Here is a 70,702-nt window from a genome sequence, read left to right on the forward strand (position 1 = left end):
TGGGAGGCAGAGGAGAAAGTGGGAGCTGTGTCTGTGACCTCTCTCTGTTCCTTACTAACAAACCCAAGAATGTGCATCTTTAAAGTGCTTTCAATGCAATTTCTTTCTCTCCAGCTCTGTCCATCAGTCTGTGTGTTCCATCTATTTGCATCTCTACCTGGTGTTTTGTCTCGTTTTTCATCCTGCTCTCAGGTGGGGGAAGACTTCAAGCCAAAAGAATCGGAATTTGGGAAATACTAACTTAATTTGGAAGCCTTCACTTACACTGGAAGGGCTGAATGTGCCAGGGAAATAAAGCTGGTTTTTGTTCCCACTGCGCTGGGGAGCTGAGTGTAGAAACCCCTGGAGTTTCTCCTCCTACAGCCAGGGGTTTGGGGCTGTAGTTTGAAATGAGAATGACAGGAATGAGTTCTCAGGACTTGGTTTTTTCCATTCCTTTTGCTTTCCCCCTCTGCCCCAAATCCCCAGAACTGATGACCAGAGCACCTCCAACCTCTTCACTTTCTCTTTTATTTAATTTACTGTTAAATTTAACGATGGATGAGGTGTCTCCTGTTCACTCTGAGCTGATTTTCCTGGGAATTTGGTCTCTGCTGCTCCCACCCCTGGAATGGAGCAGTCCTCCTGGGTGTGCACTAAGCTGTTATCCATGCTCTGCTTATCCAATTAAGTGGCTTGCAGTTAATTAGGGGGTTAAGTGTAATTAATTTTCAGCAGTTGAGGAAGAGGCAGGTTGGCTGAGGGGGGTGGGCTTGGGGGTCAAGAAGTGTCAAAAATTCTTGGGATGAGGCTGTGCTGGGATTCTACAAGGGCATGGCTCCAAAAAAAAGATTTTGGAGAAATTTGGTGCCATTTTACTGCTGTTCATGTGCAGAACTGAAGAAATCTGGGGAGTGTTTTGGGGTTGGTGTTGTGTGCTTCAAATAAATGAGAATTTATATAATAAAGTTCTTCAGGCTAGGTCCAAATTGGAATATCCATATGGTCCACTATAATTAAGTGTAATTTCCACATTGCATTGAAAATTTTACGATTAATTCCAGGTTACCACTTAGACATTGGACTTCTCTTACCAGGTAATAAGCAAAAAATAATTATAGGGTGGTTGGTTTTTTTTAAATTTTGTTTTTCTAAAAAAATTCTTTTCCTGAGCTTCCTGTTGCAGGTTTGTTTAAGAGGGTTGGTTTTAGAGGGTTGGAAGATTTCAAGCTTCCTGTGGGCCTATGAAAAAGTGCATTTTTACTCTTCTGCTCCAAGTGGTAAGTTCAGCTCTTCTTTGAAAAAAATTAACTGAATTTTTAAAGGAAAATTCCAATCCAGAAGTGGAATTTCATGCCCCTGTCCTCCAGCCTGTGCTGAGGCCGGGCATGTTCCTGTTGTAAAAATGACAGGGTGGATTTAATTTGCTTGTCTGTGCTAAATATAAATTCACTTTTATCTCGGTGCTGAAATCCTGTCATAGTTTTCTGATCCAGCCCTCTGAACTTGTTCAGAAATAAAACATTTATTGTAGTTGGGGGGGGAAGAAAAAAAAAAACCTCTGGGGAAGTGTGTGCAGCAGGGATGATGAAATATTCAATATCCAGCATTTGTTAAAATTCAAATGAGGCACTTGAAAGAATGGTTGGAAACCCATAAACCTCCCCAAATTATTACCTGGAAATCTTAGCAAAGGAAAATCTCTTTCTTTTGACTCTGCCTTTCAGGGAATAACCGTAAAAACTGAATTTACAGCAAAATAATTATAATAATAAAATCCTTCCTGGATTTTGGTTTCCCAGCCACACCAACCCCATTATTTTTAATGTATATTTTAGTGCTCTAGATTTTTTTTTTCTCTGCTAGAAAGAATTTGTAGAAGCTGATTTTCCTCAACTGGGGCAAATATTTGAATGAATTTTGGTTCATTTTGCAGAGTTATTTCCTCTTCTGTGTCTGCTGCTGTGGAAGGTGGAACAAGAAGAAAAAGTGAAGAATTCACTGCTGGAAATGCTGAAATCCCCTCGTGCAGAGCATTAAATCCTGTTCTGCAGCCTTGGATGGGTTTTCATCCAGTGAGAGCTGCTCTTGGTGGTGGTAAAATTACCTTATTTTGGGTGTAATCATTGCAATTTGGCTGTCCTGGAAAATCAAGAGGATTTTGTTCTCTGTGTACAGATTTATCTGGTTTAAAGCCAATAATTAAAAAGTAATTTAGCAGGGACTTGGCTCCCTGCTGCCCTTTTACTTGCAGCTTCCTCACGTGGATGCTCAGCCCAGAATTATTTTCCCTATTTAAGGGATTATTGCTTGTGCCCTTCTGTGATTTTAAATAAATAGATTTTTTTACAGTATTTGCCTAAAATGCTGAATAAAAAACAAGCTCTGCTTACCTGCTTTGGTGTCCAAGCTAAAATCATTGTATGTGAGTGTAACATGCTCTAGAAATGTTGGAAATATTGGGAAATAAATATTGGAAAATAAATACTGGAAAATATTGGAAAAAAATACTGGAAAATTTGGAGCCAGTGACAAATTTTGAAGTGTGGGGAGGTAGAAGAACATGTACTGAATCTAGGCTAAACATCAGATAAAAAACAAACCCTTAAATATCTACAAACTTTATGCATTTATTAAATCATAAAAATTAGGATTACACGAATAAATTAAATAATCTTTTAAAGCTCCTCTACCCCACCGGGCCCTTTGCACCTGAACGCACAAAGAGTTCAAAAATTAAATTAAAAAATAAACTTGGGAAGAGCTGCCTTGAGCCTCAACTTCAAACCACATCATCCCACGGCTTTTAAAACCAACTCCCAGAAAATAAAAAAAAAATAAAGAAAAAGCAGACAGAGGGCTCTCCTGTTGCTGCATGCAGCTCTTTTATTTTCATTTATCTTTACAGAAATGTGAAGCATCTTCACAAGAATTGTACAAAACCCTCTCCCCTTGGCTGGCTGCACCCCGGAGGAGCAGCTCCCGGAATTGGGGGTCCGAGAGGAAAGACGGGAGTCGCTGTTGCTGATAAAAATCCATGCAGGAGCTGAGCTCGGAATAAAAACGTCCTGTTCTATAGAGATTAAATAAAAAGGAGGGAGGGGGGAATAACAGGAAATAAATATGCTCATAACATTGGTTGGAGTAGTTGAGTTTAATGCAGGATATATGGATTTAGTCCGTACTGAGCGTATCAAACCGTTAGTGGACACGGAACATGCGCTGGAGCCGTTGTTGGAAAACCCCAAAAATATCCCAGCTGTCCTCCTTTCTGCATCCCCCAGGGCCTGCCAGGTCTCTGCATTGGAACACAACCACTTCCTCCAGTAAAAAAATGGGATTTTTTTTTTTTTTCCATGGTTGGAAGCCTTTCTCCCCATGGAAGCTCCTTGTGCCCCTCTCAGGAACGGCTCTTTTGTCGCTGCATCCAGGACCATTAGAAAAATAAACTGCTTTTGTTTTTACATTAGTATTGTAACTGAGGTTAAGGAATTAGGAAAAAAAAAAAACAAACTAAAAAAACCACAAACCCTTGGTTCTCAAGACTTGCAGTGCCCACAGGTGAGTATTTACAGGGTTTTCCCCATCCCGTGGGAAGGTCGGCTGGAAATGTACACCAGAGAGGGAACGCCGAGGGTTTGTACACGGAGCTTCCGCTTCCAAGGCAGGGAGTTTGTACACTGAACAAACAGAAGCATCGTCAAAAAACACAGGAAGATCGAGGGCATTTTGATCGTGTGTCACAAACCACACGCAGGTTTCAGTCCTTTTGGCATGTGCTTTCCTCTCGGGATTGTTTTCTCCTCGGATTTAGGGGCAGGAAGGAGCTGAGGAAGGAGAGACCCAACCCCGCAGCCAGTGGAGCCTCTGGGACACAGATCTGGCCACGGAGCTGATCTGCCTGCTCAGGGCTGAAATTTTAAGTAAATTAAGGGGATTTTAAAAGAAATTAAATTTTCTTGCCGTGGGAGGGTTGAGCTGAGGGGCTGTGCTCGCTTCCCTGCAGGCTCACACACAGCTCACAGCCAAACAAACAAAAAATATCATAAAAATCGGATGTTCTTAGTAAATATAGGCAAATAATCACTCCTTTGGTTTTGTTTGGGTCTGAGATTTTGTTTGTTTGCTTGTTTGGGTCTGTTGTGGTTTTTTTGACCTGTAATACTGCTTTGTTCTACTCTCCCTTGAAAGCGAAGTGGGGTTTGGAAAGTGATCCACATTAAATGCAGACACTTAAACACATTAATATCCCATGATCTGAGCATCCTGAGGCTTCAAGTTAACACAGAGCCCACGTGTCCTTTTGTACCTCAACCACACCCACTTTTTTTAACCTACAACTTCTTTTTGCCATTTGAAACGACAAGATTTGGCACGTGAAGCCTCGAACAGAAATAAATAAAACATGAGCCAGCCTTAAGCAAACAGATACAAAACTAATCATTAAAAAAATCCATCAGAACAACCCCAAAAAGCTTGAAAGATAGTTCTGTCTGTGCCCATGGCTCAGTGGGGCTGGAGGGGTGCACTCATTTGCTTTTACCTGTGGTACCTCACCCAGCCTAGGATGTGCCACCACTCAGGGGATCCTGCCTGGCACTTCAGGGAAAAAAAAATAATTAAAAAAAAAATAAAAGATGGACCCCAAACCTCATCTTCAGGCACAGCAGGTCTCTCTCAACACCCTCTTGAGGTGATACCAGCCTTGGCACTGGTCCTACCCTGGGCATCTCTATTCTCCCTCAGGGCCACGGGCAGGATGGGCAGCACATCTCCATTGGCTGGAGCATCTTAAACAGCTGGAGCTGTTTAAAACTCATTTTAAACAGGTTTTGGCTTGTTTTCTTTTTTTTTTTTTGTTTGTTTTCTTTGTAAACATTGATTGGGGATGTACTGGGGAGCAAACGGTGAATGCTAAAGGCAATAAACCATTCAGCTGGCAGCGAGTGCAGGAAGCTGATGGGATTTCATGGCCATGTTGTGCTTTACAAGCTCCTTGCTAAAAAAAAAATAACAAAAACCAACCCCAAAATCACATTGGAATGGGAAGATCTGAACAGAAAAGGATATAAAGTTAACGACTCAGTTATTCACTTGGCAGTCAAAGGAACCCTTTCCACATCAGTGTCATAGAATGTGCAAAAGTCGATGAAGAACACATCTGGTGTTTGTGGCGGTCAGGGAGATGTTCGTGCACCTCTGCTGTGGGGGAAGCCATGGGGACATGGGGACAGGCTTGAGCAGGGGTGGCTGGAGCTGCCAGGGGACTGTGGTGGATGGGGGGGACAGGCAGAACCCGCTGCCTTAATGGTGTGACCGAGCTGTGACCACGGGGACGGGAAGGAGAGCAGGACACGGCCAGGACAGACAAAGGGGATGGACCCCAGAGTGCCCTGGCTGGAGGGGAAAGGGCCAAGAGGAGACCCCAAACCACCACACCCCGGTGTGTGGCCCTGGCCAGCCCGGGATAAGCATCCCTGACACCCCCAGGCAGCTCAGCTCCAGCAGCAGCACGGGGGGACACAAAGGGGACACCAATCCAATGGCTCAGAGGCACTGTGACAGAGCTGGCCCAGCTTTTGGTCCCCTGGGCTTGGCGTGTTTTGGTTTGGGAGATGCCACCAGGGCAGAGCAGCCCCTCCATGGCCCCGTGGGGGCTGCCACCACCCTGTCCCCGCCACGGCCACCAGAGTCCTTCCCCAGCGTGGAAAAAGAGGATGAAGAACATGAGTTGGGTGAAAGAGCAGAAGTTTGGGTACCCTGGGGGACACCTGGCGAAGGAAGAGGAGGAAGAGGAGCAGAGTTTCGGTGCAGTCTCCCTCTCGTCTTTACCAGCCCCATAAATCCAACCAACCTGCACCACCGGGGGCCACACCAACCACAGCCCCGCTCCCCCAGGGTCATCGGCGTCTGGGCTCAGCCACATCCCACCAGCACCAGCGAAGACTTTCTCACTAGTTGCGGTATCGGTATAAAAAGTTAAAATCCCCGGCGCGCACGGCCACCGGCTGCGGATGGATGCGGGGCTGTGCCTCCCCTCCCGGGGGCTCCGGGCATCGCTCCCGCGGCACAGAACCGGCCTGGGCATCGCCTTTCTCCGGGGCACCGCGGGCAGCAGCCGCCGCCTTCCCCCGGGGCCGGTCTCCGGTGGCCCGCCTGTCCCGGTGGCCGGTGCCCGCGGGGACGCGGCGCTCGGGGGCTGCTCACAGCTGGGTCTCGTCTCGTGTTTCGGGGTTGCCGGAGCCCAGCTTGTTGCTGCAGCTGCTCTTACGGCTGTGGCCGTCGTTGGCCACGTGGGCCAGAGGGTCGGAGCGGATCAGGTAGCTGCGGGGAGAGAGCCTGGTTACACCGCTGGGACCCCCCAGATCCCCCTGAACTGAACTGAGGCTGGGGCAGCCTGGTTACACCGCTGGGACCCCCCAGTCCCCCTGAACTGAACTGAGGCTGGGGCACAGCCTGGTTACACCGCTGGGACCCCCCAGATCCCCCCTGGAACTGAATTGAGGCTGAGGGACAGCCAGATTACACTGCTGGAACCCCGCAGTTCCCCTCAAACTGAGGCCACGGCACAGCCTGGTTACACCGCTGGAACTCCCCAGATCCTCCTGAATTAAAGCTGGGACAGCCAGGTTATACTGCTGGAACCCCCCAGTTCCCTCTGAATTAAGACTGGGGTACATCCTGATTACACCACTGGAACACCCCAAATCCCTCTGAATTAAGGCTGGGACATCCTGGTTACACCACTGAAACCCCCCAGGTCCCTCTGAATTGAACTGAGGCTGGGGCACAGCCTGGTTACACTGCTGGAACCTCCCAGTTCCCCCAGAACTGAGGCCAGGACACACAGGGATGCCCCCCAGAGCTGTGCTGCTCACAGAGCACGGCAGTTGTTTGAATCAGGGGGGTGTTAAATGGTGAGAGCTGTTGGTGGAAATGCCATAAAATAATATAAATAAATAAATAATATAATAAATATATAGGAGTGTATAATAAATAATCAGGAGTTATTCCTCAGTTGCAAAAGGCAAAGGGAAATTCCAGGCTGCCCATGGGAGCTGAGATGGGGCTGGGGTGGTTTGGGGAGTGCTCAGGAACACAGCGAGGGGGAAAGAGGCAAAACCCGCGGGTATTTCTGAGGAATGGTGGGCAGCAGTGGGATGGGGGCAGCTCAGGGCGCTGGGGACAGTCCGGGGTGAGGTGACACCTACACGATGTCGTTGAGCTCCAGCCGCGTGTCCGGGGGAGGGTTGATCAGCACGTAGGACAAGGTGTTCTGGTGGTCGTTCATCTCATCTGCAAGAGCGGGGACAGGGCTGGTGAGGGAGGGACACCCCCACAGACACCCCAACAGGCAAGGTGACAGGTCCCGTGCTGGCTCTCACTCCCACAGACAGGTCCCTTCACCAGGAGAACGTCACTGCCACCGGGAGGGCACCAAGAATGTCACTGCCACCTCCCTCCTCACCTCCCCAGGCTCTCCCCCACCACAGCACGGCCCAGGGGGACTGGCACAGGAAACTCTTCGAAGCCCCCACTCCCCCCCCAGAATAAAGTGAGTTGTCTTACCTTGGTGCAGTGCAAAAGAGGGAACAGGTTAGTCCTGCTGTGTCAGGTACAGCACAAGTCCAAGCACTGGCTCAGGGCAGCTGAACCCCCCCCGGGGCCGCCCCAATGCTCTGCCCACCTCTCCCCTTCAATTAGTCAATTTAGCATCACCCCAGACACCGGATTAATCCACGGATTGCTTCCTTCCCCTGCCCAGGGGACATCGCCTCCGGGTAGTTCCAGAGCCATCAGTGTCATTTTGGGGACGGCTCTGAACCACAGTGACCTCCCAGGGGGGGCTCAGGACCACCGAGAGCAGCACCCACGGGGGGAACGGGGGGTCTGGGTGACAGGGGAGGGACCCCTGTGCTTCCCGAAATAGCCAAGAACAAGATCATGGTGAAATGGATGGGGGTGCGAGGCTGCGGGCGCCGGGGAGGGGTGGAAGCTGCGACAAGAGGTGACACCAAGTTCCAGACGGGCTGATGGGGTGGGGATGGACAGGGTGGAGAGGGGACGGACAGACGGAGGCCGGGGCAGCGTGAGGAGCACGGCGGGACACCAGCTCGCTGCAAGGCTTGTCACTGGGACGCCTCTCCAGGCTTTTGGAAAGGTCCCTCTGAGGTGCGAATGGAGCGAATGGAGCGAATGGAGCTGCTTTTTTTGGGGAGGGGCAGCAGGACCAGGACCCGGCCACTGGGATGGGCGTGAACTCCAGGCTGGGGGCTGCTCCCTGTGGCCTGTCCTGCTGCTCCCAACAGCCCTGTCCCTGCTGTCCCCTTCCTGGAGGGGGGGATCCCCCAGCCACAGGCTGCCCTGCCCCATGGTGGGCACAGCCAGGGTCACCTCTCCTGCCACGACAATGACAACGGGGCTCAGATCACCCTGGCACGGGGGTGAGACTGCTCTTCTCCAGCCCTCGGATGCAGCTCCAGCCAGCACAGGAATGCAAAGAGCTTCCCTGCAGAGAGGTGCCTTTGGCAGGGCACACCCAGCTGAGGCCCGGGGCACCCCTCCAGCCGCGCTTCCAGGGGGACACCAGAACCTTTGTTTTGCTGCTCAGACACATCCCTGGCACCTCCGAGAAGGTGCTGCAGCCAGGGGGACGTGGGACCACCCTCGGGGAGACGCTGCCTGGGAGCCCCAGGCTGTGCCAGGGTGTCCTGTCCTGGAGCCACCGGGGGAGAGTTTTGGCCATCCCAGTGCTCAGCCTTACAGGGAGACAGGGATGGGGGTGGCAAAGGTGGCACACAGACCCTGGGACCCGACGGGACACACGGGGTTGGACATGACAGCGGGGTGGGGACGGGCTCTGGCTCTGGGCAGGTTTTTCCCTGCCCCATGGAAGTTTCCTGACCCCGTGGAGCTCAGCCCGGCCCTGCTGAGCACACCGAGTATATTGCTGCTCCTCCACTGCCCTGGGCAATATACTCTGCTGGCCTGGGGCTTCCATGAGCCCCAGCTGGGGCTGTCTGGCTGATGAAGGACACACACTTGGTAGCAGAATGCCAACGTTTCACCTTAAGCCTGGGGCTAGTGGAGCCAAAAAAAAAAAATTAAAATGAAGCTGGGATGGGCCATTGCTAATCTTGGGGGTTGCTGCAGTAAAAAGGAGTGGTGAAAAGAGGGAAAAAAAGATGGGAAAACCTGGCAGGTGCCACAGAGCCCCACAAGGTGCCCGGGGTGGCTGCAGCACCAGTGGCTCCTGTGGCTGTGAGCCCAGCATCCCCCATCAGAAAATGGGGTTTTCTAATGCTGGAGAAGGGTCCAGGAAGCCAAACCAAGGGGTGCAAAGGGATTTTTAAAGCGCTGCCTTGCCCTGGACTGTGGCTGAGCCAGCAGCAGCTCCAGCATCTCATCACAACATGCACAGGCAGCTCTGGTGCACTTGTCCCCCATCCTTGTCCCCTCCTCAAGCTGCCACTGGCTGTACAGCCCAAAGCCACCTCGCAGAGCCGTGGAGGGAGGGTTTTGTTAATGAAAGCCAAGGGCTGTGATTTCCCTGCAGGAATTCAGTTAAAAAAAAAAAAAAAGGGTCCCTGAGGTTTCTATCTCCCTGATCAGGCAGAGCCCTGCGTTTGCACCACCACCACAGGACACTGATGGGTTTTCCAACGCCACCCAACAAAATCAGCGCTGAAAGCTCGGGGATCTAAGGTGAAAACTGGCAAGGGTGAGGTTTGGGCTTAGCTGGCATGATCTTGTTGTACGCTGCACGCCATGAGTCACGCGGGACTCCCAGGGAAAGGGAATTACCTTGCAAATATCCCAGGTTTACCCGATTCATCACATCACTGGCTGTTAAATTTGCTACATCCTCTACAGAACATACAGGGAAAGGCACAGACATAAACAGAGAGAGAGAGAGAGGTCAGCAAGCCATGGTTCGGCAAATATCAGAGACGAGCTCCTGCGCTGCAGCGATAACGTGAGCAAAAGAAAAAGGAAAGGGGCAGAAGGCAGAGCAACGTTTTTCCATGGGTGTCCAGACACTGACGGTGACACACGGTGACAACACACAGTCCCCAGCGCTGCTGGATGCCCAAGGAGCTGCTGGTCCCCACATTGTGCCCAGTGTCCCTGTCCTGGGTCCCACACTTGTCCCTTCTCCTGCCAGAGCTCCCCCTCAGCCAAAATTTGCCAGATGGGTCAGGATGAGGATGTGCCTGACCTGACCCCAAGCTGTGCCCTGAGCTTCACCGAGGCCAGACAGCCTCCCTGGAATTACAACAGAACTGCTGGGGCTGGGAATGCAGGGAAAAAGGTTGAGGGGGGGATACACCACTGCAAGCCCCTGCCTGGCAGCCCCTGTCCTCCCTCCATCCCACCACAGGCCAGCTCTCCTGCCTCTGTCCCTGGGGATGCTGGCAGTGCCCACAACCAGCCCCTGGGCGCCCATCCAAACCCCTCCTGCACTGCAGTTCTGGGCATTTTCTCCTCCTCTGTCCTGTGCCTAGATGGGAAAGGAGGAATCCCCCACCCAAAATCATCTCCCATCCCAGCTGGGGCTCACTGCCAGCCTGAGTGTGAGCAGGGGCTGGACGGACACTCTTGGAGGATGGAGCAAACAAGCAGCAGCACAGGATGGCTTCAAAGAAAGACAGAAAAAAAAATAAAACCAAAACGAAATAAAAAAAAAAAAAACCAAAAGGAGCAGTGGGCTACAGAGTTTATCATAACCAAGGGGTGGGAGCTGTCCAGGGGGACACAGATGCCAGCACCCACGGGCAGGTCAGAAGCTTCACGAGAGATGTGGCTGCACAGAGGGACCCTGAGCGCCGTGGCTGTCACAGCCACACACCGGTGTCACACGCAATGAAGCAACTCAGCCCTGCAGCTACCGAAAGGCTTTCCACGGAAGAGCTCATCACGCATTAAAGTCTATAACAAAAGGGGGCTGGCGGGGTTTGGCCTCTCCCTGCCGCACTACGGGGGCTCTCGGGCACACGGGTGGTGCTGACCTGGGCTCGGGTTGTCCTGAACCACCATCTCTGCACGGCCAGAAAGTGGGGGACAAAACGGGGCCTCGTGTCCCCGAGGCTGTGCGGGGACACCGGCTCCTGCTGCAGGCACAAGGGAATCACTCTGCCACTGCCAACTCCTGCCTGGAGCCATCCCAGAGATTTGGGGAGGGGGCCGCCTGCAGCTGGCCGGGGCTGGCAGGGGAAGGGGGAATCTGCGTGGAGGGACCCCAGCCTGGAGCCGCTGGTCTGCACAAGCACAAGCAAGCCGGGGAATGAGGCGCGGCTCGGCGTGGGCTCAGGAGTGGGGCTTGGAGCAGGGTGAGGGCTCGGCCAGGGGAAGGTGTTACCTGAGGAACCCGCGGGCTGGGGGAAAAGGCACCACCGGCAGAGCAGCTCGGCCGAACGGCACTTACCGTACCCGGTGGTGGGCAAGCCCAGGTGCTTCATACGGTTTTTGACGAGCTCGGACAGCTCCTGCCGCTCGGAGCGGCGGTACAGGCTGAGGCGCTGCTGGCTGATCCACTCGGCCGTCTTGCTGGAGTGCTTGTTGCCCTTCCTGCTGAGCCGCCGTGCCCACTGCATGCTCTTGCGCCGCAGCAGAGGGTGCTCCGACTGGTCGCTGGAACACGAGTTGCGGTGGTGGCTCGTCTTGATGCCCCAGTGCTCCTTGACGTCCTTCGTGTCCTCGCAGTCCTCAACATTGATTGAGATCTGTGACTGGAAGCCCAGCAGGTCACGCGGGATGGGGGGTGGCCAAGGGGCGTTTGGCCGGTGGCTGGCAGGGTGGGATGTCTCCCACCGGGGTGGGGACACTCCTGTGACCCACATGGGCTTCATCTCTGGGCTGCAGGATCCGCCTGGCCGGCAGATTCCATGGAATCCCAGAAGGGTTCGGATTGCAAGGAGCTTGAAGCTCATCTCGTTCCACTCCTTGGGGACACTTTTCACTACTTAGTTTCTCCAAATCCTGTCCAACCTGGCCTTGAACTTCCAGGGATGGGGCAGCCACAGCTTCCCTTGGATAAGCAGTGCTGAGGGAGCACCCGACCCCTCACACAGGATCACCTCTGGGATATCTGCCCAAGGAGCAGCCAATGTCCTCATCTCCCTCTCTTCCCTCTTACCGCCACACCTCTGACCCACCAATCCCCACTGGTGAGCAGGAATTTATTAATAAACCCTTTTAAAAGCATCTCAGGGAGCTGGGTTGCATTTAATTAAACGTCAGCTTCCAGCTCCCTGCCGCTGCTTCCTTACGAAGTTGAAAACTGAAGGTATTTAAAAGGGCTCCTGGCTCCTCCCTTGCTCCTTATCCCAGTTAATTACATCAGGGCACTGAGGACTTTTCCCGGAGCTCTGAGGCTCAGCCGGTATCTCCCTTGCATGGGGACAGGCAGCGCTGTGCTGGCACTGGGGCTGAGCTGGCACAAAGCACGGGGTGGTTCTGGTGGCCACAGGGCAGGGGGGACAGGGAGACAGCACCTGGTGAGACATGAGCGGCACTCACCTGCGCTCTGATGTCGTGGGGCTGCAGCAGGGGAGAAAGGAAAGGGAAAACCAAGAGTCAGACCAGCAAAGGGGCAGCCCTGCTGTGCCCACCCTGCTGCCCAGGGCACCCAGTGAACACCCAGCAGTGCCCAGAGGGACAGGCACCGACCCTGAGCCAGCGTACCCAGCTGGGGAACCAGGACACCACAGCCCAGTGCAGCCACACCAACAAAACAAACACAGAAATTCCCCTTCCCTTGGCCTCCTCTCCCTGCTGCAGCCAGGCCTGAGGTGCCCCAGGGACCAACACCCTCCTGGATGCCAGCCTGGGACCCCCAGCAGCCCCTTTCCCAGCACAGGCCAGCACTGCGCTCCCACCTCGGAGGTTGCGAACATGTGTGACTCGGTCCTGTAAATCCCGATGGGAATCTCGGCACTGGAGGAGCAGAGCTTCTGGAAGAGGCGCCCGTACGTCCGGATCCACAGGTCATCCTCAGTGATCTTCATCTGGGGGGCAGAGGACAGGCATGAACCCCCCTGTGCACCTCGGGCTGCTCCTGAGCTTCGCCCCAGCTCATCCATGACAACCCCAAAAGTGAGCTGGACACTCCACAAGAAAATCAGGAGCAATTTCTGACCCTCAGCCTTCAAACCAGGGAGTTTAGTCCTTGGCAGCTTTTGGTAGCACTGAGGTTCCCCAAACTGGAGGGGAACGATGACCTGGCAATGCTGCTCCCCTCTCCCACTTCTGCAGAAGAGGGGAACCCCTATCCTTGTGCACAAGGTGACAGATGCCACCAGCTCCAGGACAGTCACCCCAGGGGACTTGGCACGTACCGCACAGAGATACCCGGAGCCCGGCGTGGTGTCCAGCCCCAGCAGCAGCCGAGTGATGGTGATCATGTAATCCTTCACAAACGACTGCAGAGACATTCGGGCAGGAAAACAAGGAAAGTTTGCTCAGGTATTCCCCTGGGGGATGCAAAGGGGAGGCCACAGGGCTGTGTCTCACCTGGTAGAGCAGCGTGTCCAACATGCTGATGCTGAACACCCTCCCGGCCGCGAAGGGCAGCCGGAACATGAAGGCCAGGTTGGAGCCATTCTCTCGCTCCCTCTGCAAGAAAAAAGGGAAGTTTCAGCTCAGATCTCACAGAAACATAGAGGACTCATGGCTAAAGGAGGGCACAGATGTAAGGTTTCTGGTGGGTGTTGCAGGAGGAGACCAGGACAGCATCTTTGCACTGTAGAAAAGATTTTTTTTTTATCTGCACGAAAATGTTTGAGACACGATTGGGTTTTCTGGACACAGGAAAAGCACAGGACTTGGAGGAGCTCAAATGCAATCAGTCCCTGTCAGTGGTGACTTCCCAGGTCAGGGAACAACCTCCTCTCACCTTTTCTAGCTTAGAAAGGGCCAGAGAGTAACTGTCCTTTGCTCTGAACTGCATGAATCTCATGTTGGAGGGGTGGGTCAGCTCCGTGATAATGCTGAGGCTGGGGAAGAGCCTGCAATGGAAAGAGATCTGTTGTTCTGCAGCTGTTTCAGAGGATTTAAAGCCTGAGGAAGACCACAGCCATCCCTGTCCTGCCCGAGGTCAGAAACAGCTGATGACATGGTGTTTCCTACAGCAAACCCAGTGCCAGATGTGTCCCAGTGTCCCCAGGCACTGGCACCCCACCTGTTCTCATCCCCAGCAGTGGTCACCCCTCACCTGAACATGGTCTGGACGTTGACAATGGTCTTGGCATCTGCCATGTAGTCCTCCTCGGCGCTCATGGTGCTCTCCTTGTCCACCACCACCAAGTTGTCAGCGTAGATGATGCCACACTGCAGCAAACTGTCCAGGCTGGGCAGTTCCCAAAGAGAAGAGCGCAGGGTCAGCCCTTGGAAACGACACAGGGAAGCAGCACAGGGGTTCCACGGCGAGCCCAGGCTGCTCCCGACCTGCTCTTCACCTGTTCCCATCTCCCAGGGAGGGGTTGACAACCCGAGAAGCCCGAGGTGGGCTCAGCTCTATGCTACCAACCCTGGGGCTTCTCGTGGGGGTGACTGAAAGGTCTGGGCTGGGCTAAAGGCAACGATTCAGGCACGACAGCCACAGGTGGGAACACCTACTTGTCGATGGTGCCCTCCATGTAGTAAACCATGGGGAAACAGCAGATGGCCTCCAGAAAGTGGTGCTCGGGCCTGAGGGGAGAGCCACAGAGAGCGAGGTGGTTCAGCAAAGACAGACACACAAAAACCCCCAGGGCCAACCAGCCAGGGCACCCAACAGCGGGATTGCTGCTCCCCTCACACTCCCACCCCGTGGAAACACCGGGAGGGTTCTGTGTGAGGTCCACCACCCCTGGAGAAGTACTTGCTTGTTGTCCAGCAGCAGCACGATGGGGTTGAGCTCCTTGCGGGAGCGGTAGTAGGCCCGCAGGGGGACGATGAAGTTGTAGAGCCCGTTCCCCGCCGTCTCCGCAGAAACGATGATCAGCTTGTTCTTGAAGCCGTAGGCTTTGGCGTCCTCGAAGCTGTTGTGTTTGCAGCCCTGGGCGTGGGGACAGCGCAGGGACTCAGCAGACACATCCCGGGGGACATTCAGCCCCAGTGTTCTGGGTTGACACTGTTCCCCATCCCATATCTTGGACTACATTGTTATGTCTAACAGCTGCCCCCTCCCTCTTTGGTGGGACCTGCAGCTTTGCTGCTCACTCTCAGGCTTTGCTTGCTGCTGCTGCTTCTCTCTCTCTGCCACCTCCTCCTGCCTGCTGGTTTTCACCGCTTCTGTTTGTGTTTTTTCTTTCCTTCCTTTCCTTTTCCCTTCCTCCCCCACCTCCCCCGAAGATTTTGGACTGGCTCCGGACCTGCCCTGACCTGAGAAGTCAGAGAATCTCCAGGACCCGCAGAAGAAGCTCTGCGCCCTCCCACTCACAGTAACTTGCCCTTTTCCTCGGTGTTGGGGAGTGGTTTTTTATTTTTTTTTCATTTGTCAATAAACTGTTTTTTTCCACTTTTCCTCCAAGGCATTTTCCTTCCCGAACCCAGGGCTGGGGGCGGGGGGAAGGAGTGGTGGAGGTTTGTTTTTAGGGGACTCCTTTTAGAGGTTCTCCCCTAATTTATTCCAAACCAGGACACCCAGGCAGCCCCTGCACACCTTGTCCAGCCTCAGGCAGCAGAACGGGGCTTTCTCAGGCAGAAGGTGGCACAGGGTCGGGGAGCTCCCGATGTAGGGCGAGTTTGGGGGGTAGCCCTTCACGTACCTGCAGCAGAGAGGAATCTGTGTGAGGACACGGGGAAAACTTCCCACTGATCCACAGCTCGGATGCTGGGGAGAACCTTCAACAGCAAAACTGGTAAATGCCCTGCAAAACTCTCCTGCAGCAGCTGGGAATTCCCTGAATACACATATTTAGGAGTGGTTTTTGCTATGTAAAGGGCCATGAGACTGTAAAGAGGCAGGAACAGGGCGCTCGTGGAAAAGCCGAGAGGGGCTGAGCCTGAGCATCCCCCAGGAACCTGCCGCGTGCCCCGCTCCTGTGGCTCTGATGGTTCAACCTTCTGATGTTTACACTTTCTACTGCAGCTTTTTCACATGAACAAAGAGCGATGTTTTGTAAATCACGCATTCCTTCCAGGGGCAAGGACAACTTGATGGACTTCTGGTTTGACCAGTGGGGTCAGAGGGGTGCTAACCTCATCCCCCAATCCCTGATCAAACTCCAAAAGCCGTAAAATCTCTGATCCCGAAATAAACTTCCTTTTTTTTTTTTTTTTTTTCTTTCATTCTCACAAATTAACGATGCGAGCGTCACCTTTTCGTGTCCATCTGGCCACACTGGCCCTGGTGTCTCTGAAACTGGGACAAACTGTGGTGCAACCACAACAAACCAGACGCAACTGGAGTAAACAAAGAAGATCTCTCCGACAGAGAGCCACTCACTCCACCACGGCCGAGCCCTCCTCGTCCGACTGCGTCATCTCGTCCTCGGACTGGTCACTGAGGAGGTCACAGGGCAGCAGGGACGAGGTATCAGCCAGCTCCAGGACGGGGGCGATGCTGGGCCGGCGTGTGCCCGAGCCATTCTCGGCTGGCAGCGCCAGCTTGCTGCTGTTGGCAGGGCGACACTCGGTGTTCTGCAGGTCCATGGCCACTGTACCTGGACACGGCGGGGAGGGAGCACAAAAACACGCTCTAAGAGGTGGGGGAAAGGTCAGGAAAAGCTCCTGTCCTCGGGTCCTGCACGGGGATGAGACAGCTGAGATGATGCTCAATTTGTGGGCAGGTGAAGCCCCAGCTGGTGACCTCTGCTGTGGGGTGCAGGATGTCCCCAGGGCTCAGCTGTCCCTGGGGTCTGTCCCTCTCTGCCTTCCCCTCACGGCTCACCCACCTGCTGCTCCCTGCACTGGCAAACCGGCCTCTGCAGGAGTTTTTTGTCATGCTGATGGATCAGCCCTGCAGCCTGACCCCTGCCCGAAGCCCCTCAGTGGGTTCTGGGAGACACCAGCCAGGTGAGGAACCACACCTGCCCTGGCACTGCCACTCCTGTGGATGTCCCTTTGTCCCAGGGAGAGGCAGGCAGGCAGCAATGCCCTCACCCACCTCCCTCATCCCTCCCTCCCTCATCACCTCCAGAATCTCAGGATCTTTAAGGCTAGAGAATTCCTCTAAGATCCAGTATCTATGGAATTCCAACCACTCTCAACCTGCCACTGAACCCAAGTGCCACATGTACACATCATTTAAATCCCCTCAGGGATGACAACTCCACCACTGCCCCGGGCAGCTGTGCCAATCCTCCACAACCTTTTCTGTGAAGGAATTTTCCCTGATATCCAACGGGAGACAGGAGAGACTCCCTCAATCCTGTCCTCCAGCAGCTTCCAAAAATCAAACACATTGATGGAGCGTCCCAAAAAAAAGCAGAACCGGGGCTCTGGCCTTGCCAGACAGCACTGCCCTGCTGGCACTCACGTCATTTCTGTCCCTCTCCTCACCTTGGCCAAAGGTCCCCAAAGCTGTGTGATGAGAGCTGTGACAAACGCCGCTCAGCAAAGAGCTCCGCGGTTTGCCGGGGGGGATAATCTATGCAAATTGCTGCTCAGGACTACAAACACATAAATTATTTGCCTGAAATATAATGTGCTCGTGTGGCTCAGCTCCTCCAAAACTCGTTCTCCCCAGATACAAGGGGGAAGCAATGACTCATGGTGTTTTTCACTCGCACAAATGCACCGCTCTTCCTCGGCTGGGGAATCATAAACGTGATTTAGGATGTGCCCCGCGGCATTTCTTCCTCCAGCCTTGGAAATAATTGAGGGCTAAACCCGGGCTTAGGGCATTTATGCAAATACCCTTAATGATAATGGACATTGTGAGGTTTAATAATGATTTTTGAGCTTGCTGAGAGCGCCCAGGGTGCGAGGGAACGTGTGTTTTGCTGGTGAGATGACCGGGAGAGAGGATGGGAAAGGGCTTTTCAGTGGTGGGAGAGGCAGCACGGCAAGGAGAGTGAAAAAAAACAAAATAAAACAAAAAGCGGGGGAGGAAAAGAACCCAAATAAGGGGAAGGGGATGGAGTGGGGTGTGCAGGAGCCCCCCGACTCACCCATGCTGGCGATGATGCTGTGCACGGGCAGGCGGGAGGGACCATCGTAGCTGCCCCTGCCCGCAAAGCCCTTCTTCTTCTGCTTCTCCTCCTGCTTGAAGATGAAGGCAGAGTTCTCCTCCTTGGTGATGTTGATGTAGAAGCAGGTGTCCGACGCTGCCATGATGTGCCTCGGGCCGGGGTTCAGCAGGATGCTTTTGTTCTCCTCCCTCCGGATGCCGATCAGGCACACGCCGTACCTGAGCCGGGAGCAGGGCGTGGGCATTCCCAACCGGAGGGATAAAAACCCCTCCAGGGCATTTTCCCTGCTCGGAGGAGCCCTCGGGCATGCAAATCCCCCTGCCCTCACTTCTTGTGCGCGTGGAAGGCGGCGTAGGTGAAGCTCTTCCCCTCGTACTCCATGAAGAATTTGCTGTCGCCCATGCGGATGTGGTAGACCTCATTGCCCGAGCAGCGCCCGTACATCCTCTGCCACTGCTCCGGGGACTCCTGGCCCTCCCTGCAACCGCCGCAGCAGCATCAGGAGGGACACAGCGGGGCTGGGGTGGGACCCCTGGAGCTCAGAGCCCCGGAGCTGGCACCCCCAGGGGTGGGATGGGACCCCTCGAGCTGGGATGAGACCTCTTCGTGCTGGGGTGGGACCCCTTGGAGCTCAGATAGACCCCTGGAGCTGGGGTGGGACCCCTTGGATCTGGGATGGGACCCCTTGGAGCTCAGATAGACCCCTGGAGCTGAGATGGGACCCCTTGGATCTGGGATGGGACCCCTTGGAACTCAGATAAACCCTTGGAGCTCAGATAAACCCCTGGAACTGGGATGGGACCCACTGGATCTCAGATTGGACCCCCTGGAGCTGGGATGGGACCCCCAGGAGTAGGATGAGACCCTCAGGAGTTGGGATGGGACCCCTGGAGCTGGCACAGATCCCAAAACTCCAGGCAGATCCCAGGGCAGGGCACCAATAATCCCTGGAGATGCCCTGGAGCCTGGCAGCAGGGAAATGACAGTGACACATCGGCACAAGCTGTCGGCGCTCGCTGAGGACGAGCTCGTTTTCATTTTGGGTTCTAAGAGCCTTTTTATCTAATGAGGGCTCCTGCAGAGTGCAGAGGGAGGGTTCAGAGCCCGTGTTGGCAAACAGCTCCGAGCACGGGGCGAGAGGCATCTGGCAAGGATGTTTCATAACTGTTTTGATGGCACTTTACCCAAAATTCAGACTTTTCTGACCGGCCAAGGAGTGCAGGGCACACACCACTGTTCCCCTGTGCTGGCAGAGCTGCTCCCAGCCACGCTGGGTATATACCCACCAAAAATCCCTGCAGGCTCTGGGGCTGCCTGTGCTGTGAACTCACCTTCCTGCCAGCAGCACCGTGCCAACACAAAGAGAATTTTATCTCCAGTCTCTGCAAAGTTGGCGTTGCCCAGCCTGACTGCACTGGTGTGGGCTCCCTTACAATATATGGGGCTTTTGCTCTTGACCTGGATGGGGGCCCCAGACCCACCCCAGAGCCCCACCTTCTCCCCCTGAGCTCAGAGGCCTCCGTTCTGCCATCCCTCCAGGCTCAGGCAGGGGTAGGGGAGGGCAGGGACAGGCAGGGACAGCACTCACTGGCCACGGGAGGTGTGCACCAGCAGGGTGATGAGGGTGGAGGTGGCAGGACAGACACAGTTCAGGGCCAGCATGGCATATTTGCACTCCTCTTCGCACACCACATGATCTGAAAGGCAGAGGGGGACCATCACGGAGGAGAGGGGGACAGAAGGGTTCCCTGGCTGGCAGTGCCCAGGGATGTGGTCATTCTGGGGTGGCACTGGGTGTTCTCTCCTCCTGCCAATCCAGGAGGGCTCTCAGCTGACCACGAGCTGCTGTGCAGCTGCTCCGACTCACCAGCGAACTTGACATGGAATTTATTTTCTGGCTTTAAGATCTGAACGTAGAGAGGACAGTTTGGAGCAAAGTCTTTGACAGCCCAGGCCCTCAGGATGGTCTGGTGGTCCTGGACAGGGACAAGAACAACAAAAGCTACTTGATTGATGGTTTATTTTCCCCAAGGCTTCTACCCCTGGGGTGAACTGCAAAGCACCCAGCCACCCTGGAAACGTACAGCAAGGGCTCCTCCTGCCCCTGCTGCTCCCTGAAACTAGTAGAAGAAATCAGGGAAATCAGCAGAAGAAAGGTGAGTCCACAGGGGCTCAGCCACCAGTGTGCTGCTGCACGTCTCTGTGCCATCCTCAGGGTCCTCCATGGCACTCAGACCCTCCTCAGCACCCTCCTTTGCTGGGCACAGGTGGGACCACCATCACCCCAGTCCCTCCTGCCTGAACACTGCCCCATGCCCACCCTCAGGCTGGACTCACCGCCGCTGTTCTGTCCACCTCGTTTCGGCTGCTGAGAATGAAGCAAGCTTCTCCGTTGTCCATCCTGCCAGGACACAGAGCAGTGAGCCCCTGAACTGCACAGACCCACAGCTCTGGGCACTGCCCCCCTCCCAGCCCCAGCCAAGGCCCACGGGGACACAGCTGGGGTGACATTCCTCTCCAGGGATGAGCGGTGTGTCCCTCTGCTCACTTGGCTCTCATGAGGTCCTGGTCCTTGAGTGCAGAGCCCTGGAGGTAAATGACCCTCTGTGACCACAGCGGGATCTGCAGCACGCGCCGCACCTGGATGTCCATCTCTGTGGGGCACAGGATCACCACGTAGTAATCCTGCAAGAGAGAAGCTGCTGTGGGTGCTGACAGCCTGGTCAGAGAGGAGTTTTCAGGTGTCAGGCAGCAGCAGAGCTGCTCTGTGGGAAAGCAAGTCAGAGAGACTTTCCCAGGCGTCGCTCTGGAGGAGCGGGGAGAAGACATTCCAAACAATTTCTGATCTTTGCACCCGCTGCTTCTCCCGTCTTATTCACTTGCAAAGACGTTTATGAGGAGGGGTTGGTCTGAATGACCAGTCAGGTCCAGTTGTATCAGAACAAGTCGTAAAATGGGTGTGCTTTCCAACAAACATTGCCAGATGCCCTCCAAGAAGATTTGGAGTCACGTCGTTATTTCAGCCATCCCAAATACGCTAATGACAGAATCCTGCAGCGAGCCCAGCAAGGTGTGACCCAGCAGAGTGTGACAACACCCAGCAGGGTGTGGCAGCAGCCTGGCCCTCACCTGCAGGCGTGGGTGAGCGTAGAACTCGTTGAGGAAGTCCATGAGGAGGTCGATTTTGAGCGAGCTGACGCAGAGCACGACGTGCTTCTCCGTCTGCGCGCGGTGCCGGCTGTAATTCCCTCCCGACTTCTGCCTCTCCATCCACAGGTAGACGAGCTCCTCGAACTGCAGAGAGGGCACGGAGCTGATGTCCCCGTGGGCAGGGCTGCCCTGGGGTGAGCTGGGGGTCCCTGCCCGCCCTCAGCTGCTGGGGTCTCACCTGCAGCGGCAGCACCACCAGGGCCACGCAGATCATGATCACCACCAGCAGCTGGGAAGGCCAAATCTTTGGTGTCACGTCTCCGTAGCCCACGGTGGAAAAGGTGACGATGCAGAAATAGAAGGACTTGAAGAGGGAGAGCTTCTCACCTGCTCTTTCTAAGTGCTGGATGCCGCAGGTCCTGGAAGGGAAAAGCCTCATCACAGCAGGGGTTGGTCTGCCCGGGACACAGCAGAACCCCACAGACCTGCAGCTCAAAACCATCCTGGGCCCAAACTGTCCCCCAAACTCATCCAGCAGCAGGGCTGGGAGCACCACTGAGCTCTGAAATAGCATTAGTCATCCACGTCAGAGCATCGTCTTTATTGCCAAAACCTCATGAGCCTAAAAGCCTCATTTCCTCTCCATTCAGCAACTTAATGGTGTAATATGCCTCCAGCTCAGACCGAGGGAGTCAGAGGAGAATTCAAGGCCTAATTCAGAGCTAAATAGCCGGTGATGAGCTCTGCTCCCACTGCCCAGAGGAACACCCTTGATGCTGCCAATGCCCAGGGTAAAGGGCCCAGTTAATTAGCAGGAGCCCCAGCGACCAATTACACAAATGAGCTCGGGAGCTGTGACTTGTGGGGGAGGAAGAGCTCTGCTGGACCCCGGCAGGGCAGCGGATGGGTTCTGGTGAATGAGCCACCCCTGGGGAAGGAGGGGATGACATCCCACACTGCTGTCCCTGCCCTCGGCACTGCCCCGACACCCACATCCCCCAGCTCCCTCTGACAGCGCCCTCGGCCTCACTGAAAACTTCCCGAGAAAACCCTGGAACAGAGGAGGATCTTTAGTTCGGCTCAGAAACCCTCTCCCAGTGCTCAGTGTGCCGGGGGGTGAAGCAAAGCAGGGGAAGTTGGGAGCTCTGCTAGAGACCAGTCCTGCCACAGCTGGGCACAGCTGGATTCCTGGGGTGGGCACAGCTGGATTCTCATGGTGGGCACAGCTGGATTCCTGGGGGGTGGGCACAGCTGGATTCCCGGGGGGTGGGCACAGCTGGATTCTCGGGGTGGACACAGCTGCATTCTCATGGTGGGCACAGCTGGATTCCTGGGGTGGGCACAGCTGGATTCCCGGGGTGGGCACAGCTGGATTCCCGGGGGGTGGGCACAGCTGGATTCCCGGGGTGGGCACAGCTGGATTCCTGGGGTGGGCACAGCTGGATTCTCGGGGTGGGCACAGCTGCATTCTCATGGTGGGCACAACTGGATTCTCGGGGGGTGGGCACAGCTGGATTCTCGGGGTGGGCACAGCCGGATTCCCGGGGTCAGGAAGGGGGTTTGGAGAGCCGGAGAACAACACTCACCCCGTGAACACCAGGCACAGGAGAGTGCAGATCAGGATGAGCACCTGGTTGAACATTGCCGACTGCGTCCTTTGGATGGCTCGGTGCAGATCGTTCTGGGGGGAGAGGGGAGGGCTCCCACCAGCTCACAGAGCCCCAGGGAAAAGTCCCCTGCAAGCATCAGCTGCTGCTGGCTCCAGCAACGCCCTCCCCAGGGAAGGATTTAGCCCTTGGGAAGGGAGGTGCCTTCCCCCCAGCAGGTCTGGGATCTGCTGTGGGGTGACACAGCTCCAGTGGGAACAGGGGCACAGCTGGAACACCTCACCCCTGTCACTGTGGGACAGGCACTCAGGGATTCCAGCTCACAGCCTGGCATTCCCAGCCTGGCATTCCCAGCCTGGCATTCCCAGCCTGGCATTCCCCGGCACACATCAAGCTCCAAATCCTGCCCCAGAGCTGGGGGCAGCCAAGGGTTCCCTCCCAGTCCTGCTGCCCTCCACATCCCCCAGGAGCTGGGCAAAAAGGATCACTCACAATCATGTTCTCCAGGGCGTACTTGGCCAGCCAGCAGTTGAGAAACACAGGAATGAACAAATTCCGCAAAGGAGGCCAGAATATCTACAAAAGCAAGGTTTGTTCACAGAAAAATCTCTTTTAAAAAATAGACCTATAAGCAGCCAGTCCTCCCTGTGTGGAAGGATCCAAGTTGAGCAGAAGCTGCCACCAAGCACAGCCCTGCTTCCCTGGCTGCAGTGAAGCAGCTGGAAAGGGAGGATGAGGTTTGGGATAACACTCCAGAGAAAGTCATTATATTGTCAAATACCTGAAAGAAAAATTTCCTGCCAGCCTTAAATACCGCTTGGCCAGACACCCACTTTTTTTTTTTTCTTTTTTTTTTTTCACCACCAAAATTACAGCACTTACTACACTTAGAGCTGCTTTCAAATGCCACACTCACCGTGATGATGAATGGCACCGTGTTGATCATCTCCAGGATGAAGGAAATGCGAAAAATCTGCTCCCAGATGTTCCCCTGAGGAATTTAAACCAAAGAAGAATTAAACCAGCTTCAAAACTTGCCAGAGGACAATTAAAACCATCGCGCTCTGCCCCAGACCCTGCAGGAACCAGGAGAGGTGGCAGACACTCAGGGAGCAGGAAACATCCCCAAACTCCTCAGTCCTTTGCACAGCCACTGCATCCCTCTGCCTGTCACTGCTGCCACCCAGAACTGGGGGACAACAACTCTGCATGAAAGGATGGAGGGTGACAGTGACAGTGACAGCTCCAGATGGATGGAGGTGTCACTGTCAGAGCAGGGGGTGACACAAGGTCTGAGGCTCTGCTGGAACCCTCCCCTGAGCCCCTGGGAAGGTGCCATTTGTCAAAGTCACTTAAAGAGTTAAGGTCACTTTTTCTGCCCATTTTAAGGGGGCTTTGGGCCAAAGGAGTCAGTTTGTGCCTCTCCTTGTCCGGCTCGGAGCCGTGCCACTCCCTCCGGAGGCAGCAGAGCTGGGAGTCATCCTCGGGAAACTTGGGCTGTGTCAGCCTGACACCAAAACCCTGCCTTAAACGGGTCTGAACTCCCGAGAAAGCACGGAAAGAGGAGATTCTGCTCTGCACAGGGGGAATGAGAGAGGGAAAAGGTGCAGAGCCGGCTGGGACATCGCCCAGACAAACAAACCTCCTCCCGGGATGCTGCAGACAGCCCTGAGCAGGGGAAATCCATCCCCACGGAGGGGCAGAGCGCAGCTCTCACCTTGTAGCTGAGATAGATGAGCAGCATGGTCTCCAGGAAGCTGATGAGAGCGATGCTGACCTGCAGGGACACACAGGGGAGGCTCCGAGGGGTCTCTCCGGGTGTTGGCAGAGGATCAGAGCTCTCTGAGCCCCTCCTGCCCTGGGGTGCTCCTCACACCCAGCTCCCCTGGGCTCCTGCACACCCACCGTGGGCTGCTCACCTGCACGGCCCACAGAGGGGTCTTTCTGTCCACCCAGAAGATGTGTGACCTGTGGAGAAAACCCAGAGGGGATCTCAGGGTCTTTTCCCCCCGCTGAATGCAAACCCAAGGCTGGCTCAGGAGCTGCTGTTCTTTGCTGCACTGTTGGCTCAAGCAGCCCCTACACTGGAAATAAATATTCCCAAGGGTGCAGCCGCTGGCACTTGCCAATGGATTTGATTCTGGGATGCTGCTCCACATCCCTGGAGCAGCCCCACCACCAAAAGTGGCCTCAGGCAGCCGCCAGCAGCAGCCACCCCCATCCCTCTGCTGCCACGTCCTGGCAGAGCTGAGCCCCAGCCCTGCAGCAGCTCCCCACTCACCAGTTGATGTTCGTGGACTGGTTGAAGGCTGTGTAATTCTGCTTCTCGCATTCCCAGCTGGGAGAGAAAGAGCAGGGAAAGGCTGTCACTGGGGGGACGGGGGTGCTGGGAGTGATTCCTGGGGATCAAAATGCGCCCTCATGGCTGGGGGAGGACTGGACAACATTTCCCTGGATCCTGATTCCTATCAGGGCTTTGCACGGGAAAAGTCTCACCCAGCAGCCCTGAAACATCTCATTGCTGGAGGATAAAACCTCTCAGGTGCTGCAGCCCCTCCCAGAGATGCTGTGGAACGCTGACTCTCCCTGGCACAGTGCAAAGGGGAACTGGGAGTTACCAGGTGACAATTAGCAAAAAAAAATTGCTGAGCTGCAGCTCGTGGGACAAGGACACGCAGCCAAGCTCTCCCTGCCTCGCTGTGAGGGATGTGCTGCTGCCACACAGCCTCGGGAAAACGGGATCCCCTGAGCTGCCGCTGTGCTACACCTCTCAAGGATGAGCATCTGTGTCCTGCTTCGCTCTCCCAGGTCTGAAAGGTGCAGATGTACTTGGTAGTCTGCAGCCTTTGCAAGGAGAAAATCAAATCGCTGATTCTCCAAGCTCTTGGGAACAAAAAAAAAAAAAAAAAACCCAAAAAACACATTGTACATGAGCTAAACGAAGGAAGGACATTAAAAACAGGCTTATACAGAAACCCAGCACAAAACTGATGTGTGGGATCATCCATCACCTCAAGGATCCACACAGCACAACGAATTTCCCTCTCAAATGCTTCGATTTAGTGTTGATGCCTTCAAGGGCGTCAGCCTGCAGAAAGTATTTGCATGGTGATGCCCCGGGGTGACTGAGCTCTGGCCTGTGTCTGAAGGCCACGCTGAGCCCCTGACAGAGGCAGACAGAATTTGGAAATGGACGTGACCTGAATTTTTCCACCACGCACAGCACGGGACCAGCGGACAGCCCCGTCCGTGGGGGTTGAGCCTGGGAGGGTTTGATCAAGAGCCAATTCCGAGAGCATCCTCACTCCTGCTGCATCCACACCGAGCTGTGGGCTGGGCTGGGGGCCCTGGGGGCACTCACCAGCCGATTCCCTCCTCGGGGTTGTCCAGCAGGACACGGACGATGTACAGGAGGCACGTGAGCAGCTTCAGGGAGAAGTTGAAGAGCCGGATCCTCAGGCCTGTGGTGGAGGGGAGCAGGGATGAGGCGGCATTCCTGGGCATCCCAAACTTCCCCAGGCATCCCCAAAGACCCCGGGTTCCCCGTGCAGCCCCCAGAGCACAGCCCCACAGCTTGTGCCAGCCCCACAGGAGCCCTGTGAGCCCCAGGCCAGCAGCACTGCCCACGCTTTGCCCAGGGCTCCTGCCCAGTGTCACAGACACAGGAGAGCAAGACAGAAATAAAAACGCTGGGTCAGCTCCTTGCTGACCCCAATAGATGTGAGAGACAAACGAGGAGCTGCTGGAGTGTGTCCCCCTCATTAAGCAGGCATCCATTTAAAAGCACCAGAGCAGCACTGACCACATTACAACCAGCTCGCAGGAGCAGGGACAGGGAGGAAAAGCTGCTGCTTTATCCACTCTGCCTCCCCAGCCGGTCCGTGGGGTTATTACTCAAATTACAAGTGAGAAATTCATCACATTTTCATTAAAAACTTCCCCCTGGGCTCCCTGTTGTGCCGCGCTCTGGCTTCTTAACAAGACAACAGGATGCAGGGAGGGAAAGAAAACTCGAATTTATAAATTAAGGAGCGGACCCCCCTCCAGCCAGCTAATGACATCTCGGAGGAAGAAAATAAAAACACCATTAGTCAAGTGGAGACTAATCCCCGTGGCTGGAGAGGGAGTGGGTAACTCCCAGCCGGCCCTGGCTGTCCCCAGGGACACACAGCCAGCTCGGTGATGGGGACATTAGCCCCCAGACACCCACCCTGCTCCCAGGCAGCTTGTCACAGCTCTTTGTCACGCTGGGCTGTCCCCAGGGAGCGGAGAGGGCAGAAGGGCTCATCTCCTCCCCGTGCAAAGCATCCCCCCAAACCGAGCCACAAAAAAAAAGGGACCAAGAGGCGGGCAGGGGACACGCGGGGACAAAGCCACCAGCAGATGGCAATCAGTGGCTTCTCATCCCCCAGGACAGAGCTCTCCCGGCTCGGGCAGGGCACGGAGCGACTCACTCGATCGCTGGTTCTTGATGAAGAAGAGCTTCAGCCGCTCCTTGAAGGTGTTTTCATTCACGTAGAACTCCACCTGCACCCTGCGGGGAGAGTGCCCAGAGGGGCGGCTCAGGGCGCTGCCAGCGCAGGGCAGGAGCCCCCCGGGAGCCCCTCTGTGTCCCCATCCCAGCGAGGTGACACCCCGCAGGGACCCCAGGCTCGGGCTGTCCCCGCAGTCCCAAAGCGGCAGCGCCAGCAGCCGGGAGCCCCAGGGACCCCCCAAAACAGCCGATGTCACCCCAGGGCCAGCTCTGCTGGGGACCCAGGGCTTGGCTTTCCTCCCCACACAACCAGCTGACAGCAGAGGTACAAACTTCTCCTTTCACAGCCTCCGAAACTCCCAGAAAAGCAGCGGCCTTGGTTTGGAGCATCCCTCCCATTGACTGATCTGCTCCAGCCACCCAGCTGCAGCAGGCCAGGAGCTGCTGAGGACAATGTCCCCAGCGTCCCCAATGTCCCCTGGCTCTCTCCATGCCCCGGCTCTTCCTGGGGAGGAGAAACACTCAGCATCGAAGCCGTTAAAAGACAATTCCCCTCTAAAAAGGAGAAAAATTTCCCTTCGTTGCTAAGATACCACACTTGGTCATTCCAGAAAAAAAAAAATAAAAATCCCCAGGAGCTGACAAGCAGCTCCAAACATCTCCTGGCATCCTTGGTGACAGGCGACACGCCAGGGCAGGGAGTCACCTGGCAGGGCCCTGCACAGGAGGAGGAGCAGCGGGTGAATGTGGAAATGGCCCGTTCACGCCTTCCTCTGCTCCCCGCGGCAGCCCCACAGCCCAGCCGCCCTGGGGATGGGAGAAAAATCCCCCCGAGGCTGGCGGCTGCTCCGCAGGGATGTCAGCAGGGTCCGGGATCCTGGATGAGGGCTGCGCTGGCTCCCGGCTCGGCTCATCCTCTGGCGGCACTTTATAAACGCCCGCAGCCCTTTGCGAACTCGTCATTATTCATCACCTTCGGTGGCAGCGCTTCTGCCGAGCGCCGCTGGAGCTCCAGAGGTTCCCCCTGCCTCGGCTTTGGACTGAGCGAGACAAAACTGGCTCCTTCCCGTCCGGCCCAGAAAGGAGTTAAACGCGGGGAATTAACAAATCGCTTCCCCTGGCTGTTCTCAGTCCTGGGGAAGCGCTCGGGTTATTACTCCTTTTGGAGCTGCCCCGGAGGCGATCAGACCTCCTGAAGCAGGCGCCTTCCCCAGCCCTCCATCCATCAGGGTGAGGCCATTCCCTCTCCAGCCCCATCCTGATTTATCGGGAAGCAGCTGCTCCTCGCTCTGACACGGAGGGATAAAGATTTTACCGAGCATTTCCGTGCCCAGCTGATCAGGCAGCAGACAGGGAGAGGGGTTTTTGAGACCCTCATCGCCCGGGGGTCCCTCATCCTGGGCTCCACCTCGGCCAGTCCAAGGTTTTGCACCACACCAGGTTCGTGGTCACCAGCAGAAGGTGGACAACCCCAGAGAGCAGGAGAATTTATGTCCCTGGCTCATCAGCACGATGCAAAGAGCGTTAATGCAGAGCCTCAAAGCCCAGCCTTCACAAGAGTTAAAATTAATCGTCTCCGGAGCCAGACTCGGCAAATCATTTTCTTTTTTTTCCTGTGCCAGGGCATAAATCAGCTGTCACAACTGCTCACAACGCTGCACGCAAGGTAATTGCTCCTTCTCCTCATTAAGGATGCCCAGGAAGTTGCTGGGAAGCGGCTTTCAGCTCTGACAGCAGCACCCCATTTATCAGAGTCCCCCAGGATTAAGTGCCTTGAGGAGCCCGAGACTTCAGGGAGCACGATTCCTCTCGCCAGACATTTGTCTGCTACCAAAGCAGCAAACAGCAAAATAAATCTGTGTCACCAGACAGATGGTTCACTGATCTGTGGAGCTGTGGCCCACCTCGGAGACAATGACTGTAATTGCTGGTGGATAAAAGGACTAAATGATTAGATCTAACTTTTTTTTATGATGAAGTAGCCCACGTGTTCATCCATCCTGGTGGCTGCAGGAAAGAAGGAACGCTGCAAAAACAACAAAGCGACAAAATGTCTCGACTGGGGGGAAACAGGGTGTTTAACACTGCAAAGAGATGAATAAAAGAACGTGGAGGGAAGAGGTTCCTGTGCAGACAACCTGCCAAGGCTGAGCCCCAGATCTTTGTGCTCTGCAGGTGAATCCAACACCCCACAGCTGAATGAGGGGTGGCTCTTCCCAGGCAGCAGCATCATCCCAAAGTTTCAAAGCTCCTACTCCATTTCCAGCTGAGGGGAGGAGATGATATAATGTAAAACCTACCCTTTAATTTCATTGTCAGGGAGTTAGCTGGAAATAAAAACCAAGCAGAACTCTGACTGCATCATCACCGCCCCAAAACACACCAGAGTGACAGCTCTGCCTTCACAGCAGCTCTGCCACGATGGGGTGTTCAAAGTGTCCCCTCCCTGCTGCTCTGGTGGGCATCCTGTCCAGCTGGGACATCTTCCCCACCTGGAGGATCCTTCTCACCTGGAATATCCTGCATTCCAGGATGCCCACCTGGAATATCCTTCCCACCTGGAATATCCTGCCCACCTGGAATATCCTGCCCACCTGGAGCATCCTCCCCACCTGGAGCATCATCCCCACCTGGGACATCCTTCCCACACGGAATATCCTTCACAACTAGAGCATCGTCCCCATCTGGAGCATCCTGCCCACCTGGAATATCCTGCCCACCTAGACCATCCTTCCCACCTGGAATATCCTTCCCACCTGGAATATCCTTTCCACCTGGAATATCCTGCCCATCTGGAATATCCTGCCCACCTGGACCATCCTTCGCACCTGGACCATCATCCCCACCTGGAGCATCATCTCTATCTGGAGCCTCATCCCCACCTGGAATATCCTTCCTACCTGGAGCATTATCCCCACCTGGGACATCCTTCCCACACGGAATATCCTTCACAACTAGAGCATCGTCCCCATCTGGAGCATCCTGCCCACCTGGAGCATCATCCCCACCTGGACCATCCTTTCCACCTGGAATATCCTGCCCACCTGGACCATCCTGCCCACTTGGAGCATCCTTCCCACCTGGAATATCCTTCCCACCTGGAGCATCATCCCCACCTGGAATATCCTGCCCACCTGGAGCATCATCTCCACCTGGAGCATCCTTTCCACCTGGAATATCCTTCCCACCATCCAAACATCCTCCTGCCGGCCCATCCCAGGCCATTCCAAGGGTCACCAGCTCCACAGTCAGCGCACAGCTCCCTCCCCTCCGAGCCCCTCAGGCCGTGCAAACCACGACCCTGCCACAAGTTTAGTTACAACCCCTCTGCTTGCAAGTGTAATTACTGCTATTATGCACTTCATCATGCCTGAGCGGCTCCGTTTTCCTCGCCGGGTTATTTATTGTGCTTTATTAATCTAAGATTAGAGGCAATTTGTTGTAAGATGATGAGTTCCCGAAAAAAGACACAATAGTTTGTTCAGAAAAGTGCAGGATGAAAGGGCAGGACGAGCACATCGCAGCCCACTGGCATTAAAATAGACACTGAGGAGCACAGCCCCTGCTCCTTGCTTTGAATTTCCCCAGAAAGGTGGGACTGTTCTCTTAAAAAGGAGAAAAACACACACAAAAAAACCCCCAAAAAAACACCACAAAAAACCAAACCAAACCAAACCAAAAAAAAAAAAAAAAAAAAAAAAAAAAAAAAAAAAAAAAAGCAAGCGGCTGCAGCATTTTCATAATTCCATTTTTTTTCCTGGAATTACAGAAACGTGCTGCTGGCCCAGTCGGGCTCCCTGGGGATCCCTGTGGGTACCAGACACAGCTCAGAGGAAGGTGAGGAGCAGGGCAGGGCTGCAGCATTTCCTTCTCCAGCGCCCCGAGGAGGCTGTGCAGGATGCTCTGAGGGCACCGTGCCATGGCCAGGCTGTCTCCAGCCCTCACTCAGCACCAGGAGCAACCAGCGCCAGCTGGAACCTGAGCACAGCCCAAATCCTTCCCAAATAAACCACACAAACCTGCCGGGCTGGGGCTCAGCTACCTGCTGAGGGCAGCTCCGTAAATACCCAGGCAGCTCCAGCCCTCCTGATCCTCTTTGGGATGGTTTTTTTCCCTTTTTTCCCCATGGGGAGGGATGTTGGGACGCGGAATCTCCAGCGGGACAGGTGACAGGGGCTGAGCTGTGTGTGTCACCCCGGAGGCTGGCAGAGGATGGGGACAGCTCCTGGAGCTCCCAGAGCAGGCTTTGGGCAGGAGAATTGCTGTACAGCTGTGTGCACACCGCCAGCCTGGGCTCCTGCCAAAGGCACACGCACAGCGAGCTGCGCCCGCGCTCCAAAAGCGGTAATGGAACAATTTTACTCCAAGGAGGAGCGCTGTGCTTTGGGGCAGGGCTGAGACGGCTTTGAATCGGGCCGGGGATGAGCTCCGGGGGCTGCTCCTGCCGCGGGATGCTCGGATTCAGCCCCGTGGCAGGATTGGTGCCCTGGGGTGGTTGGACACCTTCCCCCGGGAGTGTCTCTGCTCCTCCAGAGCATCACCGGACCGCCGCCGAGCTCTCCTCTCCTCTCCCGCTGCAGCAGCAGCTCCTCCGGGAAATCTCCGTTTTTACACCAGAAAATATCGAGCTGGGGCTGTGTGTCCCCGTTTTGGGGACAGAGCTCCCCGTGCCAGCGCTGCTGAGCCACGCAGGGAAGGGCAGAGCGGGGTCTGTCTCGGGGGGATTTCAGGTCCTGAGGGAGGGACAGGGGAGCGCGGGACATCACCGGCAGGGTCACCTGTGCTGCAAACGGGGCAAACCTGCCCGCTGTGAGTGAATTTTGTCATCCCACATCCCCGGGAGCTGCTCTGCCCCTCGCCCCAGAATTTCAGGTGACCCTCATGGGTCACAGCAGCACCCGGCCCCGAGGTGATCACAGGTCCCACATCAGCCTGTGACAGGCACTGGCACATCAACCATGGCACAGCCACCAGGCCACCATCACACGCACTGTCATTGTCACAGCCACCACGGCACTGTCACAGTCACCGGGCCACCATCACAGGCACTGTGCCACTGTCACAGCCACTGGGACACCATCACAGCCACTATGGCACTGTCACAGCCACTGTGCCACCATCACAGCCACTGTGGCACCATCACAGCCACTGTGTCACTGTCACAGCCACCACGGCACTGTCACAGCCACCGTGGCACTGCCAGAGTCACATTGGTACCACCACAGTCATTGTGGCACTGTCACAGCCACCACAGCACTGTCACAGCCACCATGGCAGTGTCACAGCCACCATGGCAGTGTCACAGCCACCATGGCATCACCGCAGTCATTGTGGCACTGTCACAGCCACCATGGCACTGTCACAGCCACCACAGTACCATTGCAGCCACCATGGCACTGTCACAGCCACCGTGGCACTGTCACAGCCACCATGGCATCACCGCAGTCATTGTGGCACTGTCACAGCCACCATGGCACTGTCACAGCCACCATCACAGTGTCACAGCCACCATGGCAGTGTCACAGCCACCATGCCACCATCATAGCCACCGTGGCACTGTCACAGCCACTGTGGCACTGTCACAGCCACCACAGCACTGTCACAGCCACCATCACAGTGTCACAGCCACCATGGCACTGTCACAGCCACCATGCCACCATCATAGCCACCATGGCACTGTCACAGCCACCATGGCACTGCCACAGCCACCATCACAGTGTCACAGCCACCATGCCACCATCATAGCCACCATGGCACTGTCACAGCCACCATGGCACTGTCACAGCCCTGTGGAAAGGCAGCTGTCCCCCCTGGCTCCTGCAGCACCAGGAATGAGTTTCCCTGGCACTGCACACGCCGAGGCTCATCACAGAGCACAGAAGCGAGTCCCACATCAATAAACACTGCCCAGGGAGCCAGGATGAGGCTGTGGCACATCCTGCCCCTCGAGCACAAGGATTAGTTTCTTCAAGATTTCATGCATTTACCATGGGAATCAATCAGAAAAAAAAAAAATAAAAATCTCCTCCTGTTTTATCATGGAGTGTGATCTTTTTGCCCGAAGAAAGAATTGATATTGCCAACCACTCTGCAGCAAATTAAACCCAGCTGGGTGCAGGTAATGTCATCCCAGCTCCAGCAGAAATGCTGCAGTTTTCTTTTTTGGGGATGAAGAGCAAATCCCAAAGCAGTCACTACAGGAAAAACCCTGCCCAGGTGAAGGTTTGGCCTCCAGGGCCATTTCTATCACATCCTGGGCTCATCCCACAAACCTTCACGTGCCAGAGGGCCAAGGGCTGACCCAGACTGCAGGAAGGGATCCACGGGCCTGAAGAGATGTAAAAGAAACCTCCTGCTTGACTTTCAGCTCTTCCATACACATATAATGTTTTATTAGGGAGGACATTGCAATGGCAATGGGATTTTTATCGATTCCCCTTCCCTGAAGGCAGCTGCAATCCCTCTCCCAGCTGTGTCCAGCAGTTGCAGAGCTCATTTCCAGGCACCAAACCAAATGCTGGAGGGAACAGGGACATGCTCAGGGGTTCAAGTTGTAGATAATAGAACACTTTGGGCTTGAAGGACTTTAAAATTCATCCTGCTGTGGACACAACACCTTTCACTATCCCAGGGTGCTCCAAGCCCTCTTCAGCCTGGCCTTGGACACTTCCAGGATGGGGCAGCATCTCCCATCCAAGGTTTGGATGGTGCTCATGGACTTCCTCCTACACAAAATCATTGTACTGAAGGTTAAAACCCCAAAAGGGAAGCAGCAATGGCACGACAGGCTGTGCTTCCTTTGGTCTATTTGTTTTGCAACACTGGAGACCGACACTCATGAGTCTGCTCCAGTAATTGCTTGTGCTGATGAATCTGCATTGTTTAATTAGGGCTGTGCATGGAGGTCATAGTTAATGGATAATTGCCCATTTGCTGCTATCAATTCTTCCTCAAGAAACTTGTCTGTCCCCTGGGAGCAAAGAATCCTCCCCGTGGTGGGAACTGCTGAAGGATTTGCTGCTCCCATACACAATTCCTTGGTGCCCCAGAGCGGTAAAGGACAAATCTTGTGCTTATCAGCTCCCTGAAAAGCAGGATAATCATGGAACCACAGACTGGTTTGGGTTGGAAGGAACCTTTAAAGGTCATCTGCTTCCAGCCATGAGCAGGGACAATCCCACTAAACCAGGCTGTTCCAAGCCCCATCCATCCTGGCCTGGAAACACTTCCATGGATGGATTTTAATCCACAGTCATTTAGAGCTGAGGTTCACCACTGTTCTCAGCAGCGGGTATTGCCAAAAAAACTCAGCTCGCCAAACACCCCAAATTCCAAGGGTTTTTTGGGTTTTTTTGCCCTCTGGAGGAGGGCAGGGTGGTCTTTTCCCTCGTCCCTCCCCGCGGCACCGGGAGACGCGGGCACTTACTGTGAGAAGGAGGAATCCACGCTGAAATCCTCGGCGTGAGCCCTAAGAGCGAGAGCAGCACAGAGGGTGAGGGAATGCCCCCGGGGACCAGAGGCCACCCAAGTGCTCAGCCGAGGTCACACCACGCCTGGGACACGTCCCTGCTCAGCTCCCTGTGACGCTCTGGTGGCTTTGCTGACTATGACCCCTCTAAGGACTCAGCTCCGTGGATAAAAATGGGGTTTATGCCTGTTTTATGCCCCTTTTTTAAAAAAAAAACAAACAAAACTGTGTTGCTGCTCTGCCTTTGATCAGTGCCACACTTAGTGCAGAGAAATGAGGTTTTGGAGGGTTGCTGCTTTCAGGAACTCGGCATTGTGCCCCTCTCCTGGGCTGGTTTTACAGACACCAGCGATGAGCAGAGGAGGGAAAAGGAAACAGAATGAAAAAAACCCAAAAAAATCAAATCGAATGACAAAGAGGAACGATGAGGGTGATGAGGGGTTCAAGGCAAGGGGAGGAAGAACACAGAGAAAAACAAGAGTGGGTGGGAGGCGAAGGGCTGTGCTGGTGTACTGTACATCCCACAGACAGACAGACAGACAGACAGACGGCACAGGGCTGTCAAACACAGCAATTACAGCTGCAAAGCAAAAAAAAAACCACCCTTGGGAAAATGATGCTGTCATCAAGACACCCCTGGGATGGCCCCAGGTCCCCATCTGAGCCTGAGCCTTTCCCTGTTCCAGCAGTGCCCTCTCTCCTTCCCTTATTTACTGCCAGCCAGGGACACTGAGAAATATCATCTAAGCCAAGGGGGCTGCTGCAGACCATAAAGATTTTTCTTGTGTTTTCCTTTTGCTTTACGAGTCCGCAGCACTCCAGCACAGTTCAAACTAAATAAAAGCAATAAATTCCCATTTTGGCAGGAATGAGAGCCCAAAGGAAGCTGATCCATCCCTCAGCAGCCTCCCTGGGCCAGGATTTATTTTGCTCCTGCACCTGAGCTCTGGTCAGTGCAGAGGTTGGGGAGGAGCTCATTGCTCCTTCCTTTATCCCAGGTGAATATCCTTGGACATTCCCAGAGATGGGGCACCCTGTGCCAGGGAAGGATTTGCCCCCAATATTTAATCTAGCCCTGCTTTCTGTCACTGTGGAGCCATTCCTCCTTGCCCTGTCACTCCAGACCCTTATTCCAAGTCCTTCTCCAGCTCTTTTGGAGCCCCTTTAGGTGCTGAAGGGTTCTGTAAGATTTCCCCAGAGCTTTTTCTTCCCTGGGCTCATCCCCTGCCATCCTCCCTCTCTTCCCTGCTCATTTCCAGCTTTCTCCTGCAACTCTCCCGGAGCACTGAATTAATTCCCACCAAAGTGGTCTCTTGTGCCACCTCTCCCAGCGAGGCCAAGCCCTGGGGTGCCTCTGCAGCCGTGCCTGGGAGCAGCCCTGCCATTTATTCCTGCCCAGATTCTCTCCAGCTGCAGAGCAGAGCCTGGGGAAGGAGGGAAGGAGTGGAGTCTGCCGGCTCAGGCTCCCTCCAGCTAAATTGGATTATCCCACGTTAGCAGCAGGGGCTGCTCGAGCCCCTCCGCCTGCGTTTGGTTTTGAGCAGTGGCCTTTTCTGCCTCACGGAGATGTTTATGGGGAAAGAATCAGCAAATGATTTGGTTTTTCTCCTAATCTGGTGCCAGCTGGCAGCCGGGGAAGAACGGAGGAACAGGAGCTAATTCCAGCTGCAGAGAAACCCTCCTGAAAGCCAAAGAGCAAAGGCACAAACCCACACAGAGCAGCGGGGTCCTGCAGAACCTGGAGGTTCTGGGGAAATGGGATGAGATCCCCAGGATTCCTTCCCCCAAAGCCACGGGCTCAGGAGGAGAATAAACACCTCACTCACATGGAGGCACCAAGAACAAGAGACTTCAAACTCATGGGCAGACATAAACCTCCCCAAGGGTGGCTTTGGCCACTCTGTGCAGTGGTTAAAAAAAAGCAATAAAAGCTTTGGCCACTCTGTGCTGTGGTTAAAGCACACCCAATAAAATAACCCCCCCTCCTTTTTTTTTTTTTTTTTTTTTTTTTTTTTTTTTTTTTTTTTTTTTTTTTTGGGTCACAAAAAAGTGCTTTTGGCTCCCAAATGAGTGAAGTTTGTTCTGCTGGTCACAGAGTGAAGAAGTGATTTCAGGTATCCCACTGAAATCTCTCTTTCTTCCCGCCAGGCACTGAAATCCTCACCAACACTCCACTCGCCGAGAAAACATGGAGATTTCTCTAAGAAAACTAAAAAAATCACTCCAAATCTCATTTGGAAAACAGGCGTTTTCCAGATCCTAAAACCACTTTAACAGTGATTTACAACACACAGAACTAAAGCCACTTAATGGAGTCAGAAAGGTTACGCCGGCTTTTAATGTGCTTTAGATAATCTACTTCAAATTGACCTTTTCTATTTCATCCAGGTCTGGCTCCACGAGAGCAGACAAACCTCGGCTCGCCTCATTCCCATGGAAAACAAGGATGGCACAGGCAGGGAAACGACCTCTGCTGCCCTGCAGGGGCCAGGGGCTGGCAGGGCAGAGCTGTCCCCTTGTCCTGGTGGTGCCAAGCTGCTGCCTGGCACAAAAAAAACCCCATTTCCCAGGCAGAAGAGCAGAGCAGGGAAGGAACAGAAAGGTGGGAGAAAGGAGAGGAGCAGAGGGGGAAGGAATTTCTTGGCTGCTGCAGAAGACAGGTCTGCCCCCACCTTTCCAGCTACAGCCCCTGACAAAAGGGGAAGGTTTTATTAGAAGGTGAAGGAGACAAAGGCACGTTTATTATTAGAACCAAGCCGTAATAAAGCTCGCTTATGTAAAAAGGAGAGCAATCACCTGCCCACCCATGCTGCAGGCAGCTCCTGGGCTGAGCAGCACCTTCCACCTCATCCTGCCTCCTCAGCTTTGGCTGCAGCACCTCCCAGCAAAGGCAGCACGCCCCTGAGGTGGGCAGGGATGTGCACAGCACTCCTGGGCTCCAGCATCCCAAAAATTGGGGCAGCAGAACCAGTTCCCCTCTCTCCAGGGGGGAAGGCAGCCAGCCCCAAGCCCCAGCTCTCCTCCAGCCCTGCCAGGGTGCTGCAGGATCCGGGTGGAATTTAGCTCTCGTGCAGATAATTTGAGGCTAAATGCTGTCCCCCCGTGCTCCAAGAGCTCCAGGATGCTCAGGGGGAGAGAGCAGCAAAGCCCAGCAGCAGCTCACACAGAGACCTGTTCCCCTCCCAGCAAACTCTGCACCGTCACCGCTGCCTCCCGACTTTTTGTAAATGAAGAGCATTAAAAATTCACTTCTGGTGGTGCATTTCCTATTCAATTTACAGCCATGGCTTCCAAACGAACAAACAAACAAACAAAAAAAATTCATGCCTTGACTTGAAGCTGCTGGAAGTTACAGACACGAGTAATGACCTGCCAACACCACTCCTGGCTTCAGGCTGCTTTAATAACCACTTGCAAGGCTCGGAGGCATTTCGAGACCAAGGTGGAAAGGCATTAAATCTGATGACCTTGTCCATTAACTCTGGGAAGGATTTAATGCCTTTTCCCCCTGATCTCGAAATGCCTTCAACTCAGGGTCAGGGGAGAGGGGTGAAGATGAGCCAAGCAAGGTAAGTGCCTGGGGAGGCTTCCCAAAGCCGTGCTCAGCCTCTAGAGACAGGAGCTGCACCACGGTTCCTACCACACTGACAGTGAGAAACTCAGCCCGAAATAGCCCGATGTGAGAAGGACAGATGGGAGGAGATGAAAAAAGAAAGTAAAGAGGGGGAGAAGGAGCGAGCAAGAGGAAGGGGAAAGCGAGAGGAAGAGGCACACGTCTGCTCACAAAGCCGTGCCAGAGGGGAGGGAAGGGCAGCTCCCCTTCCCCGCTGTGGGATGACCCCAGGGAAGGGGCTTGAGCCTCCAGCAGCTCTGGTGTGGAGGAACTCAGCCAGCTGTGCTGGTGGGCAGCTGGAAAAGCCAGCAGCAGCTCCAGACACCTGCAGAGGTGCCACACAGACTGGCTGTGCCACCGCTGGCACCAGAGCAGCCACACGGGCAGGAGCAGGAGCTCACCTGCAGCAGGAGCTCAGCTCCCCACGGCGCTGCTTTAACCACAGGAGTACTTTTCCTTGGCATCCCTCTGCAAAAGCCACAGCACAGCTCCAACACATAAAGTTTGGGAAGAAGCAGGCGCGGTGCCAGAGCTGCAGCAGCGCTGGCTGCAGCCAGACAGGCTGTTCCCAGCCCAGTGTCCAGCCTGGCCTGGAGCTACCTTCCAGAAAGTTGTGCCTCTCCCAGAGTCGGCCAAACATTCCTGGAGGTTGGAAAGGAGCTCTAAGGTCGTCAAATCCATCGTCAAACCATACCCCCAGCAGTGCCAAGCCCACCGCTGAGCCGTGTCCCCAAACACCACAACCACACATCCTTCACACCCCTCCAGGGATGGGGACTCCACCTGTGCCAGGGCTGGACAGCCCTTTTGGTAAAGAAATTTTGCCCCAAGTCCAACCTAAATCTCCCCTGGCACACCTTGAGGCCGTTTCCTCTTGTCCTAGTGGTTGTTTTTTGGAGGAAGAGACCGATCCCTCCTGGCTACCAGCTGCTTTCAGGTCGATGGAGATGACAAGCATTGCCAAGTCTGGGCAAAAAGGCCCTGCAGATGCTCAGGCTGCTGTGACACACAGCTCCCTGCCTTTGCTAATGAGCTAAATGAGTCCCTGCAGTCCTGACAAGGGATCCTTGTGAGGGAAGGGCTGTGGATGAATTCGGAGGTGGGATGTGAGACCCTCCTGGCCCGCTCAGAGGGGTGCTGCTCTCACCACGAGCAGGAAAACCTCCCCTGGGGGAGGAAACGTGCTAATCCCTGTGCCCTGATGGGACCTGCTGGGAACGAGGATCCCAAAATAACCAGAGCAGAAGCCCAAGTGCCGAGTGTGGCATCCCGAGGTGAGGATCGTGTCTGCCTGTCAGGGCTATGTAGGGCACCGAGATCCCTGGCAGCCGTGGGAGGAGAGCTCAGCACTTCCACAGCTCAGCCTGTTCTCCCCCAGCACCCAGCTCGGTGCCCGTGCCCACAGGGCAAACAATTCCCCTGCCACAGGGTTTGAGACTGGGGACCACGGACACGGGAGCAGCCACAAACACACCCCAAAAGCCAGAGGGAGCTCAGGGCTGAGCCCTGCACGGGACACGGGGATGTCGGTGCTGTCCCTGTGCAGAGGAGTGGTGACAAAACCGGGAGGCTGAGCGCAGCTCGGGGCTATTCCAGCACCTGGGGACAGTTCCAGAAAGGAAAAGGAGCGGCCAGGCTCATGGCCCGAGTGTGCAGCCAGGGGTGGAATCGCTGTCCCACTGCCAGCAGGGTCCGGGATCGTGTCCCCAGCATCAGGATCGATTTACACACTGCCCTGAGGGCACCTGAGCTCCATTCCTGCAGTGATGCCACCCTGAAAACACCCTCAGCATGCCCCAGAGAAACGCCCAGAGGCGTGGGCAGTGCCACCTCCCTGGCCTGGCAGGAGAAGGGCCCGAGGGAAGCACACCCAGGGCTGGCAGGACAGGGGATGCTCAGCCCTCCACGGAGAGGGTGAGAGGTTGGAGCCCAAGGCTGAGAGCAGCCCGTGGGCTGGGCACGGCTGGGACATGTGGGCAGAGATGGACAAGACGCCAGAAACAGCCAGACCCCAGAGCAAACCATAGTGCCCCCCATCCAGAGATACCCCCAAACCCACACCCCAGCCCAGCCCAGCCCAGCCCAGCCCAGCCCAGCCCAGCACAGCCCAGCCCAGCCCAGCCCAGCACAGCACAGCCCAGCCCAGCACAGCCCAGCCCAGCCCAGCCCAGCCCAGCCCAGCCCAGCTCAGCTCAGCCCAGCCCAGCCCAGCCCAGCACAGCCCAGCCCAGCCCAGCCCAGCACAGCCCAGCCCAGCACAGCCCAGCCCGGCACAGCCCGGCACGCACAGCACAGCCCAGCCCAGCCCGGCCCAGCCCAGCCCAGCCCAGCCCAGCCCAGCACAGCCCAGCCCAGCCCAGCACAGCACAGCCCAGCCCAGCACAGCCCAGCCCAGCACAGCCCAGCCCAGCCCAGCCCAGCCCAGCACAGCACAGCCCGGCCCGGCCCAGCCCGTCCCAGCCCAGCCCAGCCCAGCACAGCCCAGCCCAGCCCAGCACAGCACAGCCCAGCCCAGCACAGCACAGCACAGCACAGCCCAGCCCAGCCCAGCACAGCACAGCACAGCCCAGCCCAGCCCAGCCCAGCACAGCACAGCCCAGCACAGCACAGCCCAGCCCAGCCCAGCCCAGCCCAGCCCAGCCCAGCCCAGCACAGCACAGCCCAGCTCAGCCCAGCCCAGCCCAGCACAGCCCAGCCCAGCTCAGCCCAGCCCAGCCCAGCCCAGCCCAGCACAGCACAGCACAGCACAGCCCGGCCCGGCCCAGCACAGCCCAGCCCAGCACAGCACAGCCCAGCACAGCCCAGCCCAGCCCAGCCCAGCCCAGCCCAGCACAGCCCAGCCCAGCACAGCCCAGCCCAGCCCAGCCCAGCACAGCCCAGCACAGCCCAGCCCAGCACAGCCCGGCACAGCCCAGCCCAGCCCAGCCCTGCCCGGCCCAGCCCAGCCCAGCACAGCCCGGCACAGCCCGGCACAGCCCAGCCCAGCCCAGCCCAGCCCGGCACAGCACAGCCCAGCAGAGCACATCAAAACCAAACTGCTTCACGAGCAAAACGTGTTGGATGCCCCAGATTCTCTTTCGGATCTTCTCCAGAAAGGCTCCTCCAGCGACGCTGGGTCCTGCCCTCCCTCACAAAGAGTCACTGCTGTCCCCAGCTCACAGAGGGCAGTGCAGGGCCAGGACTGGCACAGACCACCCTGACACCTCAGCCCTGCTCGGATTTGGGGTACAAACCCTCCTCCCCAGCCGGGGAGAAGCAGCAGGAGAGCCAAGGCTGGAGCAGGGCAGAGATGGGCAAACCCCAGGCAGGGGATGCTCCTGGCACAGCTTTTCTCCTGCACAAAACACCTCACCCAGAGCTGAGGCAGCAAAACCAGCACATGGCATTTGCTGAGGGCACAGGGAGGGCTCTGAAAGGTCATAGCTGGAAAAAAAAGCTTTTGTTAAAGAAATGTTAAAAGTGTTTCCTATGGAGAGCACCACCTGGAGAGCTCCTGCAGGGGCTGAGTGGCTGTGCTGGTTTCAATGGCCAGACTGGACCTCTCTGTGGCTCATTTGTCAGGCAAAAAAAAAAAAAAAAAAAAAAACACATTTAGCAAGTCCTGTTTGTTAATAGCAGGCTGCTCCTGGGGGGAACCATCATCCATCGATCAGAAATTCTATTTGCAGGCAGGTTTGGGTGAATTCCTCACTCTTTGGAGTGCTCTGGAGTGCCCACCGAGGAGACTCCAGCCACCTGGTTGACTGTAACGGGGCTGGAGCAGAGTCCCATTTATTCCTGCCAAAAATATCTCAAACTGAGAGACGAGGCAAGGGCTGGGAGTGAGCAGCCTGAAGGAGAAAGGAAGGGAGGGAAGGATCCAGCTGCTGCCTTGGGCTGCCCGACAGGAAAGGAGCAGCCAGGCTCCTCTGGGACACACAGCAAGAGGGAACAGGTACAAGGTGCAGCAAGGGGGAAATTATTCACCCTGAGTGTGATCAAACCCTGCAGCTGGCACCCAAAGAAGCTGAGAAATGCCCAGCGAGATGTTTAAAACTCAGCAGGAGCAGCCCTGGACCAGCTGGGATAACTTTAAAGCCAGTCCAGCTTTGGAGCAGAGCCCCCCAGGTTCTCTCCAAGCCCAGCTCTTCTGCAATGCTAATCTTCCTCCCAAAGCTCAGCAGCTCACAAACCTGTTACGGGAAGCTCAACAAACACAACTGAAGGAGGTGAGGGGCAGGGAGGGGACACAGAGCCCTGCCAAGGCCTGGGGCACAGCATCCAAACCAGACACCGAACGGGAATGCTTGCAATCCCTGCGGAGCCCCAGTGTGCCCTGGGACAGGCAGCGGCCAGAGCTTCCCCCGCTTCCAGCAGAGCTGCACAAACAGGACGTGGTTATCTGCTATAAAAACCTTCCTTTGTGGTTTTAAACCCGCGCCTCGGGTGCTGCAGGGAGATCTCCACTCCATGAAATGGAATCCAAACATTTTTTGCATGTCCTGCCTCCTGCCAGCAGCTCCTTCCCAAGCACAGAGCGCTCCGCTTCCCTTCACACCTTTTCCTTTCAAACCCCTCCCAGCACAGGGACAAACCTGCCTCAGGAAAAGCTGGATGCAGGGAGAACACTCAGCCTCTCCTGGCTGGTTCCAGACACTATCAGCTGGTGCCAGGGAAGTCTCAGTGCCCAGCAGCTCGGTCTGCAGCTGAGCCTGCCCTCCCTGGCATGGCCACGAGGCTCCATCCAGCTCCATCCCCATCCCACAGCAATCCTTGGCGCACAGAAATAACTCCAAGCCTCTTTGGTGGAGGATATTTCCACATGGGCAGCCTGGGCTGGTCCCATCCCACCTGCAGGCCACCAGACACGGGAAAACATCCCTGTCCTGGATGCCCAGGGGCAGTCCTGAATTCCCCTTTTTACTCCCAAGCTGCGGAGTGGTTTTTCCTCAGATGAATTCAAATCCTTTCCTCCTGTTTTGACTGGGAACCCCTAAAAGCTTTGAGATGCTGCAATGACTCAGAGACAAGAGTAAGGAGGTAAATAAAGTAGGTGAGAATAAATTTCCCTGGCTTCAGTCATCAGGAGGAATCATTTGCGTCCCGCAACGCACACCTCCTTCCACCATCACCTGGAAATTCACTCCCAGCTCCCTGGGACAATTGTCACTGCTGACTTGGTGCTTGAGTCTGGCTTTGGGTGACACAAAGCATCTCAAACTCTCTGCTCATCACTTCCCAACCAATCCTCCTGCCTTCGCTGCAGCAGTGGAAGAGAAGTGCAGGAATCTCAGCCTTAATTACCAACTCATTGTTGGGAAGCAGGAGATGCTGGCAGAGGGGAATCCAGACACCCCAAGCTGGGCTCTGCCCGCTGCCACGGGGGTGTCAAAATGTTCCACCAGCTCCCCTGCCTCACACAGCAGCCTCTTACAACAGGATTGCAGCAAAGCACCGAAAATTCCAGTGAAATCCAGGGAATTGGGTCTTTATCCAGCCCTGGGGCACCTTCCCTCGAGGGTCCACCGAAAACACCGTGGTGACGGGATTTTTGGAACTGCCTCCCTCCAGATCCAATAGCACCCTGCAGCCTCCCAACTTTATGCTGTGCTCCCACGAAAGACAAGGAGGATCAGGATGAAGGTTTGCCCCCCTGGGCTTGGGCAGGAGCCCACCAAGCCGCTGGGTGCCAGAGAGGAGAAGCCCTTCTGGCAATTTTAATCCCTGCTGATCAGCGGGATGAGTCTGTACCAGTCTCCCACTTGTGTTTTTCTGGCCCTTACACATCTGGTTTGACCCTGTCCTGAGAGGACACCACCAGCACTTGGAAGAGCACAGAGAAGAAGCAGCCTTGCCCCAAAGGCTTTGCCCACGGTGGTGCTCAGGACGTGCCCTCAGAGGCTCAGGTACCCTCAGGTCCCAAAGCCACAGAACCAGACCACAAACAGCGCTGGGAGCAGACCCAGGATGTCAAACCCTTCTGAAACCACACCAGCTCCAGGGATTTATTCCCACTGCACAACGCCCATCCTCACCCTCCACACGTGTGAGCCCTTGCCTGGCACAGTCAGAGGCAGCTCCCCACCAGCTCCCGGTGTTTGCTCCCCACAGCCCCGGTGCCATCTGGAGCTCTGGCACACCACACCAGGGACACACACCCCCACGGCTCCCCAGGGCACCGGGAGGACTCTGCCTCCTCCCAGACCTGGAGACTGAAGCATGTGGCCGGCACGGCACCGGCAGCAGCCACGCCGGTGCTCCCCAGCACACTCCTCCCTTCTCCTCGGCTTCCCCGGCGGGCACCACAGCTGCTGCTCCTGGCTCCCTGCCATCCTCCCCCCAGATACGCCAAGAGGCAGAAGCTGAGGCATTAATTCGTTCCAATCTAAAGGCAAACAAGTAGAATCTCCCCCCTGAGCAGGGGAGCTTTCCCCACCGTGCTCGTTTGCACCAAATCACGTCCCAGGAGACATACAGTACACAGGCACAGGTGAGGCAGCATGGATGGGGAGATGGCGGAGGAGAAGGAAAAAGAAAAATGGAACGAGCAGAACAAGAGCTGAATTAGTGACATTTGCATCCTCATCGTAACCAGGGGACCTGGGCTCCTTCTGAATCACTGAAATTCCCAGAGCAGCGCAGAGCGTTCTCCTCCTCCTCCTGAAAAACAGCTCCTTCCTCGCTCTACACTCAGCCCTGTGCTTGCAGGAAGGCTGCAGCATTTCCTATGGCAGCTTCTCCTCCTTTTTTTTTTTTTTTTAATTTTTTTTTTTTATTGCAGTGACAAATAAATTATTGCTCAGATGGGGAGGGACAGAGCATCCCTCCTGCCATGCTAACATGGTGCTTATGTACAGTGCGTGCCGTGGCGTTAGCCGTGTAAATAAGCTTGGGGTTTATACTGCACAGGGGAAGGTGCAGTGCAAGTTAACAGGGGTGTGTGGCAGCCCCACACCTGGGTCTCAGGCTGCCATTCAGACATGCTTCAGGCATATTTAAAAAAAAAAAAAAAAATCAAAAAAGGAATCAAGAAGCACCTATAAAAAATTTAAAGGAACTGGTTTCCTTCTGCTCCAGCTCCCTATTTCATAACACAACTTTGGAGCTGGCGTGGCTCTTTAACGTAGCAATCCAGGGTTTGATCCACCACCCCTCCAGCCCGTGGAGGCTCTAATCCTTTCCCTCTCGTTTAAAAGATAAAAGGTGCTGCCTCCCCCGCCCAGCCTTCCCCACGCACCACTGCAGTCCTGCAATACCTTTGTCCGACATCACTCCCCATGGATCCCATCCTCCGAGACGGTAACAAGGGGCTCACCCCGTGGACATCTTCTGTGGTGGCCGGTGGGACGGTTTTGACGTGGGAATGGCTCTCGGAAGGGGAATTCTTCAGCTTGGCTCTTGCCATCCTGCCAGCCTCTGTGACTTCCTCCTCTTTCCCCCCTGAACTCTCTCATACATAGCAATCCTCACCGCAATCAGTTTAGAGCTGTCGGCGCGTACCATCTCCTCCTTTCTTCTCCTCTCCCCAGTCACGGCTGCTCAGTGGAACAATCCTGCCCTGTACATTTATTTTGGTAGTGAGGGGAGTCAAGGCAAACTCTCCGGCCTTGCTGCCGCCGAATTTGGTGCAAAACCGCCGGGGAAAAAACAATCCGCGATGCAGAAATCTCTGAAAGGGCTTTGTTTGCTAAATAATGAAATTGCCTAGCCTGACTCTGTCAAAAGAAGGATTGCTCTGCTCTTATCACCACAGGCAGGGCAGGGGCTGAAGGATTAGTATTATTTTTTTTTTCTCCCCCCATCGCTGTTTTTCGGTAGCAACACGAGGAGGAGGAAGCTATTTTATCTCGCTGCTCCGTGCGCAGAGCAGCGTGCAGACTGCGTGCCAGGGAACAGACTCAGCGGGTTTGGCTCTCTCAGGCACAAAGCAGCAGAGCTATGTCCCCTCCTGAACGCTGCGAACCCGGCAGGGAGGAACTCACTGCTGCTCCCTCAGAGTAGGGCTCAGTTCCTGCTCACCTGGCCACGCAGGTGCGCCTGACCTGGCCCAGGGTGAAGTGACACATTTCCCTCTTCAGGTGACAGCAAAAGCTGCTGCTCCTTCAACACCCTTGGCATCGATTTGTCAAGATGGCCAAGAGAAAAGAGAATTCACCGTGGCCAGGGGAGAGCCGAGCTGGAGATAACACCTGAGCGCACAGGTGGGATTGGAAAGGGTCCTGAATTCTTCCCTGTTTTGGGAATGCCGCCAGTCCAGAGCTGCTCCTGCTTGTGTTTGATGGCAGCCAGGGACAAAAAAGCATCTTGAAGGTGCCGCAGGCTGTGTGGGGCACGGGGCTCAGCACCACGGACAGCAGTGTCACCGCGGCGGGTCACCCGGCTCCGGCCGTGCCACCCTCAACGTGCCAACCCCACCCCAAACTGTGCCAACCCCATCCCAAACTGTGCCAACCCCAACCGAAACTGCGCCAACCCCACCCCAAATTGTCCCAACCTCACCCCAAATTGTCCCAACCTCACCCCAAATTGTGCCAACCCACCCCAAACTGTGCCAACCCCAACCCAAATTGTCCCAACCTCACCCCAAATTGTCCCAATCACCCCCAAATTGTCCCAACCTCACCTCAAACTGTGCCAACCCACCCCAAATTGTCCCAACCCCACCCCAAACTGTGCCAACCCATCCCACCAGTGCTGCCCCACGGCCCAGCCCCACTGCAGGGCGGTGCTGCCCCTTTGCAGGCTGGAAATAAAGAATAAACTCACTGAGGGTCACCAAGTCAAGACCTAAACCAGCACGAATAATCAGGCTTCACCACAGGATTTCTGTAAATGTTTTTTGTACGAAAGGTGAACCTATTGACTGGCGGGGTCTGCCCAGAGCTGGGACCTGTAGCTGTGAGGAGCTTGGCTGGGAGAGCAGGAGCTGCTGGAAATGGGAATTCTGGGATCCAAAGTATTTCTGGGATCCAAAGTATTTCCCTTCCAGAATGAAAAGCTGACAATTCCCTTTTTGGCACGGCTCCACGTCCTAACCACACCTTCCATCCCCCTGCCAGGCTGTCAGAACACTCAGGATCACCAACCTGTGCCAAATTCTGGGAGGAAAAGGCCGGTCCTTGGCTTCCTCTCTCCTGCCAGGAGCTGTCAGGCACCATGAGCTCTGCTCTTCCCCCAGAGATCAGCACCCACCCATCCCTTGCCCCACAGCACGAAGGCAGTTCCTGGCTGCCCTGGCAGGAGAAGCAAAATCCCGATTTCCTGTTAACCAAATCCCGGGTTCCCTGCTCCCAGAGTTATTTCTTAATGGGATTTCAGCACTCGACAGACTTTGTTTCGGCATTTGGAAATGCAAAATGGATCAAAAAACCCGCAGCCCTTTTCTTAATGTGCCAGCTTTCAGCGTACATTTAATTTCTTGTTTTGCCTCGAAATGATTCATTAGCTCAATACATTCATTTTCCACCCAAGTCATTCCTTTCTGCTTCATGGTTTGATTCAGACTCTTCAACTTATTGCTCGGTATCTCTTTACTTCGGGGCTGTTCTCAAACACCAAATATAATCTGTCAGCCCTCTGGGCTGGAGTGTGCTCTGATAAATGCTCCTGGACCACAGAGCCACTGGGATGGGCGATCAGGTGTCACTTTGGGGATTAATTCTACGTTCTATTGTAGTCCTGATGGCAGAAGAACATTAATTTTAGGCTCGTGATTAGATGTGAAAAGGGGCTTAGGTTTAAACTATTCATCTCAGCACTGATGCCCTCACACAGCAGACGGAACTGAAGAGGGATCAGGGGAAGACCTGGGGAAGATTGAACAGAAAATATAAACTCTCCAGCCACACTCGTGCTGTGCAGAAGGTGACAGAGAGCACCTCAGAGAGCCCCTCGAGGAGCTCAGATCCTGCCCGCAGGAGCCTCTCCTTTTCTGCCAACAGCTGAAACACAAACCAAGACTGGAAAACCTGAGAGAGGGGGATGATCTGACCCCAGGGCACCAGAAACCACAACCAGAGCTGCGGGTCTGAGCAACCATCCCCCTTCTGGGGGAGAAAAGAGGTCTCCCAAATCTGAGAACAGCATCTGTGAGCCCTCAGAGTGACTCGGAGCGCTCGGCCCTGCCCTGAGCTGCCAGAGCAGCTCCTTTGCTGTGCTTCTGTCAGAAAAATATTCCTCTCTCAGCAATTCAGTGTGTTCCCTGCTTCACCTAAAGACCCAGAGCCTCTCCCGGCCCAGCCCTGACAGTCCCAAGCTGCTGTTGTGTCAGAAAGAGCAGCGGGAGGAGGAATGAGGCAGAAACTCAGAGTGAATGCAGCCCAGTACATCCAGTACTGCCTCTGGTTGGGAAGCAGCCTGTTCCTAGAAAGAGCCGTGGTTGTGTCACCTGAGCCAGCTCTGCAGGGACACATCCCCTGCTCTCCTGCCCCGGGGGACACAGCAGCCAGCTCCACACCTTGTTTTGTACAGCGCGTCCTCGCAGGGAACCCAGGAGGGGAAACCAACCAAACACAACCTCTCTAACATCAAAGCCCAAATAAAAATCCTTCCGGTCCAGAAACACCTCCCTGGGCCAGCTGAATGCCAAGCATCTGACTGCAAGCCAGGAAATGGAGGTTTAATTTTAGTTTGAGAGCCCATTACAAAGTGCTGATTTGTCATTTCAGCATCCACATTATGCAGAGACCACTGCTGTGCCGGGGGCTGGAGAGATGCCTGGGAATTGCTCAGCGGCAGTGGCAGGGGTAATAATATTTCAGAAAATAAGATTAGGAAAGGAGCAGATTCCTCATTGCTCTTAATTGAATCCACAGCAACTGCATTGTTAAATATTCTCCCTTTTATCCAGGCCGCGTTCAGTCCCGACTGCCAAAACTCCCTTTACTCACATATCCAACTTATTAATAATAAACCATCCCCCTGTCCATTAGAAGTAGTTGATGATACAGGAAGGGGTTGAGCTTTTCCCATCCTCTGGCAGACAAACCTCCTCTCTTCAGACACAACTTTCCAAGACCTCCTTAAGGACACACAGGTTAACGTATTTCAAAAACCTTGAAAGGCACCAGCTCTGCAAAGGCCATTCCAAACCCACAAAAAATGACCTGGGTGGGAAAAACACGTTTTGGAGGAAGAGCTTGTGCTCACGAGCAGTCAGAGCCCCACAGGAGACGTTAGCAGAGCTGCTGCTCCAAGGAGGGGCTGTGTTCAGACAAATACAGGGTTAACTCCAGGGACCCCGAGCTGAAAAGCCATTAACGCTCATGATTATCCCTCCAGGAACCCCTGGACACTCTTGGCAAGCAGCTCTAGCAAAATCTCCTTTCCCTGCACGGCCCCTCTGTGTTTCTGTGCCTCTGCAGAGCGACCCTGACCTCCCTTTATTTAATAACACCAGGGAAAAAAACCAAGATCCCGCCTAATTTATTACTGCCACAAACACCTCCTGCATTTCAACACCCCAACAAATGTCACAGCATGACATTATCAGCTCAATAAACTTCAGAGGGCTGCTAATACTCAGATAAATGCACGGAGGTGCCTGGCACAGGCTCCTGCTGGAGCGTTTTTCTCAAAGAGCACACGCACCAGTTCTGCCCCGGAGTCGCCAGGGAATGCCCTACATTGTCACCAGGCACTCTGCAAAATTGCTTCTCGAAGGCTGCCAGTGTTTGGAGGTTGCCAAGGCTCAGGCAGAGCCCTGCAAAAAACCACCACCTCATCCCACTGAGGATCCTGCAGCCAAGCCACAAAAAAAACCCAAAAAAACCCAAAAAATCACCAGCTGAAATATCCCTCAGCAGCAGAACTGCCTGGAAATGTCCTGAAATCTGAAGATTTCATTTTTTTTTTCTCTATTTGCTAATCGTTTTCTATCCCAATGGGACGTTAAAATCACAGAGAAAAAAAAAAAAAAAAAAAAAAAAAAAAAAAAAAGGAGATTCTGCTTCCTCACCAGAATGTTTTTTTTTTCCTCCAACATTTGCCTCGGTGAAAATAGTAAATTTGCCAAAAAGATAAGAAAAAAAAAAAAAAAAAAAAAAAAGAGAAGAAAAAAAAAAATTGTTGGTGCTTCATCCTGTTTCTGTGTGTAGAACTTGGCCCTTCCATCCCTGTGCGGTGCCAGAGCTGCTCCCACACACAGGGATGTGCTTGGACACCCTCAGCACCCTCTGAGACTGCCAGGATCCCCTCACCTGCTCCCCTAACAGCACACCCTGCTCCAGGGTGCCCCAAGGAACACTTTTCCTAACAAAACAGATCCTTCTGCCAGGATTTCTGACTGTCCTTCAGCTTCTGGAATTACACTGAGTGGGAGAGTTGAACCCAAAGAGCTCCAGCTCCTTTTGCAGTCAAGCAAATACAATACCAATACATTGATTAATGCAGCTTGTAGATATTAGAATATACAGCTGCCTGGGAACCCTCCCTGGGCAGCAAGGATGTAGGTATTTATTAATAAAAGTGCCAAGGAAATACTTTTTACCTATCGATTACCCCGAGTCAATTAAAAAAGAAAACTTCTCTCCATTTTCTTTCCATTAGCCTGGAGAGGAAGATCCTGGCCTGGCAGCAGGAGCTCAGCACCGCTGGGGACGGCCAAAGATGAAATTTAAACGACACCGAGGATGGAATCCTTCCTGAGGGGCTGCAGAGAGCTGGGGTGGAGGATGACTCCTACCTGCCGCTCCCGGGGAGGCACATCCAGGTGAGCTGGGGCTGATCCCGGTGGGAGAAACACGGATCCCGGGGGCTGCTGCTGCTGGGGCGGCTCAGGGCCAGGAGAGGATGCGCTTTGCAATTCAAAGCACTTTGCAAACGCGTCCTGCCTTGACTCTCCTGTGCCCTCTGTCCCCGGGGGTGCTGGGTCCTGCCTTCTCCCTGCGAGCAGAGCCTCTCAGCAGCTCCGGGATAATGGGCGGATTTCCCAGGATTTCGGCTCCCTTCGAGGTGAATCCATGCGGTAATGGGCTGGGAGCAGCAGGACAGAGCATCTCAGGGCTGCATTCACAGCGCTGAGGGTACTCACTGCCCATTACACCAGCCAAAACAAGCCTCCACAAACCTTTCCCCGAGCCCAGCACAAAAACTTCTCCTCCTCCCTGCAGGCTGGAGAGGGTCAGGATGCACCAGAGGGATGTAGGGCAGGACACAGAGGAAGGGGGGAAAAATAATCCCAAAATTCAGTGATTTCCCAGGAACAGGTTATGGCCTCTTCGAGTCCTCCTCCCTCTAAGAAAACTAATCAATTATTTCAATGGAATTCCTGCATGCACCACGAAGAGCCAGAGCCGGGAGAACATTCCCGAGCAATGGGGCTTGGAGCAGCTGGAGAGGGGAAGGACAGAGGGAATAGCACAGAGGGGCAGCAAAACTCTCACAAACACCTCCTCAGCACCACTGAGCCCAGCCCGGTGCCTGCCTCGCCTTTCCCTCCTCACTCTGCCTTGGCACGGTTAATGCCGTGGCTCCACAGGCTCTGACGAGTTCCCTGAGAAGCCATCAGAAGGATCTAACACCACTTCCAGCCCTCTTTTGTCTCTAGGACTCCTTTCTGGCGTTTGTCTTTAAAAAGCAACACCGTTCATATGAAAAGTTGATTAATTCCACTTGTTATAATTAGGCTCGCAAATAAAAGCAGCTATTCCCCCCCTGCGAGCACGGGGGATAATGGTCCTTTACCCTTCTCGCGAAAGCCTTTTTCGGTTCCAGGGGTGAGGAGCTCTGTACCCAGCACTAAGTGTTGTTATTAAGCTGTCATTAAAAGCGTTTCAGGAAAAGTTCACAGACGGCGGGGGTTTTTCTGTCATCACAGCATCTGGCTGGGACAGCAGCTGGGCTGAGAGCGGCTGCCAAAATCACGACGGTACCAAACTCCCTCTCTCCTTTCAGCCGCAGCCACCTTTGGAGGGGACTCACCTCCAAGGATCTCTGTGGGCTCAGCTCCCACCGCGGTGGGCTTGGGGGGCTGCTCCAGCCCCACTGCACTTCTTGAGGGGGGTCCTTGGCCTCGTGGCAAACCAAAAAAAAAACCCACCAGGAGAGAGCCTGGAGCGAGGGAACACCGATTTTCACTGACACCATCACACACCCGCAGAGACCTTTGGCCGCGGCAGGAGCCGGCAGGATTTGCGTGGCACAGGCAGAAAATCCACCGCCTGTGTGTTTTATTCCCTGGCTTTTCCCTATTTAGCCTTGGCAGCAGCTCCTGCATCGCCCAGCCGCTCCTCGGCAGAGTTTGGGGAGACTTCTCCAACAAACCGCGGCAATGGAGTTTTTGGGGAAGGAGGAACACTTTGGAAAGCACGGAGGAGAGCAGATTTAGCAGCTGCAAGAGAGCTGGAAGCAGAAGGAAGCCTTTGAAGAGCTGGGCTGATGGAGAGAGATGGAAAAATTATGTAAAGTAAGAAAACACATCCAGAGCTTGCAGGCAGGCTGTGAGCCCGGAGGAGCCTTTGATTTCTCTCCTCTTCCCAACGTTCTCTGCACTAACATCTCAAATGTTAACGACTTCCAAACGCTGGGGTTTAGAAGAGAGGACCCAGGACTCCAGAAACTGCCCAGAGATAGGAGCAGTGCCCCGAAATCTCCTTCCCACCCAGAGGCACCAGGCTGCTCCCAGTGCCGGGGGCTCAGCCGGTGCCCTCAGCTCCCTGCGGATGGATGGAGGGAGGGATGGATGGAGGGATGGATGGATGGATGGAGGGATAGATGGAGAGATGGATGGATGGATGGAGGGATGGAGAGATGGAGGGATGGATGGAGGGATGGAGGGATGGATGGAGGGATGGAGGGATGGAGGGATAGATGGATAGATGGAGAGATGGAGGGATGGATGGAGGGATGGAGGGATGGATGGAGGGATGGAGGGATGGAGGGATGGAGGGATGGATGGATGGATGGATGGATGGATGGATGGAGGGATGGACGGCATTCCCAAACAAAACCCCTCTTTGTGGCCGGCGGGGAGCAGGGAGGGCGGGTCCCCCTTCCCCAGGTGAGTCCCCGGCAGTGAGAGCAGCCTTTATGTAACCTCGGCTCAGGAGCCTCACGCCCAATCCCAGAACTGTCAGCGCAGCCTTTGCAAAGCCATTTTTACCTCCCTAAGTGTGTGCTTACGAGCACAAAACCAGCAATCCCGGCGCGGGGACTCGGGGCTGCTTGGCAGGGAGAAGGAGAAATAGAGCACGCCCCGAGCAGCTGCTGAACAAACCTCCCTCACAAAGCCACGGCGCTGCAGACGCGGTCCCCACCCCTGGGTGCGTTTGACAGGCTCACAAGCAGAGCAATGAGACCCCGAAGCTTTTTTTGTGCCTCTCAGTCTCTTCCCTGCTCCTTTACAAAGCCAACGGCAGGTTAAAATGGCCGGAGGGAAAAAATAAAAAAAAAAAAAAAAAAAAAAAAAGAGACGGTAAAATGTGTACCTGTCGCGGCTGTTTAAGCCAGCGAGGAAATTTAAAACCCTCGGGTAAAAAAAATAAATCTAAATATATATCTGCAAGGGAAGCATGAAAAGTCTGCAGGCAGGCAGAGCACAGGAATGAGGCACGGCCAAGTCACTTTTCCAGGTGAGTACATAACGGGGTCACTCTCGGCTTCCCAAGGTGTAACGAGAGCGGTGCCGGGTCCTCACCCAGGGCAGGGCCGGGCAGCGCTCCCCGGGCATCAGCCAGGCACGGCCGAGCAGCGCGGGGACCGCGGGGACAGCGGGGACAGCGGGACACGGGGTGACAGAGATAGCACCCAAACCCCGCCGGGAGGAGTGACAGGGACAGCACCCAAACCCAGTCAGTAGGGATGGCAGTGGCAGCAGCCACAGCCCCTGTGGCACCTCTCCATCACACCCGGCTCCGGGGGGACACCCGGCTCTGGAGGACACACTTAGCTCCAGGGGACAGCTGGCTCCAAGGGGACACCCAGCTCCAGGGGACGCTCAGCTCTGAGGGGACACACACTGCTCCAAGGTCACATAAGGCCCCAAGGGGTCACTCAGCTCTGGGGGGTCACCTCTAGCTCCGGGAGACACCCTGCTCCAGGTGACATTCAGCTCTGGGGGGGACACACCCTCCTCCGAGGGGATACCCTGCTCCAGGGGGACATAAGGCTCCAAGGGGACACCCAGCTCTAGGTGACACTCAGCTCCAGGGGACACCTTGCTCCAAGGAGACAAACCCTGCTCCAGGTGACATTCAGCTCTGGGGGGACACCCCCGGCTCTAAGGGGACACATCCAGCTCCCGGTGACACCCCGCTCCAAGGGGACATAAGGCTCCAAGGGGACACCCAGCTCCAGGTGACACTCAGCTCTGGGGGGGCACTCCCAGCTCCAGGTGACACTCAGCTCCAGGTGACACCCTGCTCCAGGGGGACACCCCCGGCTCTCCGGGCCTCACCCCGGTTTCCCGCAGGGGATGTGCCAGCAGGAGCTGGAGCAGTGCCCCGTGCTCCCCACGCACCTCTCCCCATCCCGCCGGGATTTGGTTTGGAGCCCAGCAGCCAAGTGCCGAGGAGCCGGGGATGCTCCGGATGGAGACGGCACCGCGGCATTCCAGAGGCTGCTGCAAACACCTCTGAGCCGCTGGCACAGCTCCCCAGGAAGCTATTTCACAGGGACTTTTAAAATGCCACAGTGATTCCCACTCTGCACTTTTATTTTATTTTTTTTAATGATGTTCTTGCAGCAGCTTTGCTTTTAAAGCGCTGAAACTGTTAATGTGATGCAGAGCAGTGTCAGCTTATTAAATGGTGCTAAGGGTTTCTGCTGAAAAATGTGGAGAATTTTGGCATCTAAAAACTTCCAGAAAACTTCTAAAAAAAAAAAAAAATCCAAGAAAAGAAATGATTGACACTCAAAGAAGAAAATTAAATTTGGCTTTAGGGCTCTCCATCAGCACTGCCAATTATGTCTCGTGGTAATAACATTTTCTTCCCTCCTCAGGGTCGCTGGATGATGCCAGGTGCCATTTCCAATGCTTTTTTTTTTTTTTTTTTTCATTTCTCTCAGCATTCTTTTTGTGATACATTACATAAGACAGAGAAAATGGCAAGTCCCCATAAAGAGGAATTCACAGTGTGCTGCAGAAATGAGGCATGAACTCCACGGAGTCTGTGACAGCCTCATCAGGCTGTGTGGGAAGGACTGGAACAGGGGGTTGTACCAGACCATTGATCTCCAAGAACGTTTCTTATTTTAACTTCAACGAGGGAAAAAAAAAAAATAAAAATAAAATAATTCGCTTACCCATCAACATCCTGCTGTAGCTGTGGGTTCTGCTGTGAGCCAGGAGTCACCTGCAGCCAGGGGATGGCAATACCCAAGTCACACAGGTGCTGCTCTGGGTGTGACAAAAAGCACCTCTCTTTGCCCAGCCAAAAGCAGGGCTCAGCCCCGAGGCATCAAAAGGAAAAGGATTTGTGAAATTGTGTCCCTGAGGGAAAAGGCTCCAGGGAGTTTTGCACCAAAACACCTGGAATTTCCCCCAGAGGTGCCTCACTGCTGAGCCAGGGCAGGAGCCAAAGGTGAACTAAAGCCACAAAGAGGTTTGAAATTATTTTAAAATTATTTAATTTCTTTCTATTTAAAATTATTATTAATTATTTTTAATAATTAAAAATCAGCTTTAACATTGCTTATTTTAATTACTTATTTTAAATTATCCACCCCTGCCCTTATCTGCTCATCAGCTTTTGCTTCAACTGCCATGACCAAATCATCTGCTGGGAAGGGAGCAGCCACTCCAGGAGCTGGTGTGACTGCAAATGCTGGTTCACACATCTTGGCTGCCTCCAACACTTACAGTAAAAAGCACAGGAAAAAAAAAAAAATCCTTGGCCTTTTCTCATCTCTCACATAAAGACACAAAGAAATGAAAAAGACAAGGCTGCAATTTTTTACACGGTGTCTCCTTAAAGACTGAAGTGCAAATATCATCCTCTCCCATTTATATCCATCCTGGCCAGGCAAAGGCTTTTAGGAGGAAAGATGGTTTAATAAACAGACATTTATAACAAGTGCCAGATCATGCAGCTTCATCATCTGGAAAAAGAGTCGATTAAACCAAGTGAGAAACTCCCCGGTCTCTAAAGGTGTCTGATGGAATTAAAATTGAATTATATCATGATTAATATCTTCGCCAGCACGTTCAGCTGAACTCCTTTCCCTCCCTAAAATCTGCCTGTGGGAAACAGAGCAAAAAATTAAAAAAAAGCTTAGAGGGGGGTAAAAAAGGCCTTAAAAGTTTGGGTAATTGTTCCAGCTGCTCCAAGTTTCTCAGGAAAAGCAGCGGTGAGGTCCTGAAGAGGATCTTAGTGCTCTCCTGTGCTCACTAACGCCTGGAGCAGCAGCGCTCGGTGTGAATCATCCTCCTTCGAAAGGGAACGGGGGATTCCTCCAGCACATCCAAACACAGCGCTGCAAAAGGGCACGGGACCCATCTCAGCCTCTCACAATTCCCTGCTGCCGAGAGGAACATCCCTCCTTTGCCTCCTCCCCGCGATAAAACCCCAATCCTGACACCCCTCACTCCCTCCCTGGGCTCTGAGATCCGAGCTCTGCTCTTTTGTCTGAGTTTTTGTGGATTTTTTGGGGTTTGTTTTTTTTTTTTTAACGCATCCCTGGTGTGTGTGCACACCAACCAGTGAGGCTGGCACATGTCTGCAAGCAGAAACATTTGTGCTGCTGACCCCTGCAAGGCTGAACATCTCCGAGGCACGGGCACAGCATCCGGCACTAAAACCATTTACAAGTTCTTAGCGAGGAAGAAATATTTCCCGTTAGAGGCCGTAACAGGAGCTGCCCAGAAATTGTGTTTTTTTTCCTCTCGATTTTTGCACAATAGCTGCTGGCAATAAATCTCCCCATCAGCACTGGGCAGTTCTAAGTGCAGTTGCTGTGTGGGAAGGATCCAAACAAAGTGACAATAGCGAGCTTTTTAAAAGCATTTTGGAGGAAGATGAAAAGGGAGGGGAAAAAAATTGTTAAACTACAGCTCTGGAAGAGGCTGAGGAGCTGAAATGGCTTTTGTGTCACCATCTCACACTCTCAGTGACCCCACAGAGCAGGAGCTCCTGCAGCAGAGCCCCCAGCTCTCTGAACAGCAGCTCTGAGATGACAGCTTGAGACATCTCCACGCTGGAAAGAGACACTAAAGCTTTTTCCACGCAGGAAAACCTCATGGTGCTGCTTTACTGACCTGGAACTGATGGGTCTTGAGAGATTTCAGAGAAGCAGGGATGAAAGGCTGGGTAGAGAACATGAACTTCCCTTTCCCTGTGTGCTGGCTCATGAACCAGCACATTCCTGCACACGTGTGTGCGAGCACCTCAGGACAGGAATGTCCCCGTGCCAAGGAGCTGGAGCTGCTCCAGATGAGCAGAAAGACCAATCCCAACTCATCTGAGGTGGGAATTGAAGTGTCAGAGGCAGCCTCGGCTCTCAGCAGGGCGGGTGTGATCGCATCGAACTGGAAATGAGGCAAATCCATCTCCAAAAACCCAACTGCAGGAACAGGAACTGAACAGCTTCGTCCAGGAGATGCCTTCCCAGAGCCCCGGCTGCAAGTTCTGGCTGAGAAATCTGGGCACCACCTAACCCCCACTTCTGTCCTTGAGCAAACACCGTGACTGCGCTTTAGAAACACCAAACTCAATTAACACACCAGCGTCCATGCCAATTATTCCAATTAAACCCTCTCCTAAGAGCCAATTACCACCCATTTTATTAAATGAGAAAATTTCCCAGCAATACTCCCATACGGAGCTCTCAGCCCAGACGCAATTATGCTCTTCACACACTGACACTGGACACACGAGTTTCTCTCTCTCCTCAATGCCACCGCAGGCAGAGTTGGTCTGAAATGAGTTTTAGGCAACGTTTTACCTCTGAAAAGCTGGATTTGGTGCCCATCCGCAGGACCTTTTTCTCTTTAAACTGCTTTTTGCTCACCTACAAACCAACACCGTGCACCAGGGAAAAGGCCACTCCAATTAAACTGCTCTGGGATGTGAGAGAGGAATTTAGGATTAAAGCAGGGCTCAGCCAGGTGCTCGTCCTGTGAGCTGGAGCAGGATTCCCACTGCTCCGTGGTGCAAAAACACCCACTTTTGGCAAAGCCCTGCCTCTCGCTCGTAAACATTTCCCTGCGGGATTTTTCTCTTTTTATTTTTCCCTGCTTTCTGACAGGATAACACATCCCTCAGCAATGTCACTCCTGCCCACAGGATGGCGAGGCCTCAAGCTGACATTTGCTAAAACATCTACACCACCTGCTCCCCCAGAGAAACATTCCTCTCTCCTCCTAGACAGAGAAGAAAACCTTTTTCCCTGACAGCTCCTGCCACCAGGGAGGTGACACATACCTGCCACGGAGCCACCGTGACATTCATGCTCCAGCTGCTCCCCTGAGAGCCCAGCAGAGGCTCACAGAGGGAGAATTTGGGAAGTCCAGCTCCCAACCAAACCCTCTCGCAGCGATCTGGAACAACAAAAAAAAAAACACCAAAAAAACACCTCGTTGCAGCAAAGCTCGAGGAAAGCGATGACTTTGTTAAGAGTCACTCGCGGCACATGGGGAATGAGGCACGGAGAAGAGCTCCACGGCTCTGCCCACAGCCCGAACACAGAGAGCTCCCTGCAGGCAGAGAGATGCTAAATTTGCAGAGGCACACTCGGGAGGCTGCGTGGGCTGCAGGAAGCTCGGCGCAGAGTCGGATCCAAGATCCAAACACAGCCGCACTCCCCCGCGGCTCCTGCCGTGCCCCAGCGCTCCGGGCTGGGGGAAACACCAGCCCCGATGGTCCGGGAACGGCAGCGAGCTGGGGAATTCCCGTGGGAGACACGGAAAGGGGGAAAACGCTGCTCCGAGAAATCCTCACCAAAGCGCTGCAGATCCCAGCCAGAGGTCAGACACTGAGGATGTGACTGGTCTCACCTCAAAGTGAAGCTGTTTTATGAAGGCTGGTGTTGAATCAAGGCTGGCAGCACACAGCACATCCATCCCCAGCAGTGCAGGAGAGTGACAAACCCATCCCGGAGCGAGGAATTCATCACAGCCCTCTGCAAACCAGCCCCAGCCTCGAGAGGCTTCCCTCAAACAAGAAGAGGAGCGAGCAGCACACGAGGAAGGGGGGACTCAACCTGCACATCCGTGTTTAACTCCAGGAGTTTGGGATGTGCAGAGAGATGATGGATCCTTCCTCAGCAGCCTGACTGGGTGAGGGTCCCAAACTGGAGGGTGCCAAACTGGAGGGTGCCAAACTGGAGGGTGCCAAACTGGAGGGTCCCAGTTTGCCCAGACAGGAGACAAGGACAGACCCACAGACGGTGTACCCAGACCCACAGACACCAACACTGCACAGCAGCCAGCTTTATGTAAAGCTACAACCCAAAGCTCAGAGACAGGTGACGACAGAGGGTCCTGGAGAGCGCTGGAAAGCGCCAGTTTCTGGATTTGTGGAGGAGCTGGACGGGAGCGATGTGTGCGCTGGCCTCCAGAGGGCCCATCTCACTGAGCAGCGGCAAAAAATCATCCGTGACAAAGGAGCTGGTGACAGCAGCAACATGAAATCCTGCTCAGCAAAGCAATGGCAGCGGGGCAGAGGGAGGGGGACAGACCCCGGCAGCCTCAGGGGGGTCAGGGCAGGGCTGTCACACAGGGGAGGAGCACTTTGTGTCTGAGCTGGACACCCCCAGTGACACCAGGAGGTGTCACCTGGGCTCTTCTCCACTGCTTCATGTGACACTCAGAACCCCATCCAGGGACACAAACCCCTCTCTGGGTGGCAGAGAGCTCCTGAGGGGACAGTCCCAGCCCTGCTCCTCACCCTGAAGCAGCCTCACCGCCAGGGAGATCCAGCTGCAGCCCACCACAGCGTGCCACACACAAGGGCAGGGTGACACGGTGACACAGTGACACGGTGGCAGCCAGAACCTCACCGGAGCCCAGCTCCACCGAGCAAAACCAGGATATTTCAGGTACAAATTCAGTTATTTCTTAGCTCGCATCAGGCGAGATTTTAAGTCCACCACAAGAGCAGCGCCACGAAGGAAAGGTGTGATGGAAGCTCTCAGCTTCACTGAGGGACACCTGGCTGTGTCCCCTCTCACCACACTTCCCTCAGTCACCTCCCCTGGTTAATTCACGGCTGTTTCACTCTGCATTCCCCCTCCTGAGCCGCCCACCCCCGGGCAGCGTGTGCTGTTCTCCCTCCTTCCTTCCTGCCTCCTTCCCTCCGGCTGCGCCCACGGGCTGGCCCTGCTCTGAACCCAGCCCTGGCTACTTCATGGACATCATGTCCCACATCATCTCTGCCCACCCACACAACTGCTGCAGGGGAGGCAGGGAAAACAACCAGCCCAGCGAGGTGGGGAGACCCCAGCAGGATGGACCCTCTCCACGGCCGGAGGGTTCCGTGGGGGAAAAACATCACAGGGGGATGAAAACACCAGTGAGAGGTACCCTGGTGTGCAGAAAACACACCTGGCTGTATTTCATCCCTGAACTGAGGGCTGGCACCCAGCACACGGGGAGCCTGACCGCACAGGGATGGCCTTGGAGGTGTCCCAACCCCGAGGTGTTGTGCCCATCCATGAAGTTTGCCCCCCACTTTCCCGCCTCTCACAAAGCAGCACTTCCACGTCCCCTGTGACTGCCAGCAAACAGCTCCGGGCTGTCTCCTGAAGGGAATCAGCAGATGGTCTGTCTGGAGGAAGACAGAAGCAAGACCAAGCAAATTGTGGGCCACGGTGCAGGTCCAAATAGGCAAAGCCAACTCAAAGCTCCTGGAGTTCTTCCAGAAAGCCACGGAAGGTCCTGGCAGAGCACGTCTGCCCCTGCACCACATGGCTGATGGGGGTTTAGAACAGAAAATAACGCTTTAAAAACACTTGCAAGCATTGCTTCAGCCAGGCCTCCTGCTTTATAGGACAGGTTTTCTCAGTTTGAGAAGTCTGGAAAACATGGAATGTCAGAAAACATTCCTTTAATCTGCTGGTGGTGCGCTAACAGCCGTGGCATTTCTGTCTCACCAGAATTGAATTCACCAGAATCCGTGGCAGTTCTGTCTCTTGTATTTCAACTCCAGCACCACAAACTTCTTCGTTATCAATTATTTATTACCTAGAATAATTAAAAGGGGGGGTGGGGAAATGCTGAAATTTGCAATGCTGAAAATGCTGGGGATTTGCAACCCTGAAAACCTCCTTCCAGCCCTCTGGCCATGCAGGGGAGATCTTAAGACGTCGCCAATGAGGTGGTGGGGACAGAACAGAGAGCAGAGGCTGTCACCTCCCCACAGACTGTCACCACAGGGACCTGCCTGCTCCAGCAGCCTGGACTTTGATCATCTCCCTGCAGTAAAACAGCCAGCCACAAATTTTTTGCTAAAATGGCAACAAAAAGCTTCACAAAGAGAGGAAATGAGGTCACGGAGCTGATGAAATTTCATGCTATTAATTTATACAAAGTGGGATGTAGCAATCGAAACTCTGAACACGCTGAAAGATTTTTTTTTATTATTTTTGAAATTACAGCAATGCAGCAAATTAATGGACTGATAATAGAGGAAATATCCAGATTTGTGGACTGGGAGGCTGCTCTGCCAACCCTTGGGGGGCAAGCTGAGAGCAGCTGGCAAGAGCCTTGCACAGAGCCCGTGTGACCCACTCTGAGCTGGCAGCCAGGAGCAAGACGAGGTATTTTACATTTGCAAATGAGCACCTTTACCTCTGCTGTGGATCCAGACAAGTGCCAGTGGAGCAGAGGCAAATGCAGCATGGCAGGGAAATCTGTGCTCGCTGCGGGGCTCCACTGGCAACGTGCTCACGTCTCTCTGGATAACCAGGGCTAAAACAGACAGCAAAGGACTGCTCCTGTCTGTCGGTGGGACTTCTCACATCCAGAGATGTTTAGATTCCGATTGCAGCCTTTTATTCCTGTCTAAGCCCCTTCTGCTGCACAAACAGCAATAAAGTGAGTGAGATGCCTGAAAGGAGCACTAACTGCACGTAACTTACTAACCATACATAACCTACTAACCAAGTTATGCAGGCTCTGCTGGTGAGTCCTTTTCCCACACAGGGGTCTGAGGGAGAGCAGCTCACACCTGAGCAGGGCTGGGCACAGAGGCAGTGGAACCTCTCTGTCCCCAAAGGTGCTGGCAGGAGCTCTGACACTCCCTGCACACAGTCAGCCACTGAGCAGGTTGTGCAGAGGAAAAGCAATGAGCACCACCTTCAGAACGGCAATAAATTATTTCCCTGGGGAACAAAGATGCAACCCTCGATGAGAGAAAGCGGTGGGAAAACACGGCAGTAAAATTTAATGCATCCTCTGCAATTACAGCTACAGCTGCCAAGTTGTTTCTGGTGCTGTCACTACAGCAGAGGTGACAGCTTTGGTCTCAGCCCGACCTTCCAAGCCTCACCTGAAGCAGCAACAGCATCCCTGGGGATTCCTGCAGGCTCTGCTGTGCTGACAAACACCAGCAGGAGCCAAGACTCCAGCACTCCCCGTGCCCCCTGTTTGCCAGGGAATTTTTTCAATTAGGGCTTTCAGCGTGTCCTGTACAGCCGGTTGAGGGGAGTTAAACAATTGGTTTTGCCCCTGTGGTTGATTTTCCATGGGTGAGGTCAATGCCAGCCCCCAGGGGCTGCCCCAGGAATGTGCCCACCCCTCTGAGCACCTGCAGAACCCTGGCTCCTGCTCTCCCCTTCACTCAGACAGGTTTCAACACCTGGAAATGCCGTTTCCTCCTTCAAGCCCGTTGCCCCCAATAAATAGAAAAGAAACCAAAGGGAAAGTAAATAAGTGGGAAAAGAAAACCGCCCCAGGGAAGGATGGAAATTTGAGCCCACAGTGTTAAATTGCACTAAATAACTGAAAAATCAATGTTATTCTTCCTTTTCCTCAGGGCACAGCCGCACATGGCAGCACTCCAGGGACACCTCTGCTCATTCCACCAGCCTGCTACGTGCACTTACTTTTATTGCAAGCAAGGGCCCACTGCTGACAGGGAAAACAATATCCCCAGAAAAAAAGCAACGGCCATTTTTTAAAAATAAAATAATAGTTATAATTACGAGAGAACCGAGTTTCTTCCTCGCTCTATTACTTTCATAACTTTCCTAATACTCCTGCTAATGTCCAGGGGTACCTGCCATAAGACACAAGAGCACACCGATGGCTGTGAGGAAACATCAATTAGAAAAGCTCCAAGCAGCACAGCAATTAAGACACAGCGCTGGGAGTCATCCCTGCAAGCCTTTCAGAACAACTGGAAAAACAAACCTCAATTAAGAACGCTGCTGTCATTAAAGAAAAATCTGAAGACACAAGAAAACCCAGATCAATTTTTACAAAGCCGCCTCAGGTTTCCAACGCTCTTCATTGCAGTGTGTCCCACCTGGAGCTGGGCTGAGGGATCCAGGGCCAACATCTGCCGGGTTTGGCTCTGTGAAGGTGAGGAGCTGCTGGGGAGGAGGTGCCCACACCACGCAGGGCTGTGCAGTGTGGGTTCCATGGCTGCTCCTCGGTGTCACGGGGCAAACGGGGCTGGCAGCAGATTTGGGGACACCAACCCGCTGCCCTGGGGTCGGTGTTCCCAAACTACATTTGCAAATGTAATTTGCAAAATTTCCCTACCCTGCTCTGAGCTCTGCTGCTCCAGACCTACCACAGCGTGTTCCATAAGATGGGGAGGACTGGAGGCCTGGAATACTCATTCCCATGGGATCCAGGAGCAGGGATGAGCCTCTCTGGAGAAGCACAGAGAGCCCAGCCTGCTGCTCCTTCCCCAACGTCTCTGATGGATGTGGGGACGGAATTGAGGCTTGCCCACAGCCTCGGCTGGCACAGCTCAGCTGTTGGCATCTGCTCTGGAAAGAGCTCCAGCTGCACGTGCCACACGCTGCCTGGCCGTGCTCCCTGGCTCGGGAGTGGGAGCACAGGGATGGAGCCAGGGGGAGCACACAGGGATGGCTCCAGAGGGAGCGGGAATGGATCCAGGGGGAGCAGGGATGCTCTAGAGGGAGCAGGAATGGCTCCAGAGGGAGCACACAGGGATGGCTCCAGGGGGAGCAGGGATGGATCCAAAGGGATCACGGATGGCCCCAGAGGGAGCACACAGGGATGGCTCCAGGGGGAGCAGGGATGGATCCCGTGGGAGCACATGGGGATAGCTCCAGAGGGATGGCTCCATGGGGATCACACAGGGATGGCTCCAGGGGGAGCAGACAGGGATGGACCCAGAGGGAGCAGGGATGGATCCCACGGGATCACACAGGGATGGCTCCAGAGGGAGCAGGAATGGATCCAGAGGGAGCAGGGATGGCTCCAGGGGGAGCCGGGATGGATCCTGTGGGATCACACAGGGATGGCTCCAGAGGGAGCAGGAATGGATCCAGAGGGAGCAGGGATGGCTCCAGGGGGAGCAGGGATGGATCCTGTGGGATCACACAGGGATGGCTCCAGAGGGAGCAGGAATGGATCCAGGGGGAGCAGGGATGGCTCCAGAGGGAGCAGGGATGGACCCAGAGGGAGCAGGGATGGATCCCATGGGATCACACAGGGATGGCTCCAGAGGGAGCAGGAATGGATCCAGAGGGAGCAGGGATGGCTCCAGGAGGAGCAGACAGGGATGGCTCCAGAGGGAGCAGGGATGGATCCCGTGGGATCACACAGGGATGGCTCCAGAGGGAGCAGCACTCCTGCTGCAGGCTGCCTAGGCTGGCAGGGGCAAACTCCTGCTTGTGTTATCACACAGAAACTCCCTGACAAAGCCTTGACTCAGGGAAACAGCCTAATCCAATTAATAACTGTTCGGGCTTCGCTTTGCCAGGTGCCAAAAGCAGAGGGGAAGGAATTCAATCCTGCTGGACACAGGGGCACACCAAACCCCTGTTTGGGATCCCACCACCTCCAGTGGAATTTGTTACTTGGTTTGTTCAGGCACCACCACAGAGCTGTCCCTTGAGAGATTCTGCTCCCAGGGCTGGTGGAAATGGGTCTAACCACCATCACTGAGGGAATGGATATTGGCAATAATATCCATCCTCATTTACAAGCAAGGGATCAGACTGCTGAGGGATGCAGAGCCTCCCCCAGGGGAGTTTTGTCTCACCCAGGCACCAGAGCTGAATCTCCTCATTCCAGGTACAAATCTTCGCTGGCACAGATGCTACAGCCTGGGGAGACTTTGCACCGACTTAAAATATTGGCCATTACCTCACCAGCACAGAAATGAATGCCTCTAACTTCTGGGTACAAATTGGAATTTTCCAAATTGGCATCTGCATCTTCCAAATAAAATGAGGAAAATTGCCCATTAAATCAAATAGCAATGAAGTGAGGGTTCAGCCACAGACATATTGTGAAGGAACCTGCCTCGGGAACACAAAACTACCCAGCTCCATTAATGTAATGATGCATTTTGATGAGGAATTCACTCGGGGCATGTTAGCATGAAAACTGCAGGGATAAGATCCTCCAAAGGCTGATATTGCAGCACTTCACTTTGCTCGTGCCAAGCAAAATCTGACCTAAGATTTAGAGCCACCACTTAGGGGACAAATTAAAGAGACAAAGACCAGATATCGGGTCACAGACAAAGGAGTTGTAAGACTCTGAAAAACTGAAAGCAGAAACTTAAAAAGAATTGGCCTCGGCTGTCAAAATCCTCTTTTCTTGGTTATGCAACATCCAAAATATCTTTGATTTTAAATAGGAGACGTTAAATTTTTATAGAGAAGTTGCTGAATTCTTCTGCACAAGCAGCTTTCCCAAACATTCTCATCCATCAAAATGATTTTTTTCTGCTGATAATTAGCCTCAGAAAAATGCACTTAATCAAAGTGACATCCATTACTTCTCGCTCCTGTAAATAGGACCGTGGCTTCTGACGATGATTTTCTGGAAAGCGTTCAGACTATTTAAATTAGGCAATAAATAAGCTCCTAATGACACTTTTTCTGAGATACAGTTTAATTTTATTTATGGGCCTTTTTTATTCTTTTTTTTTTTTTTTTAATACATGTCCCAACCCAGCTGTCAGCACTGTCCAAGAAAAGAGAATGCAGGAGGATCAAAAAACCGCCGTAGTCAGGACAGCAAACATCAAAGGGACGCCACAGCTTGGGGTATGAAACAATATTTATCCACCCAGCAGATGTGCTTTCTCAGCTGCTTTTAATCAGCATTTGCAGCCTGACTTCAGGACAGGAGCCACAGCTCTGGGGGATGCTGTGCTCAGCTCCTGCTCCTTCCCCCTGCACCCTCTGAGTGACCCCCACAGCTCCGTGGCACAGAGGATTCCCATGCCAGGAGTGTGAAAAGGCAGCCAGGCCCCTGCAGGGTTTGTGGCCCCCACTTCTTCACCTTCTCTTTGTCACGGGCTCAGCATCTTGAACTGTGCCTTGGCTGCTGCAGCCCAGAGGCTGTTGGTGCTTTTTGTGTCCGCAAAACATCAGCGAGGTAAAAAACGCAGTGCTGCCATAAGCAAGCAGAACAAATCCATTTTTCTCCCAGTGTTGACACTGACAGCACCTTCCAAATGGGAAAGAAACTCCTGAACTAGGCAGGACTGATGCCAGACGACGGAGGCGGCTGCGAGGTTCCCAGAGAGAAATCACCTCCCGATTCCTGTCTGTCAGATCCTTGCCCTGAGAGCAGTTCGGGAATTCTCTGGGAATTCAGAGCTGAATGACACCTAATCCTGTTCCTCTAAGCCAAAGGCCTGCCTGGCAGAAACGTCAAGCCCAGAATTTAAATGCCCAAAGCCTTCCCCCATCTCGTGGCAGTGAGTTCCAAAGATGAGTAAGACGATCCTGGAAGGAGCACTTGGACTTGACAACTCTAGATTTGCTTGTCATTAGGCTTTTCTCTCTCTCCCTGTTTCACAAATCCATTTTCCTCCCACATTCCCTTCCCAGTCAGCCGTTTCCTCTCTGCTTCCTGGCCAATTTATTGCCTCCACCACAAGACTCCCAAAGTGTGATTTGAATTCTCCCGTCGATCAATCCACCTGCCAAAGAGCAAGCCCTGCTCAGCTTTCACAATCCAAAAACAAAAGCAAATTAGGAGCAGCCTAATTTACCCCGTTCCTTCTCGCATTCACTGCTCAGTTCCCTCAGCTCCAGAGGTTATCTGGACCTACTCTCTCCTCCTGCTGTACCACAGCTCTCTAATTATCCACTTGTTCCAACGAGCTCTCATCTCCTCGAGCTCCAGCATTACCTCATTCCCTTGCCTCAGCCCAGGGCTGGTGTCTCTTCAGCATCCTCTGTGATGAGGATGCACTAATTCATCTCTAACAGGAACGGTTTTAATTCTCCAGAAGCAGCAAAAACCCAGGCTCCCTTTTGGCCTCCAATCCTTTTAGCCTTTGCTGACCCCAGAAACCCCCTCGCTCCCAGCTGGTCCCGGGGTGATGTTCAAAAGCAGAGATTTGAGACGCTGATGTTTTAAGCGTTCCTTTTACAGATAAATGAGATATCCAGCGTTATGGGGAGGGTTTTCCTTCAGTGTTACATCTCCAAGCCCAACGAGCTCTGTTTTACCACTCACAGTTCCCTGCAGAGTTTAGGTGGGGGGATTTTCCCCAGCACAACCCTGCCAGGGCTCCAACAAAGCCCTTCAAAGCCCAGCTCTGAGCTGCTTATCATCTAAAAGTCTTTCTGCTTCTCATTTTTTTTCCCTTTGCCAGCCTAAATCACCTCCTGATTCAGTGGGTTTGGAGCAGGCTAATGAACTAGTCATAATTACCCCAGCGAGCCTGATTCAGCCACAAGGTCCCACCGTTATTAACGACTTGGACTGGAATTTAGGCCTGACAGCAACATTTCCCAAAGCCCACAGCTCATCTCAGCTCCCAGCGAGGTCAAGTGGACTCCAGTGAGCAGCAAATGTGGGCTCAGAGATCTGCGTTCCCAAGCGCCATGAAATTATCAGCGTTTTCCAGATGAAGGGGGAATCAAACAACTCAGGAAAACAGCACAGAGCCAGTGAAACTGAGATATCTCGAGAAACAAGGCTAATGAATTCCTGAGAAACAAGAATTCATTCAAGGCTAATGAATTCTTGAGAAACGGGGCTAATGAATTAACGAAACAACCCAGAGTATCTCCACATTAAAATTAAAGAGAGATGCTGAATCAGAGAGACTCGAATTCTAGAGGAAAATGAAGGTTAAGGGGTGTAACCAGAGAAATACGTAAAGAACACAATCTGCAATTGCCACCTTCCATATTTCAGATGCTTTCAAATACTTAAATGTGAAGACTGTGAAATCTTCCAACTTGACCAAATGAGCCATATCACAACCATTCCGAAACCCAGACGTTTTCTGCAGCAGGAATTTCATGTTAACTTCCCACTTGGTGTCATAAAGCTACATTAATGTTTAAGTGTCTGTTAAGGAAATCCGGGCTTTAAAACCTCCAGGATCACAGACTCATTTTCAAGCCAGACCAATTTTATGCAGCGATAAAAGTTAGGAACACTTATAGAGAACATTTGTAAAACCCACATTCACAGCCTTACAGCCAAATTCTATTTTTTTTTATGACACTTGTACATATTAAAAAAAAAAATTATCTTTTAAGAGAAACGTGCAAAAGTCTTAATGCAGGTGTACCAAGCACGCAGCAGCCAGTGAAGGACTAACCAGTAATTGAAATGCTTTTTTTCTCAACATCTCTCTTTGTTTGCATCACGCAATTAATTGGTGGGGAAAGAGAACAATCTGACTCCCCATCAGCACTGCAGCTCCTGGGTATTTATGATATGAACAGAGCCGAAGGGAAGGGGCTTGCTCCTCTTGATTTAACTGCTCTGCCCGTGGAATTCTCTTGCCACTCGTGGCATTCCCTCTGTGGCTCACTGGGCCTGGGGATAAACCCCAGGCAGGCAGGAAGAGCAGCTGGTGCTCAGCACGTAAAGGCCATTCCTCTGGCCAGCCCGAGGACGGGAGAGCGGCACCACAAGCCCAGCAGCTCTCCAGAGTTCCCCTGCTGCCAACAGAGCCCCTGAAAACAGCCGGGAGGAGCCGTCCCTCCTAAATAAACTGTTGTCAACCCCAATTCCACGCAGGAATCCCCTCGCTATCCCACACAGAAGCCAGACATCGCTCTGTTCTCCTGTTTGCCGGCTCCTGATGTGACCGCAGGCTGCCCACAGAGCCCAGAGCCCTCCGGCCCGGCGCACACACACACAACTCCCGGCAGCACATCCAGCGCCCTGGAGCACCCAGCTGCTCCCCGAGGCCCCCGTGGCCTCCTCCCTGCACACCCGCATATCCCAGCGCTGTCACACGCCGCCGGATCCTCCAGCACATGGCGGTGCCCGCAGGCTCCGAGCAGCCCCGGGTCCTCCAGGCTGCGCTGGCCGGAGCCGCGGTCAGCACCGGGGAGAGCTCCGAGCAGCCCCGGCTCCGCAGCACCGCGGAGAGCTCCGCGTCCGCTCCCGGGGGCTGCCGGCTGTGTGTCACCCACCCCTCAGGTGTGTGTCACCACCCCAGGTGTGTGTCCCCGTCCTCGGGAGGAGTCCCAGCTACGCGTGTCCCTCCCGGGTGTCCCCTCGCCCTCCACCCCGCGGTGCGCCCCCGAACCTGTCGTCGCTCTGGAAGGACTGATCCCCCAGCAGCAGATCACGGAAACGGTACCGGGGCGGCAGCGGCAGCACCTCGGACTCCAGCTCCGTCATCTTCAGGGAGGCGATGTCCAGAATGACCCCGCTCTTGCGGTTCCCTCCTCCGCCGCCTCCGCCGTCCCCGCCGCCGCAGCCGCCGGGCGACGAGAGCCTGCGGGAAGGGAAGGGAAAGGAAAGGAAGGGAAAGGGGATAGCGGCGATGGGGGGGCCGAGGGGAGAGCCCTGCCCTGCCCGCCCCCGCCCCAGCGCCTCCCCCGGGGCCGGCGCCGCTCCCCCGCACCCCTCCCGGCCGCGATTACATTGCGGGGCAGGCGGCCGTGCCCCCCCGGCAGAGCGCTCCCCCCGGGGGCATGGGGCGGCTCGGGGTGGCTCAGGAGAGGGGCCGGAGGGCTGGGCAGCGTCCCCCGGAGCGTCCCCGGGAGCAGGACATTTGCTGCTCGGCAAAGGCGACCGACGGAGAGCAAGAGGAGCCAATGGAGAAAAGCCCGATGGGCGGGAGGAAATCAAACTGCCTGGCAAGACGAGAATCGAGAGCCGACGGCCAAAGCCAGATCCACCCCCCGGGAGAAAAGTCGGGACACGGGGAGGCAGAGGCGATGGCTCCACAACCGTGCCGGGAAGCAGAAGCACAACCTCCTCTCTGGACTGCTGGCACTTAAATCATCCGAACAACCCCA

General features: G+C 54.3%; 1 protein-coding gene across 1 annotated transcript; it reads right to left on the bottom strand.

The window, feature by feature from the left end:
• Nucleotides 1-6,169: 6,169 nt before the first annotated feature.
• KCNT1 (potassium sodium-activated channel subfamily T member 1) lies at nucleotides 6,170-45,791 on the bottom strand. The gene is given in 32 exon segments (XM_066333066.1): nucleotides 6,170-6,303; nucleotides 7,191-7,275; nucleotides 9,784-9,846; nucleotides 11,405-11,708; nucleotides 12,499-12,519; nucleotides 12,858-12,986; nucleotides 13,317-13,400; nucleotides 13,492-13,593; nucleotides 13,874-13,985; nucleotides 14,192-14,326; nucleotides 14,596-14,667; nucleotides 14,844-15,016; nucleotides 15,623-15,728; nucleotides 16,409-16,625; nucleotides 18,075-18,313; nucleotides 18,424-18,573; nucleotides 19,684-19,792; nucleotides 19,963-20,071; nucleotides 20,433-20,496; nucleotides 20,644-20,780; nucleotides 21,225-21,389; nucleotides 21,484-21,664; nucleotides 22,823-22,926; nucleotides 23,345-23,428; nucleotides 23,769-23,843; nucleotides 24,570-24,629; nucleotides 24,772-24,820; nucleotides 25,134-25,190; nucleotides 26,214-26,313; nucleotides 27,307-27,386; nucleotides 34,753-34,794; nucleotides 45,643-45,791. Coding segments are annotated over 32 exon segments (3,678 nt in total). The 3' UTR covers nucleotides 6,170-6,182.
• Between the last annotated feature and the right edge of the window lie 24,911 nt (nucleotides 45,792-70,702).

The sequence above is a fragment of the Sylvia atricapilla genome, chromosome 19 (genome assembly GCF_009819655.1).
Source record: "Sylvia atricapilla isolate bSylAtr1 chromosome 19, bSylAtr1.pri, whole genome shotgun sequence".
Lineage (NCBI taxonomy): Eukaryota > Metazoa > Chordata > Aves > Passeriformes > Sylviidae > Sylvia > Sylvia atricapilla.